This window comes from Bufo bufo, chromosome 5, assembly GCF_905171765.1.
Source record: "Bufo bufo chromosome 5, aBufBuf1.1, whole genome shotgun sequence".
In the NCBI taxonomy this organism is placed as follows: Eukaryota; Metazoa; Chordata; class Amphibia; order Anura; family Bufonidae; genus Bufo; species Bufo bufo.
In genome coordinates, this window is record NC_053393.1 from 518,805,603 (window position 1) to 518,877,691 (window position 72,089).

Below are 72,089 nucleotides of genomic sequence, written 5' to 3' on the forward strand. Positions count from 1 at the left end.
AGAAGAAATCCAGGCCGGTATCACACGGTCAGTGTTCCACGGACGTCTGCATGAGGCTTTATCCACATTGAACCTCTGTCACGGCCTTTGGTGTGCGCTGTGACACTTGGCCACGCTTGCTGTTGCCTGCGGCAATGTGTTGCTGTGTCTGCATGCGGGGGCAGTGTCACGGCCTTTGTGGTGTGTGCCAAGACATGGTTGCCTTGCATGTTGTTGCCTCCGGCAACGTGTATTTGTTATGGTGTTTTCCCTGCTTTGGTGTGCACGGGGTTAAGGTGTGTTTGGTAGGTGTGGTGGGTGTGACCTCAGGCCTCCTTACATGTTGGCGTGGTGGAGATTGAGGTCGGTTTGTATTTTGTTGTCAGCTTGGTGTGGAGCTCTGCTCCTGGGCTGTTGTGATTATGTCTGTGTGAGCCACCATTATTTGCTATATTGTTTTCCCTTGCTTTCCCTCCTGCTTGCCTCTGTTTACCCTTCCCCACCTGTGGTGTATGTTGTATGGTGTGGGCCTTGTTTGCTGGTGTGTGTGCTCCTAATGGGGCTTGCTTTCCTGGAGGGGTTTAAGCAAACAGCTGTGAGTTTCCGGTCCATCTCGTCGGCGACAGGTAAGTCCTGATAACGTTTGTTGTCTGTTGTCTTATGTACTTATCTGTTGTTCGGCTGTGGCCCTGTCTAGTTGGTGGTCAGTTGCTGGGCTTCAGGAGACATAATTCATCTGTGGTGAAGGATAAATGGGTGGTCTCTGCCCTGTCTTCAGGATTAGGGCACAGCAGGGATTCCCAGGGTCCTAGGTCGGTGAGCATGAGCCCCCTTACCATCTGAGGCGGCTCATGCGCTAGGAGTCTAGGGAGAACCTAGGGTTGCATTAGGAGGTGACTTGCTCCCTGTTCCCTGCTACCTGGCTAGCTGCCACCGCCATTGCACGGCGGGGGCTTTCCCCCACACCCCGCCGTGACAACCTCATTTGCCAAGTTGATGCCCAATCACTCAGAGTGTTCAAGTCAGCTTGTAGTGTGTGGACATCTTTCATAGACCGTACAGTTCTACACAGCTTAGTGTCATCTGCAAAAATAGATATGGTGCTATTAATCCCGTCCTCGATATCATTAATAAATAAATTAAATAATAAAGGTCCCAGCACTGAACCTTGGGGTACACCACTTATAACCTGGGACCATTCTGAATAGGAATCATTGACAACAACTCTCTGGACATGGTCCTTCAGCCAGTTTTCAATCCAATTACAAATTATACTTTCCAAGCCTATAGGTTTATAATTACCTGTTGGGGACCTTGATCCTTTTTTGAATATGGGCACCACGCTTTCCTTGCGCCAATCACTTGGCACTGTACCAGTAACTAGAGAATCCTTAAAAAAAAAGGGGCACAACAATGACTGAACAGAGCTCTTTAAGCACTCTTGGGTGTAATCCATCTGGACCCGGGGCTTTGTTCACATTTACCCTAATTAACGTCTCTTGGACTATATCTACAGTTAGCCAATTGAGTATATCACTGAATGTACTAACAGCCCCAGCACCACAGATATCAGCTCCTTTCTCTTCTTTTGTATATACAGAGTTAAAAAACCAATTTAGTAACTCTGCCTTTTCCTTATCTTCAGTGACTACCCCCCCCCCCCCCCCCCCCCCCCTTACCATTATTTAGGGCACCTACCTGCTCAGACCTTTGTTTTTTAGCATTTATATATTTAAATAAATTTGGGGGATTTGTCTTGTTCTCTTTTGCCACCTGCTGTTTGTTTTGTATTTTTGCAAATTTTATCTCCTTTTTACAAATTTTATTAAGCCCTTTGTAATCTTCAAACGCTACAGCTGACCCCTCAGATTTGTATTTTTTAAATGCCCTCTTTTTGTCTTTTATTGCTCTTTTTACAGTAGCTGTAAGCCATGGGGGGGGGGTTTAATTTTAGCCGTTTATACTTGTTCCCGAAAGGGATAAATATTTTAGTGCAATTACTCAATGTGGATTTGAAGCTCTCCCATTTATCCTCAGTATTATTATGTGACAGTAGCTGCTTCAGTCTATGCCCTGAAATGCTGCCCTCAACCCAGGGAAATTAGCCTTTTTGAAATTCAGTGTCTTTGCTCTGCCGGACAGAGTTTGCTTTTTATAGTTTAGGGGGAATATAATTATATTGTGGTCACTATTACCTAGTGTTTCTCGAACAGTAACATTACCAACAAGCTCTGCATCATTAGAGATTACCAGATCCAACAGAGCATTGCCCCTAGTGGGAGCTTCTACAAACTGGCCCATAAAGTGGTCCTGCAGCAAGTTGAGGAATTTTCTCCCCTTTGCGGTTGAGGCAGAACCATGACCCCAGTCAATGTCTGGGAAGTTAAAATCTCCCATTATGACCACTGTACCAGCCTGTGCCGCCCACTCTATTTGGTTATACAGTTGCGTTTCTATATCCTCTGTGATGTTAGGGGTCTATAGATTACACCAAGTATTATTTTTTCAGTGTTTATATCCCTTTGAACTTCCACCCATAAGGTTTCCACATCCTCCCCATCCGCACCCACAATTGCCTCTTTCACACTTGTCTTCAGATCACTCCTCACATACAGGCACACGCCACCACCTTTTCTATTGACCAGGTCTTTCCTAAATAGTGTAAAACCCTCAATATTAACAGCCCAGTCATGCGAAGAGTCCAACCATGTCTCAGCCACACCAACTACATCTATGTGTTCTTCTAGTACCATAGCAATACTGGAGCATTTTTTCTTATACCTTTGCGTTTTGCCATTCCTTTATTATTCCTGCTAGAATCTTAAGAATGAATTGCCAGCAGGCTGCTATGAAGGTCCAGCTGGGCGTTACCAGTTGAGGGTGTGTCCCTGCACAGTCTGATAAGGGCAGCACAGGCTGCATAGTGTCCAACTGTGCAGGGACACATCCCCAACTGGTAACACCCAGCTGGACCTTTAATCATAAACTACTAGCAGGAATAATAAAGGAACGGCACAACGCTCATATATATAATACAGACAGTTAGTGGGAGACAGTCAGTGTAGGTTATATCCTGATATAGTGTAGCTGTCCATACATACATGCTACAGACATAGCGCCGTGATGTCACAACAATACTTAGTGCACCAATCAGTAATATGTAGTCAGACCTGATAAAATGTGAAGTTGCATGTATTGCGCCAAAAATATGTGCATCATTAGTGCCGATTTGCGCAATCGCGAAAATAATGACTGGAGATCGCGAAATTCTAGAATTCACAAATTTATTGGTGAATATATCGCGAAAACAAATATTGCCTATGCCCCTCATCGCTACTCTGCAGAATACAGATGCGGTCCATGTGCATCCCGCAATTTTTGCGGTATCCACTGTAAAAAAAAAAAAAAAAAAAAAACAGGGACAGGTTCTATAATTTGTGGCACCATAGAGGCAGACAGCGTTTTTTTTTTTTTTTTTTTTTTTTTGTGGACCTATAGAGAAGAATGGAAAAAAATGCGGATTGGACACGAGCCAAAAATACGGTTGTAGGAATGCAGCCTAATTCTGGACAACCTCTTGCGCATGTCATTGAGATATACAAAAGAACACGTATGTATAGATCTTATACAGGACGACATCAAGATGTGTGGATGTCACCGATGGAATTAATAAAAATATACAATAAATAATATATATATATATATATATAGGTGACATCTGATACTAGGGCCGGGTGTGACAGCTACATCATGGCCGCTCTCCCAGCCCGCAGACCGCACTCATTCTTTCCACATGAAATCTGATCGATGACATCACATGACGTGGATTCTGCTCACACTGTCATGTTACACTGTGTCCCAGCAGACTGTGGGCGTGACCCGGGTGTGCTTGGAGGGTGTGGCCAGCAGGAGGCGGTGTGCACAGAGCAGGAATCACTCCTGACTCCTGAGCAGCTTACTACTAGTCTAGCAAAGCTGGTGTCTATGCTTCTCAGGTAAGTGTCCTTCCTTATCCTCCCATGACTTATACCATAGGACTCAGTATAGGGAGGGGGTCTGCCTCCTCTGTCCCATTCCAACGCAATAAACTTTATTATCGAGCTTGTAAGCCGATATAGCAGAGCTGAATGTCTTTTAACTCTTTAGGTCTTCATTAGTTGAGCTGGTGTAATGCATTTACCAGCAGTCCTGTGTAAAACCACAAATCATAGTGATATCGGCATGAGTTGTGCTAGATGGCAGCCTCAGCTCTGCTACATCTGTAACTGTCCCGTTAAGTTTAGGGAATAGCAAAAAAAATAGTATATATTCGGGCTGCGGGACCGAATAAGTTCATATAATGTAGTAGTAGGTTGACTTGCAGTCCTATGTAAGAAAAAAAAAAATACCCCATAATCTTGTGGTATCATGATATTGTGCCTAGTGACAGACTCAGCTCCACTACGTGCACAGTGAACGGAACGTCAGAGCAGATTGTTTGGAAATAGATACAGATAGGTGTGAATAGGATACGTCTTGTGTCTGTCCGCAGCGATGACGAGTGAACTGGTTGGTGCAGTTTTCTCATTCATAGTGTCAGATACCGTATACAGGAAGCCATGATGTCAGACCTGACACGAGCAACCTACAACTACAACTCCCAGCATGGCACTTTACTCAGCACGGTTGATTAGAACAAATTAATGATCCAATATGTTTGGGCCGTTGCTTAGCGACAGACACCATAGGCAGAGGGTGACAACACGAGACCTCTATACGGCTGTGAAGACTCATCAGTGTCACTGACTATACAGGAGAGGGGATGGCGGTGGCACTCTCTCCTCACTAGCCACTGTGACAGGCTGCGAGTCACTACTCAGATATAGGTTTAAATACACCTAAACCTCCAAGTGTGAACACGCACTTAGGACGCAAATACAGATTCATATCTGGCAGGAACTAGGAGGCAGTTTTTGGCAGATGCTGTCTATGAGAGCTCTCTAGAAGGAACGTATGTGGAGCAGGAGCTGTGTATGGGGCACTCTCTGACAGGCATGGTGTATGGGGCACTCTCTGACAGGCATGGTGTATGGGGCACTCTCTGACAGACATGGTGTATGGGGCACTCTCTGACAGGCATGGTGTATGGGGCACTCTCTGACAGGCATGGTGTATGGGGCACTCTCTGACAGACATGGTGTATGGGGCACTCTCTGACAGGCATGGTGTATGGGGCACTCTCTGACAGACATGGTGTATGGGGCACTCTCTGACAGGCATGGTGTATGGGGCACTCTCTGACAGACATGGTGTATGGGGCACTCTCTGACAGGCATGGTGTATGGGGCACTCTCTGACAGGCATGGTGTATGGGGCACTCTCTGACAGACATGGTGTATGGGGCACTCTCTGACAGGCATGGTGTATGGGGCACTCTCTGACAGACATGGTGTATGGGGCACTCTCTGACAGACATGGTGTATGGGGCACTCTCTGACAGACATGGTGTATGGGGCACTCTCTGACAGGCATGGTGTATGGGGCACTCTCTGACAGACATGGTGTATGGGGCACTCTCTGACAGGCATGGTGTATGGGGCACTCTCTGACAGACATGGTGTATGGGGCACTCTCTGACAGGCATGGTGTATGGGGCACTCTCTGACAGACATGGTGTATGGGGCACTCTCTGACAGGCATGGTGTATGGGGCACTCTCTGACAGGCATGGTGTATGGGGCACTCTCTGACAGGCATGGTGTATGGGGCACTCTCTGACAGACATGGTGTATGGGGCACTCTCTGACAGACATGGTGTATGGGGCACTCTCTGACAGACATGGTGTATGGGGCACTCTCTGACAGGCATGGTGTATGGGGCACTCTCTGACAGGCATGGTGTATGGGGCACTCTCTGACAGACATGGTGTATGGGGCACTCTCTGACAGACATGGTGTATGGGGCACTCTCTGACAGGCATGGTGTATGGGGCACTCTCTGACAGACATGGTGTATGGGGCACTCTCTGACAGGCATGGTGTATGGGGCACTCTCTGACAGACATGGTGTATGGGGCACTCTCTGACAGGCATGGTGTATGGGGCACTCTCTGACAGGCATGGTGTATGGGGCACTCTCTGACAGGCATGGTGTATGGGGCACTCTCTGACAGGCATGGTGTATGGGGCACTCTCTGACAGACATGGTGTATGGGGCACTCTCTGACAGACATGGTGTATGGGGCACTCTCTGACAGGCATGGTGTATGGGGCACTCTCTGACAGGCATGGTGTATGGGGCACTCTCTGACAGGCATGGTGTATGGGGCACTCTCTGACAGGCATGGTGTATGGGGCACTCTCTGACAGGCATGGTGTATGGGGCACTCTCTGACAGGCATGGTGTATGGGGCACTCTCTGACAGACATGGTGTATGGGGCACTCTCTGACAGACATGGTGTATGGGGCACTCTCTGACAGGCATGGTGTATGGGGCACTCTCTGACAGACATGGTGTATGGGGCACTCTCTGACAGGCATGGTGTATGGGGCACTCTCTGACAGACATGGTGTATGGGGCACCCTCTGACAGACATGGTGTATGGGGCACTCTGACAGGCATGGTGTATGGGGCACTCTCTGACAGGCATGGTGTATGGGGCACTCTCTGACAGACATGGTGTATGGGGCACTCTCTGACAGGCATGGTGTATGGGGCACTCTCTGACAGGCATGGTGTATGGGGCACTCTCTGACAGACATGGTGTATGGGGCACTCTCTGACAGGCATGGTGTATGGGGCACTCTCTGACAGACATGGTGTATGGGGCACTCTCTGACAGGCATGGTGTATGGGGCACTCTCTGACAGGCATGGTGTATGGGGCACTCTCTGACAGGCATGGTGTATGGGGCACTCTCTGACAGGCATGGTGTATGGGGCACTCTCTGACAGGCATGGTGTATGGGGCACTCTCTGACAGGCATGGTGTATGGGGCACTCTCTGACAGGCATGGTGTATGGGGCACTCTCTGACAGGCATGGTGTATGGGGCACTCTCTGACAGGCATGGTGTATGGGGCACTCTCTGACAGACATGGTGTATGGGGCACTCTCTGACAGACATGGTGTATGGGGCACTGTCTGACAGGCATGGTGTATGGGGCACTCTCTGACAGACATGGTGTATGGGGCACTGTCTGACAGACATGGTGTATGGGGCACTGTCTGACAGGCATGGTGTATGGGGCACTCTCTGACAGGCATGGTGTATGGGGCACTCTCTGACAGGCATGGTGTATGGGGCACTCTCTGACAGGCATGGTGTATGGGGCACTCTCTGACAGGCATGGTGTATGGGGCACTCTCTGACAGGCATGGTGTATGGGGCACTCTCTGACAGACATGGTGTATGGGGCACTCTCTGACAGACATGGTGTATGGGGCACTCTCTGACAGGCATGGTGTATGGGGCACTCTCTGACAGACATGGTGTATGGGGCACTCTCTGACAGGCATGGTGTATGGGGCACCCTCTGACAGACATGGTGTATGGGGCACCCTCTGACAGACATGGTGTATGGGGCACTCTGACAGGCATGGTGTATGGGGCACTCTCTGACAGGCATGGTGTATGGGGCACTCTCTGACAGACATGGTGTATGGGGCACTCTCTGACAGGCATGGTGTATGGGGCACTCTCTGACAGGCATGGTGTATGGGGCACTCTCTGACAGACATGGTGTATGGGGCACTCTCTGACAGGCATGGTGTATGGGGCACTCTCTGACAGACATGGTGTATGGGGCACTCTCTGACAGGCATGGTGTATGGGGCACTCTCTGACAGGTATGGTGTATGGGGCACTCTCTGACAGGCATGGTGTATGGGGCACTCTCTGACAGGCATGGTGTATGGGGCACTCTCTGACAGGCATGGTGTATGGGGCACTCTCTGACAGGCATGGTGTATGGGGCACTCTCTGACAGGCATGGTGTATGGGGCACTCTCTGACAGGCATGGTGTATGGGGCACTCTCTGACAGGCATGGTGTATGGGGCACTCTCTGACAGACATGGTGTATGGGGCACTCTCTGACAGACATGGTGTATGGGGCACTGTCTGACAGGCATGGTGTATGGGGCACTCTCTGACAGACATGGTGTATGGGGCACTGTCTGACAGACATGGTGTATGGGGCACTGTCTGACAGGCATGGTGTATGGGGCACTCTCTGACAGGCATGGTGTATGGGGCACTCTCTGACAGACATGGTGTATGGGGCACTCTCTGACAGACATGGTGTATGGGGCACTGTCTGACAGGCATGGTGTATGGGGCACTCTCTGACAGGCATGGTGTATGGGGCACTCTCTGACAGACATGGTGTATGGGGCACTCTCTGACAGGCATTGTGTATGGGGCACTCTCTGACAGACATGGTGTATGGGGCACTCTCTGACAGACATGGTGTATGGGGCACTCTCTGACAGGCAGTATATATAAGGGAACCCTCTAACAGGCAATATATATGAGGGCACCCTCTGACAGTCAGTATATATGAGGGCACCCTCTGACAGGCAGTATATATAAGGGCACCATCTGACAGGCAGTACAGTATATATAAGGGCACCCCTTAATGTTCATAAGACCCCAATACGACCTCAGATCAGGCCCACAATCAGACCTCAGCTCAGACCCCAATGTGAATGACCCCCAATCATACCTCAGCTAATAGCCCCAATATAAATAAGACCCCCCCCCCCATTCAGACCTCAGATTAGCCCCCCCGTGCCTCAGATCAGCCCCCAGCCATCTATCAGCCATCAGCCATATATCAGCCTCCAGTCATATATCAGCCTCCAGTCATATATCAGCCCCCAGTCATATATCAGCCCCCAGTCATATATCAGCCCCCAGCCATCAGCCATATATCAGCCCCCAGCCTCCAGTCATATATCAGCCTCCAGTCATATATCAACCTCCAGCCATCTATCAGACCCCAGCCATCAGCCTCATGTAAGCCCCCAGCCTGAGAGCAAATAAAATTTAAAAAAAATCAGCCTAACTCTCCTGCTCTGGACGCCACCGCTCCTCACCTCCAGTGCTCTCTGTCTTCTTCCTGCCGCAGCTGTGCTGTGATCCGACGCGTTTTCCGGTCCTTCAGTACCAATGAGCGCTTCCATAATGGAAGCGCTCATTAGTATTCACTCCATAAGACGCAGGGACATTTTCCCCCACTTTTGGGGGGGGGGGGGGTGAGTGTGTCTTATGAGGTGAAAAATATGGTGGCAGGGCAGTTATATCCAATGACTTACTGTCACGGTCTCTCCCATGATAGAGGTTAGAAGATCTGAGAGACTGGCGGCACGTGAGGTTATCTGACAGTCTCTCTGTTTTCACTTGTTGCAGTGTTGTTGTTGGTAATGACCACACCTCTTGTCCCAGGTGCAGCTTGTGGTCATTACTGCTCCTCTATTTAGTCTGGACTCACACTTCATACCATGCGGTTGATATTATCTGCTTGAAGTTGGAAGAGCTGGTGTGTGGTTCTGATTGGTGTTCCTGCTCATCCATTTTCTATTGAAGATAAGTGTTCTTTGCTTTGTATTTTGTTGTTCTCAATTGCTCGTTGTCTACTAGGCCTCAGGGAGACGCTGATTCGTTCATCTGGGAAGGAACCAGTAGTCTCAGACCCTGTCACTACTCCTAGGGATTTTCAGGGTTACTAGGGCCTAGGTTTCCGGTGTATGAATATTCCCACCTTCAGGGTCTATTCATACTGACAGGAGTCAAGGCTAGGTTTAGGGTTACCTAGCTGATCACCCATTCCCTTTCCTTAGCCTTGAGGCCTACTTCCTGGTAATTTTCCTTCTGTGGTCATTCTGGTGTTTATCCCCTCCCCCCTCTTTGTGACACATACAGTTGACTTCTCCTTTGATTGCAGTCATTCACTTTTTCTGTCTTTTCCATCCATGATGACTTCTTTAAGCTGCAGTATGTGTCTACAGAGACATCTTTGGCAACTGCCCTACTTTTCCTCAAGCTACTGTGAGGCAGTGACAGGCCTCACGGCTGCTAGGGGAGAGATATGGCAGGAGTTTCCATTTCTTCGCTGTCGATCAGCAGGTCAGAGGCCGCACCAGGTGGAACAATCAGTCTGGGATAAGAGCCCAGTCCAGACTGTTAGGAGAAGGAAGAGTCTGTGTGTAGCAGAGGCCTGGGAAGGCTCTGTACAGGTGGGCTGAGGGGCCACGGGGCTAGGTGTTAGCCTGAACTTTGGGGGACTCGCGAGGTCTTGCAATCGACGGTCGCTAGGCCAGAGTCTGGAGGACTTCTGGGCCACAATCCCCCAAAAGGTACTGGACTTTGTTACAGCCTGGAGGTGCTGGATTGTTAAGCTGGGAAAAGCCGCATGTTCTTCCCGTGTGTGAACGGGGCTTTCAGTGAGGTAGGGAGTCCTCATGTTTAGTTAGAGCCCAGCCAGGCAGGTGTTTTATTTGTATTGTTTGTTTTGGTTTTGCTGAGGTGCCAAATAAAAGCAATGTTTGGCCCCTAACCCTGTGGTCGATGAAGATCATTGTGAGAATGACCCCCGAATAAGAGGCGATCTCTTACATTTGGTGGAGGATGCGGGCATCTTGTCCATGAGAGAAGGGCAACGGTCGGTTGCTAGGGGCAACGGCGAGACAGCAGGTGCTGCTGAAAGCTGTTTTGCAGTGTGTGGAGTTAAAGGGCCGGAAGCCTGTTTGTTCGGTGGAGCAGGTGCTGCTCGTGCTATTGTGGACTATTTTTGCTGTGGTGCAGAGATATAAAGGGCCAGAAGCCCAGAGAAGAGACTGACTGACTGATTGTTGTCACTATGAAGTCTATGCAGACCCACCTGCAGCAGGACTATGCAATGGATGATTGTGAGGTCAGAAGATCTGATACAGAAAGAATCTGCGAGTTGGTGATTGGGGGAATCCCGCTGTGGGTCACTTTAGATTCCCGCCAACGCATGTCCTGGGTTAAGCCTGAAGTACTGGACTTTCTAAAGAGGGCGCCAGAGACAGATGTCACCGTGTCTCTGACCTTTATCACGGACTATGGCCGTGTGCAATGGGAGCTCTTAAAATGTGAGACCCTGGAAGTGGAGTTTGTGCTTGGCAAAGACTTTCCGTTCTTCTGGCAGCTATGGAGCGGAAAAAAGGCTTTGAGTTGTGCCGCTGGAGTTCCAGAGGAAAAGATGTGTGCCGTTGCCAAGGGCAACCGTCGGGAAGAAAAGGAGGTGGAGAGAGGTGCGGCTCTCAGGAGATCCTATGTTTCCTGCACGTGTGCGCAAAGTCCTAAAGAGTGCGGCTGGAGTTACCGTCCAGGAAAAGTCAGGACTCCAGGCCATGCTGTTTTCGGTGGCAACGTTTGCAGTAAGGAGTCTGCGGGTGTTCGGAATACCAGGAACCAAGAGAAGACTGGTGATCTGGGAATATCGTCGTCTCCCGAATCCACGACGTCAGGCGGTAAGACTGTTCCTGTTAATAGTTGTGTGGCAGATCCAGTGACCGTGAGCCGGCCGCAGTGGAAACCGGCTGGGTCAGTGACGAAAAAATCACTGAGGCGAAAAACCGTCTCGGAAGTGTATGACATTGGGAAAAACACAGTGTCTGAACAGGCGGGTAAGCCTGTTGCGGTTAGTCCCTCGCAGGGGAGAAGGTTTCTGGGTCACCCAAAGAGCCTGTGATCAAAGCTAGATTTGGGGTGGTGAAAGGCAGAGATCCCATGCTAGGCCAGGTAAGAGGTAGCATGATGGCCGTCCCAGAGACTGATAGAGTGTTACATGTTCGGGACAATTATGTGGACAATACGGACTATCAGGTGGTTCTCACTGAGGGAGAGTCTCCGGTGAGAACTGGGACTTGTGAACCTGATGTTACAAATACGCTCATACATGAGGGAATGGTGGGCTGTAATTTCCCCTTATGCTTGGAGGTTTTAAGTAATGGAGACACTTCTGCAGAGAGTGACAAAACTCCTGCAGAATCTGTACCTGTCCCTTTAAATGATAATGTGAAGGAGCTGCACATTGAGAACAAGGGTGCAGATAAGGTGCAAAGTGATGGTACCATGCTTGCCGAAATGCATAATGGAAATGTGATGTCATGTGAAATATGTGATAATAATGACAACAAATTGTGTCTAAATTGGAGAAGAAACAGAAGATGTTGGACAAGCTCCTGGCTGAAGAGAAAACCACCTCGGCCAGATATGCTGAAAAACGTGACCAAGCGGAGACTGATGCTCGAGAGAAGGCGACCAAGGCCCTCTCCTTGGCCAGAGCTCTTGAAGAAGTACTTGAGGAGCGAGATGAATTTGAGAGGCTGAACAGGCAACTCAGAGCAGAGATGGAAGATCTCATGAGCTCAAAAGATGACGTCGGGAAGAACGTCTATGAGTTGGAGAAGTCTAAGCGTGCTCTCGAGCAGCAGGTGGAAAATGAGAAACTTGAAGAGGAGAGTCCTCTGAAGGATGTCAAGAGGTCTAAGCCAGAGCCTGTTAGGAGGCGGTCTGGAGATGATGGCGCTGTAGTACCGCCTGAGGCAGAGAAGATGGAAGGTCTTTCTGCTGAACCCGTTGATGGGGCTGATGTGGATGCAGAGGCCAAGAGTCTCATGACAGTGTGTAACCAGGACCAGGTCGCAAAGGATGTCCCCTCCGCCTACAAGTTTCTCCAAGTAGCCAGCAGCCTGCTGGGGAAGAAATATGAGGAGATGGACGACCAGTATGCAGATCCTGTCTACTACTGTGGGCTGGCTCTCCCGAATTCCTCCCAAAAAGAGAACAGTGTCCTGGGTGAGCCTCTGGAGAAAGAGGAGAAGGACTTAAAAGGGCAAGTATATGATGCCGGGTCCAAGGAAACAAAGGCTGAAGAAGTTAAGGCCGAGGTGTTGGGGGACGTGAGGTCCTCAGGTGCTGCAGAGACCGAAGGAGTGGCTACTGATGTGGAAAAAGCCACTAAAGAAGCAGAGGTCTCTGAAACTGCTGCCAAAGTGGGGGAAACCACAGCTGGGAAAATGGAAGATGTGCACCGGAGGCATTTTAAAAAAGCGTGCGGGGACAAGCATGCTCTGCTGAAGGAGAAAGGGTCGAGACACAACCATGAACTGGAACCGTTCAGTCAAGAGTTGCAGCAGTCCAAGAAAGGACATGAGGAGCATGTACAGAAGCCCAAGAATCAAAAAAGAGAGCTTGCCGATCACATAAAAAACATCTTCTGAGAGAAGTTCCAGAGGCCGAAGGCCAAATGTGGAGAGAAAAAGAAAGAAAAAAGAGAGGCCACGGGTGCGAAGGCGCAACATCCTCGCTCGTGAAAGAGAGTACCTGCTCATGAGATGGGGAAGAAAGTCCCATAGATATGATCTACTCCATAATAAACTTGTGTTCGTGACAAACCAAGCGCTGTTTTCCTGGGTCTGGCAGAATAAAGGGAAGACTGTAAGCCAGGTAGATGCCCTCTCACAAGCATTTGGGTTTGGTGCTAGTGTTCACCCCTACGGCTGCTAGGGGAGAGATATGGCAGGAGTTTCCATTTCTTCGCTGTCAATCAGCAGGTCAGAGGCCGCACCAGGTGGAACAATCAGTCTAGGATAAGAGCCCAGTCCAGACTGTTAGGAGGAGGAAGAGTCTGTGTGCAGCAGAGGCCTGGGAAGGCTCTGTACAAGTGGGCTCAGCTGAGCTGGCTGAGAGGCCACGGGGCTAGGTGTTCGTCTGAGGGGGACTCCGCGAGGTCTTGGAATCGACGGTCGCTAGGCCAGAGTCAGGAGGACTTCTTGGCCACAATCCCCCAAAAGGTACTGGACTTTGTTACAGCCTGGAAGTGCTGGATTGTTAGGCTGGGAAAAGCCGCATGTTCTTCCCGTGTGTGAACGGGGCTTTCAGTGAGGTAGGGAGTCCTCATGTTTAGTTAGAGCCCAGCCGGGCAGGTGTTTTATTTATATATAGGTGCCAAATAAAAGCAATGTTTGGCCCCTAACCCTGTGGTCGATGAAGATCATTGTGAGAATGACCCCCGAATAAGAGGCGATTCCTTACACTACACAAACTCTAACTACCTGCTTTGTTTTGTGGTACTCTGCAAATATTTTATTTCAGACATAATGGTGTCATAACTATAAATACCACATAGTGCCCCATAGAGAGCACCCCTGAAAACAGCAGTACTCCCAAAAATTATAGAGCCGGAGACATAATTTTCCATATTGTGCCTCAGACGGTTATAGTAAAAGTACCATCTTTTATACCCCACAGAGTGATAGTGATCTTCTCAGTGTCCACACAAAGTAATGAAGCTGCTAATTTCCTACATAATATTCATGCCCAATATGCGCCCATTTTACCCCCCAATAAGCAACAGTGCCCCTGTGAGCTCCCTAGACAGTTATAATGCCCTCTTTATGCTCATTTGAAAGTAATAATGCCCCATGAGTGCCCCCTAAAAAGCAATAATGACCCCTTAGTGCTCACTAAAAAGTAATAATGCTCCATAAAAAGTAATGCTCCTGGGTAGCCCTAAAACTAATAATGCCCCCTAAAGGGGTTATCCCATGAATAAGGTAAAAAATGCAAATCATACATAATCTAGTACATGACAATCTCTTTCTAATAAAGCTAAAACCAGCCCTGTACCTCACATGGATCCGGGCAGCTTAGGGGGGCTGTCCTTTCTCAGTGGGGCATGTCCTGTCTGCTGCAGCTAGTGGCAGTTGACGGATGGAATTGAGCATGTGCTTCCGTCTCAGTAAGCAGGACAGAGAAATTTGAAAAAGAGCAAACAGCAGGTGGCGCTATGCAGGAGGCTATACTAAATATTTAATTACATATGTATTCAGATCCAGATGCTGGTTTGAAAACTGTAGAATATTTTTTGTGGGACATCCCCTTTTATAATAATGCCTATTATGCCCCCTTAAGTAGTGCCACCCTGAATAAGTAATAATGCCCTTTGAGACCTCTTAAGTAAGACCCAAGACACAATTACCCCGATTCCCCACAAGCACGATGAGGCATCTTTGCGCAGCTAGTATAGGTGGCATAATGTGATGATGTCATCGCACCGCCTGCATCAGGAAGCTGATGTCATGTGTGTGGTCAGGCATCCTGTAGGAAGAGAATGGAAGGGCAGGAAGCCTATAACTCCCTGCTTAACCACAGGCTTCAACTGTATTGGCATCCGCAGGGTTGACCAGGGCTAGAAAAACAAGCCTGCTCTCTTACAAACACAGCGCCACCCCTGTTCACAGGTCATTTCTGGTATTGCAGATCAGCCCTGTTCACTTCAATAGATCCGAGATGTAATACCGGATACAGCCTATGGACAGGTGTGGCGCTTTTTCTCTAGGAAAACCGCCATGTTTTTCTAATCCTAGTTACCCTTTAAGGCTAGAGCTCCAATACAAATTTTGCAATTATTACAAAACTTTTTCCCCCTATAGAAAAACATTGAGTTGTGTTAACGTTCCTGGGAACCAAACATTATTGTGGAGCCCCCTATTGGTGAACTTGAAAACACCAGAAATCTAGATACCGTAAATCATGCCCAATTCCCTGGGTGCTGATATTAGGACACTGCATTAATCGAAGTAACTCTAGTAGTAACCACGAGTAGTCACAGTGATGGGAAACAGAATTTTTCAGAAATAGATGCAGAAACATGGCTTGTGTTAGTCAGCATACCTCCTTAGATACAAGGGGGCTCAGTTTTCTACTTCTGGCCCTAAAAATTCACTAGCCCTGTACCGCACATGGGTCCAGAGATCTCCCCATTCACTGCTGCAATTGCCCTGCTATATTATCTTCAGCTTGGCAGCTCACGGGTGTGTCCTTTCTGCTGCATCTCTCACCCTATAACTGCCACAGCTTCTAACGGAACATAGGGCTGGTGGCAATCGAAGATTTAAACTGAGCACGTTCGACCAGCTCAGTGAGACGGACAAAATATAAGGAAAAGTAACAAACAGCAGGTGGCGCTATACAGATACATTTTATTGAATAACTCAGTGTCTATACAATTTTTTTTATTACATGCAATTACAAAAGTATTCACATCTAGGTGCTGGTTTAATAAATGCAGAATATGAATCGTGACACAACCCCTTTAAGGGGCCGTTAACATGGCAGGTTTTACTGCAGAATTTTGACGCAGACTGCTGCAATAAAATTTTGCCAAAATCCTGTCGGCATCTGCCTGGTTTCTGCCTCCCATTCATTTTATTGGGTGGCTGAGCTGTGGATCATGGAGCCCTTTTCGGCGCAGCTGCAGATTAAGCTGCTGCTCCGCAATCCTTAATTCACCGGAGGAACTTCTGCGCCAAAGTTCCACGGCAAAAGAGTTCATGTGAACATACCCCAAGTCTTTTTATTTTTATCATGCCTTCTCCAGACATTCTGTGTTTGCATAATCTCTCGTCAAAGTAAAAATATCCGGACGTTTCTCAGAAACTCTGACATTTGCGTAGCCTTGGCAGGACCAGATGAGGGCTTAAAAAAAATTTAAAAAAATTAAAATCCGCCTGTGTGAGTTTATTCAGAGAGGAAAATGGGTTTAATAGGAGATATAATGGCCGCCATTCATCGCACAGGAACCTGGGGGCTGTTAGGGGCCGACTGTTTACTGGGACCACAGAGCAGTTTCTTGTATGAATCATTTTCTGGTTTTACTAAAAGCTGCGTCTGGATTTTGCTTTCCTTTCCAGTGTTTGCTCCTTACTGGCACAATGGATCCTTGATGAATCGGAAACAAGATAATATGGGGGAAAATCACAGCTGCGTCCAGGTGAGTTACAAAATCAGACTGGGATTGTAAAAACAATCCTGGGAGATCAGCTACTGCAGGTACTAAAGGAACTGTACCGCCCAGGGGACTACTACCAATACCAGTAAACAGGGACTGAAAAAAACACACTATGCAAAGACCAGTATTACCGCCATATAGTGGTAGATATTCATACAGACGGTATAAGTGATTGCAGTACAGTTATATCCAGTGACTTACAGTTCATGCACGTGTTCTCCGATTGGAATCATTCCCTTTTCCCGTCTTTTCCATATGGCCCGGACCACCATGACGACTTCTTTCAGCCTTAACTTGTATCTGGAGAATTTGCAACACAGACATCTTTGGCTCCTCACTTTTCCAGCATGCTTCCTGCTAGGGTTGTTACGATACCAAAATTTTGATTCGATTTCGATACCATAAAAAAGTATTGCGATACTCGATACCATTCGATACCACGCAAAAAAAAAAAACACCAAAAAAAGCAGCGTGCATTCCACATTTTATGGAACGTCCGGCCCATAATAGAACATATCCTATTTTTTGGGGGGGCAAAGTGACAAAAAAAATGGCGAATCACGTGGTTTTTATTTTTTTCTGTTACGGCGTTCACCGCATAGGAAATATTTTTTTAATATTTTAATAGTTCGCACTTTTTCGGGCGTGGCGATATGTAATATGTTTTTTTTTATTGTTTATATATTTTATATGTAAAATTGGGAAAGGCGGGATTTAAACTATTATTTTTTTTTTTACTTTTTACTTACTATTTCCCCCCTTAGGGGCTAGAACCTGGGATCTTTTAATCTCTTGTCCTTTTCACCCTAATAGATCTCTATCAGGGTGAATAGGACTTCACACTCTCTCTGCTGCTCTGTGCTTTGTGCACACAGCAGCAGGGAGCTTACCATGGCAGCCAGGGCTTCAGTAGCATCCTGGCTGCCATGGTAACCAATCGGAGCCCCCGACTTCACTGCTGGGGCTCTGATGAGAACTTCCACTGCCATCAATGAGGAGGAGGGGAGACGACCCTGTGGCCACTGCCACCAATAAATATAACAATGAGGGGGGGACCCTTTGGCCACTGTGCCACCAATGATTATACTTTACAATACTAGGATTGGGGGGCGCACTGCGCCACCAATGAATATAACTAACACATTAATTTAAGTGTAGGCAGCGGGTGCCGGCAGCGCTATCACATATCCGGCACCTGCCCTCTATGACCTGGCGCTGCGATCCCCGGCAATTAACTCCTCAGGTTCGGCACCTGAGGGGTTAACTGCCGGGGATCACAGCTCCCTGTCATAGAGGGTGGGTGCCGGGTATGTGATACCGCTGCCTACACTTAAATTAATGTGTTAATTATATTCATTGGTGGCGCAGTGCGCCCCCCAATCCTAGTATTGTAAAGTATAATCATTGGTGGCACAGTGGCCACAGGCTCCCCCCCTCATTGTTATATTTATAGCCCCTACCCTCCTCCGCAGTGCTATCAGTCCATTGGTGGCAGCGGCACAGGAGGGAGGGACTGCCTCCTTCTCCCCTGTGCTGCTGAGGAGAACATGGCATGCGCTGAGAGCCATGTTCTCTAACAGATACGAGGCTGCGCAGCTTAGTATCGTTAAATTGTAAGACCCGATATCGTATCGATCCGGCTCTAAAAGTATTGATTGGGTATCGAAACTTCGATACCGGGTGCAACTCTACTTCCTACCTTTCCCAAGCCTGCACAAACTCCCCATCCTGCTGATGTCCTTTCTCAGGGGGCATATCCTTCCTGCTGCAGCTTTCTCCCAATGACAATTAAGGGGGCCTAACCTTTCTCAATGGGTTGTTTCTGCTGTAGCTCGCTCCCTATCACAGCTCAACAGCCATGTCTTTTCTGCTGCAGCTCTCTCACTATTACAGCTCAATGGGTGTGTCCTTTCTGCTACAGCTCTCTCCCTATCACAGCTCAGGGGAGCATGTCTTTTATGCTACACTTCTCTCCTTGTAATTGTCACAGTTTCTAACAGTAGATCCGGCTGATGGCAATTGAAGGATGGAACTGAGCATGTATGACCACCTCACCAATGTTACTGTGGCAGACTGATAAATAAAAATAAAAACAAACAGCAGGTGGCGCTGTACAGATACATTTTATTGAATAACTCACTGTCTATACAAAATTCTTAATAACATGCAACTACGAAAGTATTCAGATCCAGACCCTGAAAAATGTAGAATTTTTTATGTTTTGATCTAATAACACCCTTGGGACCCCAGATACAGGCAGTGGTTTCATAAGCAGATTAAAAAGCACTTTAAAAAGTTTCAAAGCAAACAAAATTTGTACCTTATTGTAGTCCAATACAGAACCCCCAGCAACCCAGTAAATTAGCTTCCACCTTGTCTTCATTGGACCAGTTTTTTGATTAGTGGTGGGGGGGGGTCCAGGTGGAAGGTCCTGCAATTGAAAAAAAAACTTAAATGAAAAGACTAAAATCTGCACTATACTCTGCCAGTAACTAATGCAGATTCATCACAAATATATTGTCATAAATACATTGAAAAAGTCAAAAAGTCCCGCTAAAGGGAATGCCTGAGGCTATATGCTGGCGGAAAGTGGGACATATGGCCTCTATGGGTCTTTATACCAGAGCTGTAGACCGCTGTGTCTCCATGCAGAACCATCCCTGGAAAGGAATGCTTCTCGGGGAGCAGAGAGAATGAGTGGGCCCTTCTGAGGGAATAATTCTGAGGGCCACCCCTCCATCTATACAGAATATGTCTACGTCTACTTTAAATTTCCATGATCATTTTTGTCGTTATCATTGAACACACAGGGCATTTCATAAAAAAAAATACTAATAAATAGGTCATTTATGAATCAGTTCATAAGAAGAAGGCCCTGGGGGGATTCAAAATCACCTCCAGATGGGAGTGTCTTCTGCTGGACCTTTGAGTCAGGCTATTATTAGGGGCCCATTATTGTGTCAGGTCCACTGGACGATCCATATGAATCCACAAGAAACAAAACCTCCAAGCAATCATCCAGATGTGTGAAGAAATGGGAGCCCTCCCTATATATACTGCTCAAAAAAATAAAGGGAACACTTAAACAACACAATGTAACTCCAAGTCAATCACACTTCTGTGAAATCAAACTGTCCACTTAGGAAGCAACACTGAGTGACAATCAATTTCACATGCTGTTGTGCAAATGGGATAGACAACAGGTGGAAATTATAGGCAATTAGCAAGACACCCCCAATAAAGGAGTGGTTCTGCAGGTGGTGACCACAGATCACTTCTCAGTTCCTATGCTTCCTGGCTGATGTTTTGGTCACTTTTGAATGCTGGCGGTGCTTTCACTCTAGTGGTAGCATGAGACGGAGTCTACAACCCACACAAGTGGCTCAGGTAGTGCAGCTTATCCAGGATGGCACATCAATGCGAGCTGTGGCAAGAAGGTTTGCTGTGTCTGTCAGCGTAGTGTCCAGAGCATGGAGGCGCTACCAGGAGACAGGCCAGTACATCAGGAGACGTGGAGGAGGCCGTAGGAGGGCAACAACCCAGCAGCAGGACCGCTACCTCCACCTTTGTGCAAGGAGGAACAGGAGGAGCACTGCCAGAGCCCTGCAAAATGACCTCCAGCAGGCCACAAATGTGCATATGTCTGCTCAAACGGTCAGAAACAGACTCCATGAGGGTGATATGAGGGCCCGACGTCCACAGGTGGGGGTTGTGCTTACAACCCAACACCGTGCAGGACGTTTGGCATTTGCCAGAGAACACCAAGATTGGCAAATTCGCCACTGGCGCCCTGTGCTCTTCACAGATGAATGCAGGTTCATACTGAGCACATGTGACAGACGTGACAGAGTCTGGAGACGCCGTGGAGAACGTTCTGCTGCCTGCAACATCCTCCAGCATGACCGGTTTGGCATTGGGTCAGTAATGGTGTGGGGTGGCATTTCTTTGGAGGGCCGCACAGCCCTCTATGTGCTCACCAGAGGTAGCCTGACTGCCATTAGGTACCGAGATGAGATCCTTAGACCCCTTGTGAGATCATATGCTGGTGCGGTTGGCCCTGGGTTCCTCCTAATGCAAGACAATGCTAGACCTCATGTGGCTGGAGTGTGTCAGCAGTTCCTGCAAGACGAAGGCATTGATGCTATGGACTAGCCCGCCCGTTCCCCAGACCTGAATCCAATTGAGCACATCTGGGACATCATGTCTCTCTCTATCCACCAACGTCACGTTGCACCACAGACCTTCCAGGAGTTGGCAGATGCTTTAGTCCAGGTCTGGGAGGAGATCCCTCAGGAGACCGTCCGCCACCTCACCAGGAGCATGCACAGGCGTTGTAGGGAGGTCATACAGGCACGTGGAGGCCACACACACTACTGAGCCTCATTTTGACTTGTTTTAAGGACATTACATCAAAGTTGGATCAGCCTGTAGTGTGTTTTTCCACTTTAATTTTGAGTGTGACTCCAAATCCAGACCTCCATGGGTTGAAAAATTTGATTTCCATTTTTTTATTTTTGTGTGATTTTGTTGTCAGCACATTCAACTATGTAAAGAACAAAGTATTTCAGAAGAATATTTAATTAACTCAGATCTAGGATGTGTTATTTTTGTGTTCCCTTTATTTTTTTGAGCAGTGTATTTCTTCATTCTTTTTGAACAATACTTTAATGGGTTCTATTATGTACAGCTTCCACATCCTACTTTTTGACATAAAATGTCTTCATTGACAATCCTCACCTGCAACAGTACCGGCATTACAAGGGCAGAATCACTTAAAATAGAGTACTATAGGGTTGTTCACATAGCAGAACCAGGGCTGATTATGGAAAGGGCATTAAGGAGCATTCACCTCCCGGTTGTCTCCATTGTTTCCATACACTCCAGTTTAATGACATAAGGAGATACAGATAGGCAGCTACTTATCTCCTGGTTCAACAAAATATTGAGCTGATGTTTGACTCCCCAGTAGAGGTCAAGGAACAGTCAGGCTGCCCCCATACACATGAGATAGTCAGCAGATTCTATTCATTTCCATGTTATCTTATGTGTATGGCCTAATTACGTTACGAGGGTAGACTCAATCTTCAGAACCTTTTGAGAGTCAACCTTGCTCAGGAGCTGCCATCCACCCTTCAGAACTTTCGAGATTTAGCCTTGTCCAGGAGCCTCCACCCTTCAGAACCTTTGAGATTCACCCTTGTCCAGGAGCCTACCCTCTTCAGAAATTTTTATATTCACCCTTGTCCAGGAGCCTCCACCCTTCAGAACCTTTGAGATTCACCCTTGTCCAGGAGCCTACCCTCTTCAGAACCTTTCATAGCCACCCTTGTCCAGGAGCCACCACCCTTTAGAATTTGACTATCCTGTCTACACTGTACGGTTATATGACCATTTCCATATCTAGACCAACATTTGTTACTTATAGAAACATTCATTTTTAGACCATGATAGGATCTAATAATTTCAGTGTCAGGTTTATATTTATTGCCTATAAATATTTTGTTTTTCAGCAGTTAACCGGCATGGCAGAGGAGGAGATGCCCAGTTCTTGTACCTGCAATGGCAATGTCTGGGCACCACAACAATGGAGAAGCATGGAATGCAAAACGAAGTTGGTAATATATCACAATAGTTGGTAATATATCACAATATGAATTATAGAATCTACTTTATACTCCTTGGAAGTATACTTTGTTGGGTAGTAACCTTCCTTCAAGTGGCCAAATATTCTATAACAGGGATCAGCACCCTCCGGCACTCCAGCTGTTCTGAAACTACAACTCCCATAATCCTCCTTTCATTTCTACGGGAGTTACAAGAACAATAGAGTAAGTGTGCATGATGGGAGTTGTCTTTTCACTGGAGAAGCTGGAGTGCCGAAGGTAGCTGATGCCTGTTCTATACCACTGTCCCTTAGTTGTATCCTTATGTGGAAAGCTGTGTGACAAGCGTTATGGATTTTATCCAGCTTTTCCATACTCCTGAATGTCATAGTTGCCTGATTACAGTAGTGATTCAAATATAATCAGGTAGTTTGCTTGTCAGAAGCCTGGGAAAGCTAGGTAATAGCCCCTGAGGCACCTAAGAACCATGATGTTTTGCACAGGAATATCCTGCAAATGGGACCTCAAAGAGCAGGGCTGATTTCCATATAAGGAGTGTTTCAATACAATGCAGGGGCGTTCCTAGGTTAAGCAGGGGTTGGGTCTAAAATATTCCACAATGTGGTGTTCAAATGTTGGAGGTTATATCACGTGGTGGTCCAACGGCAGTCAAATTCGTTGTCAACTAGGTTTACCAAAAGTGACTGAAGAGACTATTTACTAGGAGGCGAATGCTCTTTAAAGGATAACAGTCACATTTAGACCCTAATTTCAATTTTCATATATGTAGTTACTAATGACATGATATTCCATTATCAGTTATTGACTTACCCCCTATTTAATAAGATTCAGCCCTTAGCAACCAGTCTGCATAAAACTGCAATTTCACTATTCAGTTAAGATGGCCGCCACTGCCCTCACCCTGAGGCTAATCCCGCCTGCCCTCACTAGCCAGTAACAATAGCCCCCCAAAAGTGTCAGTAACCAGAGCTCTCCCCCCTAAAGAATTAATCTCCTGCAGCACAAAGGGGTCCTCTTACCACATGTTGCTTTCATTTATACACTGAGCAGACGGCAGATCTCCCTTCCCCGGTCTGCGCTACTTCAACTCTGCATTCTCCAGCTCTGCTGAGTGAGGGAGCGTCTGCCAAGTGCAGGGACAGGGAGAAGTGCACACAGCCCAGGCACTGTTATCAGCTGCTGGGGAGGACCTGGCTTTAAATCATTTACTTACAGTCCCTGGCTGTCAGTAATCTGACCCTGCACGCAGCGTGGTCCGTCCTTCAACAGATAGACGGACCATGCCTAGCAACCCTATTTTAAGCACAGGTAAAAGTAGGCAGTACAGGGAACAAAAATGTGGAATTAAGGGGTAATTGAATACACAGTGAAAAGTTGAAATCGGGCCACCAAGGAGATATTAATCACCACAATCCAATACTCCAAAAAAATAAATACAACAGTTATCCTTTAAATTTCATAAAGTATTCTGAATATAAGAAACAAGTTCTTCATTTGAGAACACAAGCATCTGCTGTTAGCGCAAACTGCAACTGTGGTGCTCTCTGCCAATGAGGAGACTGGCAAGCTCAGAACCTGGGCTCCCTGCCAGATCTGCGCCCGCACTGTACTGTTATGCAGACAGGTGTCAAAACGCCATATGAGGAGCGCAGTAACAAAAACAAAGGTGCAAAGATCTGTCACATCAGACTCTGCACTCGCGGTTTTGATTGGTCATGGGACAGATATGCGAAAGGTCCTCGGTGGAAAGCGATCAGCACTTCTTTTGTTTTCATGCTCTGCAATCAATGAGAAGAGGACTGCAGCATAAAACGTTGTGAAAATTGGTAATCAAGAAAGCTAAAAATAATGGAAAAACATCTTCAGACCCCCAAAATAGCGATATATTGGTCTGATGGCACATTTGTAATATACATCCATAAGCAGAGGCCTTCATTTATTAAGACTGGGGTTTCATACGTCAGTCTAAATAGAAAGTGTAAAGAAAATGTAAAATAAATGTCAGAATTTCAGTAAAAGTCAAAAAGTGAAATCTGTGCCCTCCATTAGCAGGTGCAGATTGGCGCCAGAATTTGTGCTATTTTCTGTCTTTTCTATTCTGGCCCACACCCATTGTGTTCCTTCCTGGTTCTGTTATAGGTGCACTGTTCCTTCCTGGCTCTGTTATAGGTGCACTGTTCCTTGCTGGTTCTGTTATAGGTGCACTGTTCCTTGCTGGCTCTGTTATAGGTGCACTGTTACTTCCTGGCTCTGTTATAGGTGCACTGTTCCTTCCTGGCTCTCTTATAGGTGCACTGTTCCTTGCTGGCTCTGTTATAGGTGCACTGTTCTTTGCTGGTTCTGTTATAGGTGCACTGTTCCTTCCTGGCTCTGTTATAGGTGCACTGTTCCTTGCTGGCTCTGTTATAGGTAAACTGTTCCTTCCTGGCTCTGTTATAGGTGCACTGTTCTTTGCTGGTTCTGTTATAGGTGCACTGTTCCTTGCTGGCTCTGTTATAGGGGCACTGTTCCTTCCTGGTTCTGTTATAGGTGCACTGTTCCTTGCTGGTTCTGTTATAGGTGCACTGTTCTTTGCTGGTTCTGTTATAGGTGCACTGTTCTTTGCTGGTTCTGTTATAGGTGCACTGTTCTTTGCTGGTTCTGTTATAGGTGCACTGTTCTTTGCTGGTTCTGTTATAGGTGCACTGTTCTTTGCTGGTTCTGTTATAGGTGCACTGTTCCTTCCTGGCTCTGTTATAGGTGCACTGTTCTTTGCTGGTTCTGTTATAGGTGCACTGCTCTTTGCTGGTTCTGTTATAGGTGCACTGTTCTTTGCTGGTTCTGTTATAGGTGCACTGTTCTTTGCTGGTTCTGTTATAGGTGCACTGTTCCTTCCTGGTTCTGTTATAGGTGCACTGTTCTTTGCTGGTTCTGTTATAGGCGCACTATTCTTTGCTGGTTCTGTTATAGGTGCACTGTTCTTTGCTGGTTCTGTTATAGGCGCATTATTCTTTGCTGGCTCTGTTATAGGTGCACTGTTCCTTGCTGGTTCTGTTATAGGCGCACTATTCCTTCCTGGCTCTGTTATAGGTGCACTGTTCCTTCCTGGCTCTGTTATAGGTGCACTGTTTTTTTTCCCTGGCTCTGTTATAGGTGCACAGTTTTTTCCTGGCTCTGTTATAGGTGCACTGTTCCTTGCTGGCTCTGTTATAGGTGCACTGTTCCTTGCTGGTTCTGTTATAGGTGCACTGTTCCTTGCTGGCTCTGTTATAGGTGCACTGTTCCTTGCTGGCTCTGTTATAGGTGCACTGTTCCTTCCTGGCTCTGTTATAGGTGCACTGTTCCTTGCTGCCCCTGCTATAGGTGCACTGTTCTTTGCTGGTTCTCTTATAGGTGCACTGTTCCTTGCTGGCTCTGTTATAGGTGCACTGTTCCTTCCTGGCTCTGTTATAGGTGCACTGTTCCTTGCTGCCCCTGCTATAGGTGCACTGTTCCTTGCTGGCTCTGTTATTGGTGCACTGTTCATTGCTGGCTCTGTTATAGGTGCACTGTTCCTTCCTGGCTCTGTTATAGGTGCACTGTTCCTTGCTGGTTCTGTTATAGGTGCACTTTTACTTCCTGGCTCTGTTATAGGTGCACTGTTCCTTGCTGGTTCTGTTATAGGTGCACTTTTACTTCCTGGCTCTGTTATAGGTGCACTGTTCCTTGCTGGTTCTGTTATAGGTGCACTTTTACTTCCTGGCTCTGTTATAGGTGCACTGTTCCTTGCTGCCCCTGCTATAGGTGCACTGTTCTTTGCTGGTTCTCTTATAGGTGCACTGTTCCTTGCTGGCTCTGTTATAGGTGCACTGTTCCTTGCTGCCCCTGCTATAGGTGCACTGTTCTTTGCTGGTTCTCTTATAGGTGCACTGTTCCTTGCTGGCTCTGTTATAGGTGCACTGTTACTTCCTGGCTCTGTTATAGGTGCACTGTTCCTTGCTGGTTCTGTTATAGGTGCACTGTTCCTTGCTGGCTCTGTTATAGGTGCACTGTTCCTTGCTGCCCCTGCTATAGGTGCACTGTTCTTTGCTGGTTCTCTTATAGGTGCACTGTTCCTTGCTGGCTCTGTTATAGGTGCACTGTTACTTCCTGGCTCTGTTATAGGTGCACTGTTCCTTGCTGGCTCTGTTATAGGTGCACTGTTCCTTGCTGGCTCTGTTATAGGTGCACTGTTCCTTGCTGGCTCTGTTATAGGTGCACTGTTCCTTGCTGGTTCTGTTATAGGTACACTGTTCCTTGCTGGTTCTGTTATAGGTGTACTGTTGCTTGTTGGCTGTTCCTCGGGCTTTCTGGTAATACCCAGTTGTCAATGTATTCATAAATTCCTAGGAGGTATAACAGAGGAAAGTCACAAGAAAACATGCTCCAGAATAGTTGTTTCATGAAGGCTATAAGTATTTATTAAAATAGATATGTCAGAGCATGTGATAGATCAGAGGTCAGCAACCTCCAGTACTTAAGCTCATTTAAATTCTATGGGAGTTCCTAAGAACCACCAAGCAAGTGTGCATGCTGGGAGTTGTAATCTCACAATAGCTGAAGTGCTGTAGGCTGCTGACCTCTTTGATAGGTCCCCATTAGGGGACACCATGGACATGCTATGTCGACTGTTGGAGGGGAGGGATCTCCAAGTGACATTTAGGACCCTGTTTACAAATCCAGTGCATTTATTTAAGAAATATTCACAGAACTGCTTCTTTCACCACATATGCACATCACCATCTATAGGCTGCATGTGTAACACCCTAGAGTGGTGTTACCACTTCTGCACCCTGCTACTGTCTTTATTGGTCTAACCTCATGTCATCTTGTGTATTTATTCCAGGTCCTCCACAATGTGCATTCCTATTTTGTTATGCAACTGTTATGTTCATATGTAATGTGCCTGGTTCACCAGAAGGTGGCAACAAACACGGCAGAGCTGTATGTAGATAGAATGGAACTTACCATTCCATTCTAACCCCCTTTTGGAGAGAAGTGGGCGAGTCCTATTTCCTGCAGGAAGAGTGGGGACCAGTTAGCTTCAGCCTAGCTTACCCCCAGCTAGGTGAAGGTTGTGCAGTGTCAGTCTCTGCTGGATGTGCTCACGCCAGCCAGAGCACCCTAAGCTCTGCTAGCCATGGAGGCCAAAGCTTGAAGCCTCAGGAGCCAGGAAGAAAGTATCCTAGCATAACCTAGAGTCAGACTACAAAGTGAAGTGCTGCATACAGAAGAAGCTGAGTTATACAGCCAGCCTGTCAGTACAGCAGAGTCAGAGAGAAACAGATATAGCAGAGTGGAGTTTGCCTGCCAGTTTCATGCTAAAGCCTGCTGGAACCAAAACAAAGCCTGTAAACCGTTTTGGAAAAACTTTTACTCAAGTAAAGCTGCCATTGAAGGTCTGGACTTAAGTTCTTCCTTAATCCCTCAATGTTTCCCTTTATTTATTGCTTTGGAGCCAAAGCCTGGGGTACAGCCGTATCAAGGTAGGAGCACCGTAACACACATAAAGAGACATTTTAGGCTGCAACATACCACTCAACATTTCCTACACCTGGGATGCGTTATATAGAGGGCCCTAGGGGGAGGTGCCCGTTGCACATGCTCAATTACCTAAGGTGCCAGTCATGCTATGCCCATAGGCTCCAGACATGGAAACCCAGTACTGGCATTGTGTGCTGTTCCACTGGAGTAAATCATGAGGTTGACACCGGCTCTATCTTTGTGAATGGCAATCTACAAGCTCTTTTCCTTCCTCTTTCATTGTGCTATGGCATGCGTAAAATTGTTGTCTAGAAGATCAGTCCCTGCTGTTGCATCAGCTGTTCTGTTGTGGGAGATCTAACACGTTTTTACACTGGGACAAAAACATCTAAGAGATGAGGGCATACGTAAAAACATCTCAGAGATCAGGGCATCCACAAAAACATCTGAGAGATCAGGGCATCCACAAAAACATCTGAGAGATCAGGGCATCCACAAAAACATCTGAGAGATCAGGGCACCCTCTCCATAGATTTACGCACGTGGACATTCTGAATTATTTACTGCAGCAATGCAAATTGTGGGTTCATCTATACGGCAACCCGTGTTGCCCAAAGTTTGATATAGTGATTGTTAATGGTGTGGCGATGCGACACACGACTGCAACGTGACAGTCACAAAAAAATCCAGAGTTAAAGGGGTTGTCTCATCTTGGACATTGGGGCATATCGCATCGATATGCCCCCAATGTCTCATAGGTGCAGATCCCACATCTGGGACCTTCACCTATCCCTAGAATGGAGCCCGCAAAGTGATGGAGGGCGCACCGCGCATGTGCAGCTGCTCTACATTAATTACTGTGGGAGTGCCGAAAAATAGCCAAGCGCTGGCTTGGCTATTTTCGTCAGCCCCATAGAAGTGAATGGAGCAGTGGTCGGGCTTGCGCGGTGCTCCTCCCATTCATTTCAATGTGCCCTCACTTTGTGGGCTTCATATTAAGGGTAGGTGCAGATCTCAGAGGTGTGGCCTGCACCTATCAGACATTGAGGGCATAGCCTAACGATATTCCTCCAATGTCCAAGATGAGAGAACCCCTTTAATAGATTTTGTGTCGTAAGCCGGGCTCAACTTTTAATGTAAGTTGCACACAACACGTGACTCCAGCATAAATGAACCGGGCAGACACAACAAATATATGTGCACCCTGCAGAATCATTTTGCATTTAAAAAAAATAAATTGCAGAATGAATTAAAGGGCTTCTGTCACCCCACTAAAGACTTTTTTTTTTTTTGGGCTAGTTAAATTACTTATATTGCGATATATGAAAATATAATGGTGTTACTTACTTTGATCCAGCAGTTTCTTCTAAAAACGAAGTTTTATCATATGTAAATTAGGTCTCTACCAGCAAGTAGGGCGGCCACTTGCTGGTAGCAGCTGCAGACAACCGCCCCCTCCTCCTGTTGATTGACAGGGCCAGCCGGGATCTCCTCCTCCGGCCAGCCCTGTCGGCATTTCAAAAATCGCGCGCCTGTGTTGATTCGGCGCAGGCGCTCTGAGATGAGGAGGCTCGCCTCCTCAGCACTCCCTCAGTGCGCTTGCGCCAATGACGTCTTCTATTTCGGTGATGTCATCGGCGCAGGCGCACTGAGGGAGTTCTGAGGAGGCGAGCCTCCTCATCTCAGAGCGCTTGCGCCGAATGAACACAGGTGCGCGATTTTTGAAATGCCGACAGGGCTGGCCGGAGGAGGAGATCCCGGCTGGCCCTGTCAATCAACACGACGAGGGGGGCGGTTTTCTGCAGCTGCTACCAGCAAGTGGCCGCCCTACTTGCTGGTAAAGACCTAATTTACATATTATAAAACTATGTTTTTAGAAGAAACTGCTGAATCAAAGTAAGTAAGAGCATTATATTTTCATATATCGCAATATAAGTAATTTAACTAGCCCAAAAAAAAAATATGACTTTAGTGGGGTGACAGAAGCCCTTTAAAATTAAAAATAATAATTTTTACTCAACGATCCCCCAGCTGCCGTTCTGCCGCTGCTCTGGTTCCCGTTGATCCCCACTTCCTTTTGCTTGTCACATAGGAAAGATCTCAGGCTGCTCACTCAGCCAATCACAGGCTAAGGAGGGTTATCTCTGTAGCCTGTGATTGGCTGAGTGGATAATTCAGGATATTTCCTGTGTGTCAAGCCTGACATCAGATAGTGGAGGGTAGTTGAGACCAGACCAGCATCAGAACAGGATCAGAGAGCTAATTCATTATTTATAACACCGTCTGCAAAATCGTTGGAAAACCCCTTAAGGCTGGAAACACACACAGTTTTTGAAGCAATTTGAGATGTGTTTTTTTTGTTTTTTTTAACGGAAGGCGAAAAAGCAAATTTTTTTATATTTCCCATTATTTTCCCATTTATGTGGCTAAAAAAAAATGCACCAACAGCTGCATGTGTGATGTCAGTCTTAAACAGGGATTCTCAACCTGCGGCCCTCCAGCTGTTCCAAAACTACAACTCCTAGCATGCCCTAATAGCTGTAGGCTGTCCAGGCATGCTGGGGGTTGTAGTTTCGCAACAGCTGGAGGGCTGCAGGTTGGCCATCCCAGGTCTAAAAGGAGGGCTCCTTTAAAAAAAAAAAAAAGATTACTAGAAAGAAAAAAAACACAAAAAAAGGAAAAGAAAAATATACTGTATTATAAAGTTGTGTATTTTAAACTTGATGCCCAAAACTGACAGAAATGTGCTATAACCAGTGCAGTGACTGAGGGGGCGGAGCATGACAGGTTTTCTCTTTGGTGTTCTTTGAATCCTTGTTATGCTCCGCCCCTTAGCACAGTTTAGGTATGTACAGTATGATCATAGTACATGAGTTGCAGGAACAGTCTCCTAAAAGTCCTAACCTCCACATTCAGATGATCGGCGTGCAGCTTCCGTAATAAACATTTATAGCTCCCTTAGCCTAACATTTGATCAACGATCTAGATTTTATTTCTGGACTCTGGACTTTTTTATTTATTTTGCATTTCAAATCCGGAAGTGATTGACGTGTGAGGTTCTAATATACTTGCTATAACAACTGCGGCTACATTAACAGCATAGCCTCACCAGGGCAGGCTTTGTTAATAGCTTAGCTCGCCATCTGACAATTTAACCCTTGCTACTGTACATTTTATAATATACTGTATGAGGGAATGCAGGTTCTCTTTGAACCATCCTTGCCCCTGACAATAAGTTGATCATAGACTGTCCTGCTGCCAGATCGTCTGTAATCTGTTGGGGAATCCAGCCAGCAGGTGTTTAATTTCCTCACAGCGCCCCCACAGGGGAAATGAAGCATTACACCGTTCTCAGCGATATCAGCAGTCTGTGTAATGTATGGATTTGTTGGGTCCTCCAGACCCCTCTACTGGTTTTTTCACACTGCATTAACAGTCAGTGTCAGACTGGAGTTCCTTGGGCCCACCAGGGGAAATTATATCCCCTATATCATCAATAAAGTGTAATAGGTTTTGAATTGAAGAAGTAGACCCTAGTGGTAACTGTTTAGTTCCAAATAGGATTTTTCTCCTCTTTGTGGCCTACTATGGCATAAGAGACTGGGCCCACCAGAGGATCCTTTGGTACTCTAGTGGACCAGTCTGACCTTGTTAACAGTATGAAAAGTTCGTGTCCCACTACTACCCTCCACTCCAGCTCTTCCCGGGCCATGCCATATGCATCTGAGCAGTGTAGCAGTTCTATCAATGGAGGCAGACCAGACAGTTGAGGCCCACTGGGTTGGGGGGGGGGGGGGGGCAGCCAGGGCCATTCAGCACCTTTCTGATTTTGTAAGGACTCCCTGCTCTGCTCTATGGAGTTGGAGATCAGAAGCTGCACTGTAAGGAGTCTCAGCTTGTAACGGATCTCCTAGCACCCCGACTGGGTACCTCCGTTGGTGGATGCTCCTAGCGCTTCCCGAGGGCTCCAAGCACTCCCCTTGACACCGTAACCGCCACAGACCCCACGAACCGCCGCAGCTTGGTTGGGGGTCTCGCCGTCCTCCACCCACGCTGGACCCAAGACTGGGCTTCAGCTTACACCGGGTGAACCTCCCCTAAATCCAGAGACCAAGAACCAGGAACAAGCTCTTACGAAAGCTTATACTCAGGGGAGTATTGTTATATAGCAATCCCCAAGAGTGTAGTTATCCCATCCCCCAAAAATGAGCCAAGACTTCATGAAGGGGTAAAGCAGGACTCTTTAATGAGCACAAAGGCATTTCTTATATCCAGTTTTCCATGTGGACACAAACTCACAACAGCCAATCAACACAGTATTGTACAGTTAGACACTCCCAGCTAATGTACACAAACCCCCCTCTGCCTGGGCTGTGATACAATGGGCATTGTCTGTGATACAATCAACAAAATACAATGGGCATTGTCTGTGATGCAATTGCCAAACAGAATTAACTTAATCACTCACAGGCAGAAAACACAAATTTTTCCCAAAACACAGAAAACACCTCAAAACCCCACATATCTCCATAAATTATACATCCATGGATAGCTCTGAGCTGGGCGAACAACATATCCAAAAATCACCCAGATCCGAGCAGGGGTTCCCGAATTCCATGGAAGTCATATTTGACCGACCGCAAGCATGGCTTTCCTGCCCAAAACAGTTCCACAGATTTAGGCTGTGCGGCCGGTCTGTCTTCTCCTTCAAAGGTAGTATATGGGCCATAATCCTGAGGCAAGCGGCTGGCAAACAGGCCCCTCCAAAACCCAGTGGCGAGGTTATTTTCGCCACACAGCTCTTTTCTATGGAGTCCTGGAGTGGCGGCAATCTGACATGAAGGGTCTTTAGCATTCTTATAGTGTTTGAGGACACCCCTGTACTTTTAATGTTTATTACTCTTTTTTTGCAGATTGTCTTTGCTGGGTCTTGAACCCAGGATATGCCGTATGGGAGACAGAAACCATAGCAGTTAAGCTACAGGCTTAACTGTGGTCAATAGGAGGATTTACATATTCAGTGGAGAGAGAGAGACAAAAGGGGGGGGGGGGGGGTTCTGACCTTTGATATGGAGGTTTCAGTTGGGAACATTTCCTGAGAGAAACATGGGGTGCTTGTGTTCAACAGATGCCACCCATCACCCATAGGCACCAATTTTTATTTTATTTTTTACAGTTTATACATTTTTTATTGAATGTCTCTCTATGGAATAGAGCAGTAAAGAAGAAAAATTTGAACCCCGGTGGATATCACCTAATGGAGGCAAAAAAAAAACCCTCATATAATGAGCGGCCTGTCGGTCCATTTAGTATATATGACGGGTGGTTTTGGTAGAAAACATACATTTGGAACTGCCTTTGCAGACATGGTTTGAAAAGACTCTTAGAATATTTTATAAAATGACAAAAGCAGACGACATGGGGTTCTCCGTTTTTAGACAAAAGACGATTATGAGCCGCGCTGCTTTATGTGGCCTCATTAGTAAGGTACATGGCGGGCACTCTCCATTAACCTCCGTGTCTTCTGCCTCCCACTGCCCCATTACTGGGAATGTTCTCCTCGTTATCGTGTGAACCAGGAAAATATTGTTCCATTTAGACCATGACAATGGGTCCTGTCTCACGAGCTCAGGATGATGGCTTCTCGTGTAGCTGTCCATTTCAATTTAAGTTTACTCCTAAAAAAACTATCAAGTTCCTGAGTTAGAGGTAAATCTGCCTATTTATGCGGTGAAGCATATCTCAGATATATTTATTTCTGTTGGGATTCTGGAAAATCTAGGTGACAACCACTCTAAGAGTTGGCTGTATTAATTGTCATCCAGCTTGAAAAGTTACATTTGTTAACAATTTGACAAAAGAAGAGACAAGCTGAAGTATTTTTAGCTGGAAGTGCCGTTTAAAATGACAAACCAAGTAGTGCCAATGTTGTCCTCTGCCAAACCAGTTGTTCCTGAGCTTCACGTCATTCCAAACATAACGTCCTGTTGTTCCCTGAGGGCACTTTGGATGACGCTAGGACAACCATTCATCTCTTGTGGAAGTGAAAATGACAGGAGGATCTCGTGCATGCTAAGAGCTTATTTGTATAGCCTCTAACCAGAATCCAGAGGAGCATTGCCTGGCCTATAAGACTTCACACCGAATAGACGCTCTCCATAAGGAGATCTAGTATCCCCTGAATGCTTTAGGGATAGTAATCCTTTCCAACTAATGATAGTGAGTTACATGAAATTATGGAATTTATCATTCATGGAGGTTACAAGCATCTTTGAGCTCTCAAACCCCAGAGGACATACCCTGTGGTCTTGGGCGCCATCAAGAGGAGGAAAAAAGAGACAGTTTTTAGAGACCATCCATGGTCAGTGGTATCTCTATAATAATCCTGCAAAAATTTGGTCCTTGGGAGCAAGAAGAATGATGTAGTCATGATGTTGTTTTTAATTGTCAACATGCCAACGAATTTGGGGGCATAACTAAACCAAAATAGGTTCTTTCTTTATCAGTTGACTTACATTGTTGGACTCAACACCCTATAAGAAGCTGTGAATGTTTAAGGCTATTGACACCTTTGGGATATTTTTTTATGATTGCATTTTAGTCATTTTGGGTCCAGTTCTTGCGGTGGGGAACCAACTCCTATCGAACATTTAAGGCATATCCTTGGCTATGCCATAAATGTCCAGTTGGGAAAGCTCCTGAGCTCCCCCCAGTGGTGACTGCCAGCAGGTAGCATTTTATCATTTTGCTCTATAACTATGCAGAGAACTTAGGGTTTAGAAAAAAAAAATCCAAACACTCAGGGTTTCTTAGGAAATTAATCTGTTTAGGATTTTGAGACTAAAAATAACATGGTGGTAAAAGTTGGGTAAAAACTTAAAATGCAGATTTTCTGTTTTTCTTTTCCTATATTATAATTTTGTTTCATGTTTTTATCTCATGTCCTTTATAGAATATGGATTTACAGCTGAGCAATGACAACTGTGATCCTGACAACCTTGAAAGGGCGAATTACTATGATGTCTATGACTGGGACTCTGCCAGCATCACCCACAAGAAAATGGAACTGTTTCCAAAATGGCGACTACCAGCCAAAGTAGCGTTTTCACTGACAGTGCTCTTTTTCATATACACATTCCTCCGAGAAGTTCTGCACCCGTATCTCATGCATGAGAGAAACGAATTCTACAGAATTCCAATTCTGGTGATTAACAAGGTTTTGCCGGATGTTGCCATCACACTGCTGACTTTGGTATATTTGCCTGGAGTGTTAGCCACAATTCTTCAGCTTCACCGCGGCACCAAGTACCGAAGATTTCCACAATGGCTAAACACATGGATGCTTAGACGGAAGCAGTTCGGACTATTGGGTTTCTTCGCGGGAGCCATGCATGCCATCTACAGCCTGTCCTACCCTATGAGAAGGTCCTACAGATATAAACTTCTGAACTGGGCCTATGAGCAGGTATTTCCTATCACTATGAATGTACACAGAAATGCTACTTTAAGGGGGTTGTCTGGCCTTGGAGCCAACAACTCCTATGGCCTGAACATAAAAAAGCAGACCCTTGTGCCCATGGCCCCACCGCTGCTTCATTTCCAGTTCCCAAGGAACCAGGAAGCAACTGGGTTCCCTGACTGATGTGGCCAATCACAAGCCTCAGGGCTCCTATCGACTTAAACGTTACATCTTTGCTGTAGGCACCGGTCAAGCTGATGTGACTGCTGAAGCCTGTGATTGGCCGCAGTGGTCACGGGGATCCAGCCGCTTCCTGGGCCTGTGGGTACCAGAAGTGTCCGAGAATGGAGCAGCGGCGGGACCGAGGGCAGGTGAGTCTGCTTTTTTATGTTCAAAGGGAACCGGTCCAAAACATAGGAGTTGTCTGGTAGAGAGCCTCTTTAACGTCTCTCTATTGACCCAATTCCTGTAGATATGTCCCAGTAATATTAGTGGAGGAAGGGGAGACAAGTGACTACCGAACACCTATAGTGCTGCTTATTTCTGGAGGAAACAAACGGGATTAGGCAGGATTACTCCGTGTGAGCCAAGCAGTGATGCACCTGGAATTCACCATAGCTATTAGATTGTTGGCAAGATCCTGCCACTAAAACCAAAACTGCAGCACCCCCACAGGAGAAATAAAGCATTACACATGTCCACAATGAAATTAATGAGCTGTTAATTTAACGAACAGTCCTCCAGGACACGTCACCCTTTGTAGTCGCTCTCTGTTCAAGGTAATAGATGAGGGTTCTGAATGCGGGGACCCCAACCTCCATGAACTCTAATAAAAAGGTATATGAGTATGGGTTTTGTCTACCAAAAAACTCCTCTAAAAGCTGAATGTTATAATTGTTATTGCTACAGGTTCAACAACAAAGAGAAAGCAGTTGGATTGAGCATGACGTGTGGAGGATGGAGATTTACGTGTGCCTGGGAATTATAGCACTTGCTATATTGGCTATATTGGCTGTAGCGTCAATCCCTGCCGTTGGAAACTCCTTGTCATGGCGAGAATATAATTTCATCCAGGTACTGACAATAGAGGATTTCATAAGGCTAGGATTTTATCATTTAAAGGGGTTGTCTACAGTGGATAACTCTTTACTATTAGAAGAATCCAGTGCCTAGCTGACTGCAGGGAGTGCCACAGCACATTCTCCTGGTAGTGACGATGAGGGAGTAAAGAATTACAGGTCCAACCATGTCCTGTCTCTTCTCTCACCATGTCTGTCTCTCTTTCCAACCAAGTCCCATCTAGTCTCCATCCATGTCCTGTCTCTTTTCTAACCATGTAATTTCTTCTTTCCAACCATGTGCCATCTATTCTTCATCCATGTCCCATTTCTTCTCCTTTTATCGTGTATCTTCTCCCATTATGTCTGGTCTCTTCTGTTTCCCAACCCTGTCTCTTCTCAATCCATACCCTATCTCTTCTTCATCCATGTCCTTTCTCTTCTCAATCTATATCCTATCTTTTCTCCATCCATCCCTCTTTGTCCCATCTCTGCTCCTACTATGTCTTCTTCCTCTATGTCTCATCTCTTTTTTTCTCCATATCCAGTTTCTTCTCCCTCCTTGTCCCTTCTCTTGTCCCACCATGCCTTGCCTCTTCTCACACCATGTCCTGTCTCTTTTCCTACCATGTCTGGCATCTTTTTCCTCCATGTTTCAACTGTTTTTTTCTTCTTCATATCTACAGTAGCTTCTTCTCCCTCCTTGTTCCTCCTCTTGTCCCACCAGGTCTTGCCTCTTCTCTCACCATGTTCTGTCTTATCTACCGCCATGTTCTGTCTTTCTTCTGTCTCCCATCTCTTCTCTTACCATGTTTAGTATTTTCTTCCTCTGTGTTTCATCCCTTTTTTTCTTCATGTCCAGTTTCTTCTCCCTCCATGTCTTGCCTCTTCTTGCACCATGCTCTGTCTCTTCTCCTTCTCTTACCATCTCTTCTACCATGTCTCATGTCTTCTTCCTCCAGGTCTCATCTTTTCTTTCTCTATGCCATCTTTTCTCCCTCCATGTTTTACCTCTTCCCCTCCATGTTCCATCTTTTTTCTCTCCCTGTCCCACCTGTTCTCCCACCATGTCCTATGTCTTCTGCCTCCCTTATTGTTCTGTCTCTGCACCTTCCCCATGTTGCAACCTCCCTGTCTATCTCTCTCCTTTTGCTCACCTTGACTATTCAGTATTTTCTCCTTTCTTGCCCTTTTACTTTCCTACCTTGTCCTATTTTGTATTCCCTCTCTGCTCTCTCCCTGGCCTTGTTGCCCCTCCTCCATGTCTCTGTTCCTTCTTTGTCCTGTCTCTGTGTTCATTCCCTATCATCTTTTGATTGCATAGTCCCCAATGTTTACACAATAAAACTATAAAGCTCTTTTCTGCAAAGGAGCATGAAGGGAAGGGCCTTAGAAAAGCAGAAATCTATATTTCACACTGCTGTGCGGTGGAGGCAGAGATGTAGATGTCATGATGTCAGCCGTCTAGGGAGTCCATGTCACTGATTTCTATCTACACCCACAAAGCCATACCATTTTATACAGGCACAGCCAAAAAGTTGTAAAGCTGAAAATCCCATCTAACGGCCGCTGGACTGTCTCACTAATCCGGTGACTCAGCACTGAAATGAAAGTGCTCCTAAAACAGCCAGCCTGGGAGGAGGACACCTCTGCCTGATATAATGGGACATAATAATAGTAGTTTACAAATTACGAAAAAGAAACTGTAAATTGTGAGATTAGGCGCCACTCGTACGCTTTATCCTCCCAGTAATGCAGCCTCTTGAAGGGGTTTTCCAAATCTTAGTCTATGCATGGCAAAAAAAAAAACTTCGGCACTTTTCTAATATATTTCATATTTTAATTCAATATCTCTGCTTGCTATCAGAATATTCCTGTTTCACTCCATTGGGTGAGAACCTGTACAGATCTAGTCCTGCTCGCAGACCATTTGGACAATGCTCTGAGAGTTAAACACTCTTTAGGCTTTAGGCTGATACATTGTAACAAATCATCAGGACAGAGAAGAGATTTGTGCAGCTTTTGCTGATGTATTTGGCTCAAATAGGATTACAATTCCTCAACTGTTCCTATTAGAAGTTAAAAAATACCAGCAGTCTGCTATAAAGTTCCAAATGGGTGTTATCAGTTGGTGGGTGGGGGTCCTCACACAGTCTGACACTATCCAATCAGTGCTGCCAGTGTCAGACTGTGCAGGGACACCCCCTCCAACTGGTAACACCCAGCTGAACCTTTATTGTAGACTGCTGGCCATTTGTTCATAAGCTTCTAGCAGGAATAATAGAGGAAATGTACAACATAGAGTCATAGAATAGATGCATTCAGAATTGTTATTACATGGGGAATGCAAGTCATTACTAAAACAGATGTGTCAAGAGAGGGAAGAGGTCCCCTTTAAGAAACTGAATAGAATCATCTTAATATTTAGTGAATTTTTTCATGGTCCTAGTTTTTTTTTTATTGCTACTTTATTTCTACTATTAGGGTGTGGTAGAAGTGAAGCCGTATAGACTGTTTCTTTTCTTTTTATACAGTTGTGAATAGAAACACTGTCCTTGACGTTACATGATTGCCAACATTTCCAAAAAGAGTCTTTCAGACTTCAGATCCTTGTAAATTCCAGTTATTATTAACTTCAAAGTAAGACGAGACATTATCCTCGCCCTCCGCTGCATCCAGCCTAATCCCTGCAGACTGCATAGTGTGTGAATCCAATAAAAAGCAATATTAGGATATGCACACAGGTTGTACTGAGGTGGTGAGGTGCAGCACAGATGGCGCCTGAAATTATACAGCAATCTATTCCAACCTCTCCCTATTTAAAAATGAGCTTGCATCCCCCTTGTAATAACAATTCTGGAACATCTACTCTTATGACTCTATGGTGTGCCATTGCTTTATTATTCCTCTCAGAAGTTATGAATGGATTGCTATTAGGGATGAGCGAATCAACTTCCGATAAAACATCCGAAGTCGATTCGCATAAAACTTTGTTTCCATACTGTACGGAGCGAGCAGTATTAGAATATATTGGTTCCGATGAGCCGAAGTTAATACTTTGCGAAGTCTCACGAGACTTTACGTAATGACTTCATAAATTGATTTCTACTGTAAAAAAAACATTTCCCGAACTCGGGTTTGGTTCCAAGGTACTACTTTTTTCATCTGAAGTCGGTTCGCTCATCCCTAATTGCTAGCAGTCTAGAATGATCACCCAGATAGCTACCAGTTGGGTAGACTGACAGATTAGTGCTGCCAATGTCTGTGCAGGGACACCCCCCCCCCCCAACTGGTAACACCCAGCTGAACCTTCATTGCAGACTCCTAGTAATTCATTCTGCTAGTTTCCAGTTATACCACCGTACATTGCCCAAGTAATATCACCAGGCTGATTATTACCATTGTACAGTAGGGATAAGCCAATCGACTCGAAATAATCGTTTTGTCTCATTAGCAAGAGTTCTTCACCTGTGTGAGGCTGTCCATGGGGGTGAATAAGCACTCACCTATCTGTTGATTGACATCTCACCTGGCCCTGCCAATTTTGCACCTGTGCCATGCTCCGACTAGTGGCGCAGAGGCTGTGCTTCCACTTCGGAACCTGCGACTGTTCAAGCGCCGCTAACTGGAAGTACAGTATAGGGGCGCATGCGCAGTTGCATCTTCTAAAGCGAAAGCAGATCCTCTGCACTTGCACTGCTACATGGAGCAGAAGCAGAAGCGCAGGCACGAGATTGTCGGGGCCGGTGTTACGTTCGATTTCCCTACCCTCGTCACTTCCGGCCGCATCTGACATGACGTGAGGAGGTGTGCCGCGCAGGCGCACAACGACGGGGTAGGGAAGTTTCACAGCAGAGTTAGCTGGACACCGGCGACACTGCGCATGCGCCGGGAGCCTCACCAGCGGTCAGGGTAGTGAAAAATGACGGGCCAGTGCGCAGGCGCGGCAATCGGATGGATGTTCTTAGCTGGACATCGGCCGACACTGTGCATGCGCTGGGAGCCTCACCAGCCAGTGCTTTTTCCCTACCCTAACCGCTGGTGAGGCTCCCGGCGCATTCGCAGTGTCGGCCGGTGTCAAGGCTAACTTTGCTGTGAAATTTCCCTACCCCGTCGTTGTGCGCGTGCGCGGCACACCTCCTCACGTCATGTCACAGGCAGGAGGACTCTTCTTCAGCAGTGGGGACAGCCAGAAATCCTGCTAATGAGTCGAATTGATTTGTTGATGCCTACCATACAGAACTCACCCAGACAGTGGAAAGGCGATGGCACGGGACACCACCATTCCTTGCCTAAATAATACCACCATGAGGGGTTCAGATAATGCATCCATAGACTGGTTAATCCAGTGCACAAAGCGGTCAGTGGTCAAATAACAGTCCATCACAATGTCGTTACCCACAGTGAACCTGCTAGTCATTATAATTACAATGATGGATGCATACATATGGTACAATATACACACATCTATATGGACGTGAATTTGCTGTATATATCTATATCTCTATGTATATATGTATACACCCAACTTGCTGATCACTTATTGTCTATAGGTACCAGGAAACGAGGCAATCCTATGAGCCAGAATCTTTATGGGGCAGGTGCCCACATTTTGCCGTGATATGTGTATTGTATATTGACACTAAGTTTTTGTTTTTGTCCTCACAGAGTAAGCTGGGCCATATAGCATTATTCCTCTGCACGGTCCACACGCTGGTATTCGCCTGGAACAAATGGGTGGATGTGAAGCAGTTTATTTGGTACACTCCCCCCACGTTCATGGTGGTGGTCCTCCTCCCCTCGGCCGTTCTTCTCTCTAAAGCTGTATTAATATTACCCTGCTTCAGTAAGAGAATCCAGAAGATCCGGTGTGGATGGGAGTCCAGCAAAGGAACGGGCACTAGATGTGTTCTTACCCACTTGTAGTATTTATTTCCAATATATAATATTTCTACAATGTCGTCTTATTGCCCGACTCTTCTTTGTACTATGTCAGCGCCGGCATTTCAAAGGCCCACTTGCTGCATGGTGAATGTGACGTAGGTTTGTGTTCTTGTGGGTTATGGTTGATGGACGGCATATCACATCTGCAGAATACAAACTGCTGTAAACTGCACTATGTCCTCTTTAGGCTAAGCCGGAGTGAAACCATGTAGAAGTGGATTCCTTCCAGGAAAGTTTTGATTGCTCCTGATGGGACGCAAAGCCGTATTGCTGATACTGACCCTCATGGTCTCCATTCCACACAGTCAAGTGCGTGCTGCCATCCACCCTCACACACTTACCGGTATATGAACCCAGATAGGGGTCTCTTATAATTATGGCCCTCTTCCTGCTGGAAGCAAGCAAAATCTACTGCCATTTAAAGTAACAAGCAGGTAGGTGCAAGCCAGTAGATGTAGATTCAGGACTCCAGACCATACTCCAGGAGTGAAGTTTTCCCACAGAACATCTAGGCAGGGTAGAGCCACCAAAGGCTATGAGGGCTTGATACTTTGGCCTTGGCTATAAGGCCTATTGGCCGGTTTTGCAGAAACACAGCGAACATATTCAGTGGCCGGGTTTGGTGTTACCACGTGTTGCTGTTTTCCAGAAGGTATGATAAGGCGTGGCGCAACCCAATGGAAAATAAGTCCATAGAGTCAGGGTCTTCAGAAAGCCTTCTTTACTGGAGGAGCCAAAGTGCAAAACAATACAGGCAGGGCACTGAGCTGGCTTCTCCACTCCAGTCTCCTGCCTGGCAGAAGAAGGTCTCGTGCTGAGGAAAGGTTTGAGCTAGCTGTCCGTGTCTCTCAGAAGCAGGGCTGTGGAGTCGGTAGATACATGCTCCGACTCAGACTCCTCAGTTTTTGGTACTTCCGACTCCCCGACTCCTCTGTATTTAATATGCGAATGTATTTTATACATTCCTTGAAGGAAAGAAAGGCAACATACATGTCATTACCACAGAACTACTGGCTAGGAAGCTGCTTCCTTCTCCTTTGTGTGCGGATCTTCTGCTGAAGATCAGGCAGTGGGGGGATCCAGGACGGGGCATTTATTGTAAAACATGATTTCCCTAGTAGAATCCCATAGTCATGTTTAAAGTTTAAGCTACAATCTGAGTTTACAAGTTTTTATAGCCTTAGCTGAATAACAGCAGTTTTTCAATGGTTTACAGCTTCAGTCTTGAACTATTGACTATCCATTCCCTTCCCTTATACAAGTGTCTCTAGTCCTGCAAAAAACCTATTTACTTGATCAGTAATCAGTGAGAGGCGAGGTTAACCATGGGCGTTGCGTTCCCTGTAACAGCGGAACACAACACAATGGAAAGTATAAGTATTGCCGCTCCTTAACTGTGCGTTGCGTGCCATATAGTGAAGCATATGAAAAGCGTGCTTCTTCATGGTCACTTAACGTGTTCGTTTTGCGGTAACGTGACGCACTGCATGCATTGGCCTTTATTCTTACAGTAGAGAAGTACCGTATTTTTCGCAAAAGTGGGGGGGAAAATAGCAGTGCGTCTTATGGGGGCGAATGCTGCGACCGTCCGGTGAATAGGCTGAGAGGGAGGAGGGGCTGGGGGCCGGCATCCGTTTCTGTAATGGCAGCGGGGCCCGATGCAGTCACTGTATTCTACTACACCGGGCCCCGCTCACTGTAGTATACAGTAATCATATCTAACTTGTGGGTAGGGGTGCACCGAAATGAAAATTCTGGTCCGAAACCGAAAATTCTGGATGCCCTTGACCGAAAACCGAAACCGAAACTGCCTTTTTGCCCAAATACTTTTAAAATACTTTTTTTTAAATGATTTTATTAATAATTCTTTTTCATGAATTTAATAAATCATATTATATAACATGGTGCTTCCTCATACACAAGTGATTGTACAAAACAACAGTGCAAGAAACGGTTGTAAAACCAACCTCAAACTGTAAACAGACGTAGCCTCAGGTCAAGAACAAATTTTTGCTGGGAGAGGGGGATCTGTATGGAGAGGGGGATCTGTGGGTGGCGCTGTTATGGAGAGGGGGATCTGTGGGTGGCGCTGTTATGGAGAGGGGGATCTGTGGGTGGCGCTGTTATGGAGAGGGGGATCTGTGGGTGGCTCTGTTATGGAGACGGGGATCTGTGGGTGGCTCTGTTATGGAGCGGGGGGATCTGTGGGTGGCTCTGTTATGGAGAGGGGGATCTGTGGGTGGCTCTGTTATGGAGAGGGGGATCTGTGGGTGGCTCTGTTATGGAGAGGGGGATCTGTGGGTGGCTCTGTTATGGAGAGGGGGATCTGTGGGTGGCGCTGTTATGGAGAGGGGGATCTGTGGGTGGCTCTGTTATGGAGAGGGGGATCTGTGGGTGGCGCTGTTATGGAGAGGGGGATCTGTGGGTGGCGCTGTTATGGAGAGGGGGATCTGTGGGTGGCTCTGTTATGGAGAGGGGGATCTGTGGGTGGCTCTGTTATGGAGAGGGGGATCTGTGGGTGGCGCTGTTATGGAGAGGGGGATCTGTGGGTGGCGCTGTTATGGAGGAGGGGATATGTGCACTGTTATGGGCATAACAGTGCACAGATCCCCCCTCCCCATAGCAGTGCCATAGACCGATCCCCCTACCCATAACAGCCCCGGCCCTGCTGCTCACAGCAGACTAATCACTCACTGCATCTTTATTTTACCTTACAATCGTGACGCTCCAGTAACAACTCTGCATGCAGAGCGGAGGGCGGCGTAACGTCACTTACTCACGTGACGCACCTGCTCCGCCCACTTTATGAATGAAGGAGGCGGAGCAGGCGCGTCACGTGAGTAAGTGACGTTACGCCGCCCTCCGCTCTGCCTGCAGAGTTGTTACTGGAGCGTCACGATTGTAAGGTAAAATAAAGATGCAGTGACTTAAAGTAAACCGCCCGCCCGGCGCCCGCCCGCACAAATCCCAAACCCCATATTTTCTGCAGATATGTACCAATATCGGCCGAAATGGATTAGGCCCATTTTCGGCCGATATTTTCGGCCGCCGGAATTTCGGTGCGCCCCTACTTGTGGGTATTGTTAAAGTATTCCAATCATCTTAAATCTAGCGCTGTACTACTTACTACTAACTTCTTGGCAGTCAAGAGGCCGGGTGGGCGCTCGTAGCGTAGCTCACTACGTCACGCGCCTGCTCCGCCCACTTTATGAATGAAGCAGGCACCGGGCCCCGCTGCCATTACAGAAACAGACGCCGGCCCCCATTCACTACACAGGGACACTGTTATGGGGGGGGGGGGGGATCTGTGGATGACACATAAGATAAGATGTTATATATGTGTCATCCACAGATGCCCCCATAACAGTGCCATCCACAGATGCCCCCATAACAGTGCCATCCACATATGCCCCATAACAGTGCCATCCACAGACCACCAAAAGCACACCTTTTGGTTCAAAATATTTTTTTTCTTATTGTCCTCCTCAAAAACCTAGGTGCGTCTTATGGGGCGAAAAATACGGTAATTAATTATAACTTTTTGTGAATTGGGACATTTAAACTTTTTTAGCTTTTTTTATTTTTTATTCCAATTTAAATCTAGTCGGAGTCGGTTCATTTTTTGCCGACTCCAGGTACCCAAAATTGCCTCCGACTCGACTCCGACTCCAGAGCCCTGCTCAGAAGGCTAGTGATCCAGGGTCTATGGCAGAGTATCCACATCTGAGCATTTTCTTCTGGTCACTCATGCAGTCTGGCAGAGTCTCTTCTACTAAGCACTGGTCCCCATCTGAAGACAACTAAGGGCTCTGACTGCTCCACTTATATACAGTTCCTAGCTGAACTAGAACCTTCTATTGGGAGGGGTGGAGTGGAAAAGCATAGCTGAAACAGAAACATTGTTGCAATTTATGTCTGTCATCAATTTGTATAGAGCTTTAGGCGTCCGTATGTGTTTTGCAGATCCACGGATCCATAAAACACGGACACCGGCAATGTGCTTTCCGCATTATGCGGATCCGCACATTGCCAGAACTATATAGAAAATGCCTTTTCTTGTCCGCAATTGCGGACAAGAATGGGACATGTTCTATATTTTTGCGGAACGGAAGTGCGGACCCGGAAGTGCAGATCCGCAATTCCGGATCCGAGCGGGACAAAGTCTGTCCCCATAGAAATGAATTGGTCCGCAATTACGTTCCGCAAAATGCGGAACAGAATTGTGGACGTGTGAATGGGGCCTTAATGCAAGTCTATGGGAATGAATAAGCAGTTTTCCAGACATAAACAAGTCTTCACACATAAACAACAGAGGCAAACCAGACAGTCAGAAGGTCCGTGTGTCTGTTATACAGTGCCTTGCAAAAGTATTCACCCCCCTTGACTTTTTATGTGTTTTGAGACATTACAGCCTTAAGTTCAATGTTTTGTTAATCTGAATTTTATGTGATGGATTAGAACACAATAGTCTAAGTTAGTGAAGTGAAATGAGAAAAATATATAAATAAAACTATTGATTAACCCCCTTTGTTAGGAAGCCCATAAAAAGCTCTGGTGCAACCAATTACCTTCAGAAGTCACATAATTAGTGAAATGATGTCACCTTTGTGCAATCTAAGTGTCACATGATCTGTCATTACATATACACACCTATTTTGAAAGGCCTCAGAGGCTGCAACACCTAAGCAAGAGGCATCACTAACCAAACACTGCCATGAAGACCAAGGAACTCTCCAAACAAGTAAGGGACAATGTTGTTGAGAAGTAGAAGTTAGGATTAGGTTATAAAAAAAACATCCCAATCTTTGATGATCCCCAGGAGCACCATCAAATCTATCATAACCAAATGGAAAGAACATGGCACAACAGCAAACCTACCAAGAGATGGCTGCCCACCAAAACTCACGGACCGGGCAAGGAGGGCATTAATCCGAGAGGCAGCACAGAGACCTAAGGTAATCCTGGAGGAGCTGCAGAGTTCCACAGCAGAGACTGGAGTATCTGTACATAGGACAACAATAAGCCGTACGCTCCATAGAGTTGGGCTTTATGGCAGAGTGGCCAGAAGAAAGACATTACTTTCAGCAAAAAACAATAAGGCACGTTGTGAGTTTGCGAAAAGGCGTGTGGGAGACTCCCAAAATGTATGGAGGAAGGTGCTCTGGTCTGATGAGACTAAAATGGAACTTTTCGGCCATCAAAGAAAACGCTATGTCTGGCACAAACCCAACACATCACATCACCCAAAGAACACCATCCCCACAGTGAGACCTGGTGGTGGCAGCATCATGCTGGGGGATGTTTTTCAGCAGCCGGAACTGGGAAACTGGTCAGAGTTGAGGGAAAGATGGATGGTGCTAAATACAGGGTTATTCTTGAGCAGAACCTGTCCCACTCTGTGCGTGATTTGAGGCTAGGACGGAGGTTCACCTTCCAGCAGGACAATGACCCCAAACACACGGCTAAAGTAACACTATAGAAAATCTGTGGTCAGACTTAAAGATTGCTGTTCACAAGCGCAAACCATCCAACGTGAAGGAGCTGGAGCAGTTCTGCAAGGAGGAATGGGCAAAAATCCCAGTGGTAAGATGTGGCAAGCTCATAGAGACTTATCCAAAGCGACTTCGAGCTGTGATTGCCGCAAAAGGTGGCTCTACAAAGTATTGACTTTAGCGGGGTGAATAGTTATGCACATTGACTTTTTCTGTTATTTTGTCCTATTTGTTGTTTGCTTCACAATAAAAAACAAACAAACATCTTCATAGTTGTCGGCATGTTCTGTAAATTACATGATGCAAATCCTCAAACAATCCATGTTAATTCCAGGTTGTGAGGCACCAAAATACGAAAAAAGTCAAGGGGAAGGGGTGAATACTTTTGCAAGGCACTGTATGATACAGTATAAGTACACACAACAGCATAAGTCACAATGCAAGTTAACCCTTCAAAGTGCAAAAAAGTAGGGCGTTGATAGGTTTGCATTATAACAAGAGGGGCAAATGTCCATAGTCCAATGTCCCCTTGCTCCACTGCACTACACATGGCTTCTCCCTTTTATTATCTCTCCCTCTCCACTGCTTCTCCCACACATAGTGGTGCAGGCTCCCTCTACCTCTATCACGTCAAGGGGGAAATTCTCCCTTTCAGTGATGGTGCCTCCTGAGCACACCAGGTTTGGAGAAACAGAAAAGGGGGGAAGACATTACACACTGGGCGCAATCACTATACATGGACTTACAGACTGGAGGTGAAACCTGGGGACAACATTTGATAACTGTTCTGGTCTCCCCTTACAAGCAGCTCACGTCCCAAACCAGCGCTATGGGCATTTGCCAGATGGACAGGCTCGCTTTGAAGACTGATTACTTATACATAACAGAAAACCATATTTCCAAGTTAGAGTTGGATGGGGTTCCTTGGGCCCACCGTTGGAGACTATGCTGAGGACCACTCTCCATCTATACAGAACATATATACAGTACTTTCATTTGCATCATAATTTTGGTTGTCATCAAGGCACACACACAACTTAACATCAGTGAGATGTAATATATTATTTGTAGATTGAGTGCATATACAGTATGACAGGCCAGGCCTATCTTACAGACTTTTATACCCTATTGCTGCAGTTTTTCCTTTTCTCTATTGACCTAAAAAAAAAAAAAGTAAAAAGTGAGCACACAGATATCTTTACATACAGTTCTACTTGTGTTTTTCTAAAAATAATCATGAGGACATTTTTCCACAGTGGTGCAGTATACAGAGCTAATGTTCAATGGAGCTATTCACATGGTTGTATCTCCTTACTTCTGTGTGTAGTCACAAAATATGCAGCACGCTCCACTGGAGATCTTACTCTTCACACTTAAGTGCTTGTGTCACTAATAACACTAATCCCCATCCCCTATCCACAAGAACTCTGTGCATCTCCTTCTAGACTTGTCCTCTGCCTTCTACATTACTCTTTGCTCCTCCTTCTAGACCGGTCCTCTGGTCTCTATGCTCCTCCTTCTAGACCTGTCCTCTGACTTCTATGTTACTCTGTACTACTCCTTTTAGACCAGTTCTCTGCCTTCTATATTACGCCGTGCTCCTTCTAGACTTGTCCTCTGCCTTCTACATTACTCTGTGCTTCTCTTTCTAAACTGGACCTATGCCCTCTATGGTACTCTGTTCTCCTCCATCTAAACCTGCCTTCTATGTTACTCTGTGCACCACCTTTTAGGAATTTGTCAGGATGGACAGTGGTCTAAGGCGCAACCTTCTAGACCTGTCCTCTACCGTCTTCATTATTCTGTGCTCCTCCTTCTAGACCCGTCCTCTGCCTTCTCCATTATTCTGTGCTCCTCCTTCTAGACCTGTCCTCTGCCTTCTCTATTATTCTGTGCTCCCCCATCTAGACCTGTCCTCTGCCTTCTACATTACTCTGTGCTCCTCCTTCTAGACCTGTCCTCTGCCTTCTACATTACTCTGTGCTCCTCCTTCTAGACCTGTCCTCTGCCTTCTACATTACTCTGTGCTCCTCCTTCTAGACTTGTCTTCTGCCTTCTACATGACTCTGTGCTCCTCCTTCTAGACCTGTCCTCTGCCTTCTACATTACTCTGTGCGCCTCCTTCTAGACCTGTCTTCTGCCTTCTACATTACTATGTGCTCCAGCTTCTAGACCTGTCCTTTGCCTTCTATATTACTCTGTGCACCACCTTCTAGACTAGTCAGGATGGCCGAGTGGTCTAAGGTGCCACCTTCTAGACGTGTCCTCCGCCTTCTATGTTACTCTGTGTTCCTCCTTCTAGACTAGTCCTCTGCCTTCAGCCTCATGCGCATAATCGTGTCTGTATTGGGGTTTAAAAACCATGGATCCGCAAAATACAGATACTTTCCATGTGCAATCCACATTTTTCTCACTCCCATCACTAGAAACAACTATTCTCATCTACAGTATGGATAAGAATAGGACCTCTTCTATAATTTGCAGAACGGACATTACATTTGTGAACAGCTTACAGATGACATCCGTGTGCTCTCCGTTTTTTGCAGACCCATAGAAATTAATGGGTTTGTGTGCTATCCCCCAAAAAGTGGATCATCTGCAGATGTAAAATACAGTCATATGAATGCCTTGAGCTCTTCTACATAGTCGACCACTCCCTCTTGTTACAAACTCTTTCATCCCTCGGCATCAGAGACTTTGTACATTCCTGGATCACTTCATACCTCACCAATAAACATTCAGTGTCTCTCAATCACACAACTACCTCCTCATTTCGTCTTCTCCATGTTGGTGTCCCTCAAGGCTCTGTCTTGGGTCCACTACTATCTTTGGCCTGGAACATGCAGTCTTAAATGCTCTCAGTACCACGTCTATGCTCAAATTTACCTCTATGTCCCAAACAACACTATTCAACATCCCATCATGTCTACCAGATATATCCTACATCTACTACTTCCACTCTAAAGCTTAAAGGGATTCTGTCACCAGGTTTCACCCCTGTCAGCTAAACATATGCTGATGTTCAGGGCCTTATCAGGATTCCTAATGTGGGCTTATAAATGTGATCCGTAGCCTTATTTTGCTAAAAAAAACTGGTTTTACTAACCTGTCACTCAAAGAAATAAGGTGCCCAAGGGATGCAAGGTGCCAGCCGCACCCACCGCCGTTCGTGCCCAGCGCCGCCTTTCCAGACTTCTGCACCGCCTCCTAATCCTCTGTGCCGCCTCTCGCTCTCCCTCCCTCCTCCTGCTGTAAGATCTCGCGCGTGCGCACAGGGCTCTGCCTGATGCGCCCCTGCGGACTTCTCGATTTGGCTTCTTGAAGCGAAGTGCGCATGCGCCGGCACTTCGCTCAACCCAGGTATGACCTGCACTCTGGCGCCAGCCTCTCAGAGCCCTGTGCGCACGCGCGAGATCTTACAGCAGGAGGAGGGAGGGAGAGCGAGATGCGGCACAGAGGATTAGGAGGCGGTGCAGAAGTCTGGAAAGGTGGCACTGGGCACGAACGGCGGTGGGTGCGGCCGGCACCTTGCATCCCTTAACATCCCCTTGGGCACCTTATTTCTTTGAGTGACAGGTTAGTAAAACCAGTTTTTTAGCAAAATAAGGTTACGGATCACATTTAGAAGCCCACATTAGGAATCCTGATGAGGCCCTGAACATCAGCATATGTTTAGCTGGCAGGGGTGAAACCTGGTGACAGAATCCCTTTAACATGGAGAAAACCAACTTCATCACCTTTCACCCATGTCACTCAGCCCCCAGCAGACCTATGAATCAGAGTTCATGGCTCCACACTTTGTCCAGTCTTTCAAGTCTTACCACTGCCTTAGGATAATATTTGATTGTGACCTGTTCTTCAAACAGTACATCCATGACCTTACCACTTCCTGCCGCCTCCAACTAAAAAATATTTCTCATCCTTGAGTCGACTACAATGCAAGTTATCTCCTGCTTAGACTACTGCAATTCACTCTTCTTTGTCCTCCCATCCCAACACTCTTGTGCCTCTTCAATCCATTCTCAACTCTGCTCCCAGTTAATCCCCCTCGCCCTCCGTTTCTCCTCCTTCTCTCCCCTCTGCCAATTCTTTCACTTGCTCCCCATTGCCTTAGTGAAAATACTAACAATAACATACAAGGTTGTCCACAATCTCTCATTTCTGACCTACTCTTCCGACACATCCCTAGATGTAATCTCCGATCCTCACAACACCCCCTTCTTTGCGTTCCTCCTTTCTGCCCCTCACATAATCATCTACAAAATTTCTCCCGTGCTTCCTCCATGCTCTGAAATTGACTACCCCAGCACCGCAGACTCTCCCCCAACATCCAGGCTTTCAAAACCAACCTAAAAAGCCACCTTTCCAGAAAAGCCTACAACCTACTGGAGACACTACAAAGCCATCTACTGTCTCCTTCTCCCTTCCCTTGTTGATTGTAAGCCCTCATGGGCACGGCCCTCTCCCCTTTGTATCCGTCTGTCTCTAAATTATTTGATGTTTATTGCACTTATTGTGTTTTTGTTCTATTTTATGTATATATCCTGGTACCACAACTTCCCCTGGAGATAAACACACACCATCCATATGATACAAAAGAGAATGTACTGATTCATTAGACCACTCCGCCTTCTTCCATTGCTTCATGGTCCAGTTTTGATGCTCATGTACCCATTGTGGGTGCTTTCAGCAGTGGACAGAGGGTCCACATGGGTGCTCTGACTGTTCAAAAGCTATACCGCCTCATACACAGCAAGCTGTGATGACCAGTACAGACACCTTTCAATCATAACCAGCAGTACCTTTTTTTTTTTGGAAATCTGTGCTACAGTAGCTCTTCTGTGGGATTGGACCAGACGAGCTAATCTTCACTTCCCATGGCCACCCATGACCCTGTCAGCAGTTCCTTGGACCACTTTTGGCGGGTACTAACCACTGTATGATGGGAACACCACACAAGGCCCAAAGTTGCTCAGATCCTTATGCTTGCCCATTTTTCATGGGTTCACCTGCTGCTTAATCTATTTTAATGCCTAGATGTTTTAATGTTATTGCTGGTCAATGAATATGTCAATCTGCTCTGCTTCTCCTCCTTCATAACATGGTCACTGCAAATGAGAGAGGTCAACATACCAGAACCGCTTTTCAAGCAGAATATAGACACAGTCCATATAAAGAATATAAGTCAGACATAAATGCAGAGCAAAGGGAAAAAAAATCCATATTCTGAGTTCTTTTTAAAAATTTGGAAAATAGTGGTGTGAATTGGGCATGAGATCTGCAGCTACTTCTGATGGAATGCAAGGTACCCTATGTGCACCAGTGGATAAGGAGAGGGCAGTGCCACCTTATAACAGCTTTCTACTATAGATTAGATTGGATCTAAGGGATTCATCATAGTTGATTTTTAGAAAAAGAAAGGTATAAAAAGCTACTGGAAACCACAAGGTCCATATATTGTTCTGCTGTCTGCATCCACCCCTGAGGGAAAACACAATATAAACCACACACAAATACTTGGTGTTTACTGTAGATGTGTGATTACATTAAATTGCTTCTTCCTTCACATTAATGAGCTCATAAAACCCCCATCCAGAACAATTGAAACTGACCAGGAAGAAGCAATTTACCAAGAAGAACATTTACCTACAGTCATGGGAAAAACAAAGTGCGCCCTTTTTGAATTCTGTGGTTCTACATATCAGGACATAATAAAAGAAATATCTTAGGTCTTAAACTTAGGCAAGTACAACCTTAGATCGACCGGGACACATGACAAATTCCACCATCTCATTATTTAACAACTAGGCCAAAATGCAGAAGTCATGGGAATTAAGAGGGTACGTAACCAAATGCCCTTGAGTAGACGTTTTGGTAGTTTGCTGGTCTGGAAGATTCAGGCGTGGCAAAGAGGAAAGACATCAGCAATGGTCTTGGAGAAGCCATCAAGCTCGGAAGGGTTCTAAGGCTATTTCCAAACTATTTGAAGACCATCATTCTACAGTGAGAAGGATTATCCACAAGTGGAAAACATTGAAGACTGATGACAATCTTCCCAGAGGTGGACATCCCGACAAATTCCCCCCAAGATCAGACCATGCAACGTTCAGAGAAACTGCAGAGAAACCAAGAGCTACATCTAAGACTCTACAGACCACTGTTAGCATGGTAAGTCTTCAAGTTCATGCCAGAACAATTAGAAAAATACTGAAGAAGTATGGCTGGTTTGGAAGGGCTGCCAGGAGAAAGCCTCTTCTTTCTAAAGAGAACATGGCAGCACGGCTTAGAGGGGTTGTCTCACTTCAGCAAATGGCATTTACCATGTAGAGAAAGTTAACACAAGGCACTTACTAATGTATTGTGATTGTCCATCACATTATACACTGCTTGTTTCCATGGTTACGACCAACCTGCAATCAATCAGTGGTGGTCGTGCTTGCACACTATAGAAGAAAGCACCCGCCTATGTGAGCTCCCACAGTCCACGCCACCAGACTGGCCGGCTCTTTTTCTTATAGTGTGCAAGCACGACCACCACTTCTGGATTGCAGGGTGGACGTAACCATGGAAACGAGCAGTGTATAATGTGATGGAAAAATGTATGCAGCCAGCAAAGGAGGCAATATGGACAATCACAATACATTAGTAAGTGCCTTGTATTAAGGGGTTTTTCCCATCACAGACAATATGGACCTATCAATAGGATACGCCCCCATTGTCTGATATGTGCGGATCCCAGAGATGGGACCCGCACCTACACAGAGAATGGAGCGGGGAAAGGTGGTGGAGGGCACACTGCGCATGCGTAGCCGCCCTCCATTCATTTCTATAGGGCCGCCGAAAATAGCCGAGCCATAGAAATGAATAGGAGTGGTGGCCGCGCACGTGCGATGCACTCTCTTTCACTTGTATGGGGAGAGTGCTTGGCGGTGGCCGGGGTCCTCCAGCTACTGCTCTCCACGCTCCATTCTTGGTGCAGAGGTGGGACCCGCACCTATAAGACAATAAGGGCATATACTAGCAATATGCCCCCCATTGTCTGTGATGGAAATACCCTTTTAACATTCTCTACTTGCTGAAGTTAGACAACCCCTTTAAGTTTGCAAAACTGCATCTGAATGTTCATTTGGACAGGCAAGATCAAAGTGGACCAGTCTGGCCATAATACACAGATCCATCAAAAAACAAACACAGCACACCGGCAGCACTAATTGGATAGTGTCAGACTGTGCAGGGACACCCCCCCCCCCCCCCCCCCCCCCCCAACTGACAACACCCATCTGGACCTTCATTGCAAGCTGCTAGCCATTTCTTCATAACTTCTACCAGGAATAATAACAGGAATAATAAAGGAATGGAACTATATGCGTCATGAGTCATAAGAATCCTTATCACATGGGGAATGCAAGTAGTTACTAAAACAGACGTGTCAGGAGAGGTGAGAGGTCCTCTTTAAGGTGGTATTCTGACATCAGACATGGCATATCTCTGGTGCACCTTATAGACTCTAATGGAAACTATCGCACTTGTGCTTCTCCAGGTTCTGCCAGTTTTAAGGGCACCACATCGGAAACTTTACCATTCTTTTACAATTGGGAGAGACAGTACACCCCTTTACGCCCATGTACGGCGCTGGGCAGGTGTTTAACCACCTCAGCCCCCAGTGCTTAAACACCCTGAAAGACCAGGCCACTTTTTACACTTCTGACCTACACTACTTTCACCGTTTATTGCTCGGTCATGCAACTTACCACCCAAATGAATTTTACCTCCTTTTCTTCTCACTAATAGAGCTTTCATTTGGTGGTATTTCATTGCTGCTGACATTTTTACTTTTTTTGTTATTAATCGAAATTTAACGATTTTTTTGCAAAAAAATGACATTTTTCACTTTCAGTTGTAAAATTTTGCAAAAAAAACGACATCCATATATAAATTTTGCTCTAAATTTATTGTTCTACATGTCTTTGATAAAAAAAAAATGTTTGGGTAAAAAAAAAATGGTTTGGGTAAAAGTTATAGCGTTTACAAACTATGGTACAAAAATGTGAATTTCCGCTTTTTGAAGCAGCTCTGACTTTCTGAGCACCTGTCATGTTTCCTGAGGTTCTACAATGCCCAGACAGTACAAACACCCCACAAATGACCCCATTTCGGAAAGTACACACCCTAAGGTATTCGCTGATGGGCATAGTGAGTTCATAGAACTTTTTATTTTTTGTCACAAGTTAGCGGAAAATGATGATTTTTTTCTTTTTTTTTTTTTTTTCTTACAAAGTCTCATATTCCACTAACTTGTGACAAAAAATAAAAACTTCCATGAACTCACTATGCCCATCACGAAATACCTTGGGGTCTCTTCTTTCCAAAATGGGGTCACTTGTGGGGTAGTTATACTGCCCTGGCATTCTAGGGGCCCAAATGTGTGGTAAGGAGTTTGAAATCAAATTCTGTAAAAAATGACCTGTGAAATCCGAAAGGTGCTCTTTGGAATATGGGCCCCTTTGCCCACCTAGGCTGCAAAAAAGTGTCACACATCTGGTATCTCCGTACTCAGGAGAAGGTGGGGAATGTGTTTTGGGGTGTCATTTTACATATACCCATGCTGGGTGAGAGAAATATCTTGGCAAAAGACAACTTTTCCCATTTTTTTATACAAAGTTGGCATTTGACCAAGATATTTATCTCACCCAGCATGGGTATATGTAAAAAGACACCCCAAAACACATTCCTCAACTTCTCCTGAATACAGAGATACCAGATGTGTGACACTTTTTTGCAGCCTAGGTGGGCAAAGGGGCCCACATTCCAAAGAGCACCTTTCGGATTTCACTCGTCATTTTTTACAGAATTTGATTTCAAACTCCTTACCACACATTTGGGCCCCTAGAATGCCAGGGCAGTATAACTACCCCACAAGTGACCCCATTTTGGAAAGAAGACACCCCAAGGTATTCCGTGAGGGGCATGGCGAGTTCCTAGAATTTTTTATTTTTTGTCGCAAGTTAGTGGAAAATGCTGATTTATTTTTTTTATTTTTTTTTCATACAAAGTCTCATATTCCACTAACTTGTGACAAAAAATAAAAACTTCCATGAACTCACTATGCCCATCAGCGAATACCTTGGGGTCTCTTCTTTCCAAAATGGGGTCACTTGTGGGGTAGTTATACTGCCCTGGCATTCTAGGGGCCCAAATGTGTGGTAAGGAGTTTGAAATCAAATTCTGTAAAAAATGACGAGTGAAATCCGAAAGGTGCTCTTTGGAATGTGGGCCCCTTTGCCCACCTAGGCTGCAAAAAAGTGTCACACATCTGGTATCTCCGTATTCAGTAGAAGTTGGGGAATGTGTTTTGGGGTGTCTTTTTACATATACCCATGCTAGGTGAGATAAATATCTTGGTCAAATGCCAACTTTGTATAAAAAAATGGGAAAAGTTGTCTTTTGCCAAGATATTTCTCTCACCCAGCATGGGTATATGTAAAATGACACCCCAAAACACATTCCCCACCTTCTCCTGAGTACGGAGATACCAGATGTGTGACACTTTTTTGCAGCCTAGGTGGGCAAAGGGGCCCATATTCCAAAGAGCACCTTTCGGATTTCACTCGTCATTTTTTACAGAATTTGATTTCAAACTCCTTACCACACATTTGGGCCCCTAGAATGCCAGGGCAGTATAACTACCCCACAAGTGACCCCATTTTGGAAAGAAGAGACTCCAAGGTATTCGCTGATGGGCATAGTGAGTTCATGGAAGTTTTTATTTTTTGTCACAAGTTAGTGGAATATGAGACTTTGTATGAAAAAAAAAAAAATCATCATTTTCCACTAACTTGTGACAAAAAATAAAAAATTCTAGGAACTCGCCATGCCCCTCACGGAATACCTTGGGGTGTCTTCTTTCCAAAATGGGGTCACTTGTGGGGTAGTTATACTGCCCTGGCATTTTCCAGGGGCCCTAATGTGTGGTAAGTAGGTAAATGACCAGTGAAATCCGAAAGGTGCTCTTTGGAATGTGGGCCCCTTTGCCCACCTAGGCTGCAAAAAAGTGTCACACATCTGGTATCGCCGTATTCAGGAGACGTTGGGGAATGTGTTTTGGGGTGTCTTTTTACATATACCCATGCTGGGTGAGAGAAATATCTTGGCAAAAGACAACTTTTTCCATTTTTTTATACAAAGTTGGCATTTGACCAAGATATTTATCTCACCCAGCATGGGTATATGTAAAATGACACCCCAAAACACATTCCCCAACTACTCCTGAGTACGGCGATACCAGATGTGTGACACTTTTTTGCAGCCTAGATGCGCAAAGGGGCCCAAATTCCTTTTAGGAGGGCATTTTTAGACATTTGGATACCAGACTTCTTCTCACGCTTTGGGGCCCCTAGAATTCCAGGGCAGTATAAATACCCCACATGTGACCCCATTTTGGAAAGAAGACACCCCAAGGTATTCAATGAGGGGCATGGCGAGTTCATATAAATTTTTTTTTTTTTGGCACAAGTTAGCGGAAATTGATATTTTTTATTTTTTTCTCACAAAGTCTCCCGTTCCGCTAACTTGGGACAAAAATTTCAATCTTTCATGGACTCAATATGCCCCTCACGGAATACCTGGGGGTGTCTTCTTTCCGAAATGGGGTCACATGTGGGGTATTTATACTGCCCTGGCATTCTAGGGGCCCTAAAGCGTGAGAAGAAGTCTGGAATATAAATGTCTAAAAAATTTTACGCATTTGGATTCCGTGAGGGGTATGGTGAGTTCATGTGAGATTTAATTTTTTGTCACAAGTTAGTGGAATATGAGACTTTGTAAGAAAAAAAAAAAAATTCCGCTAACTTGGGCCAAAAAAATGACTGAATGCAGCCTTACAGGGGGGGGGGGATCAATGACAGGGGGGTGATCAATGACAGGGGGGGTGATCAATGACAGGGGGGTGATCAATGACAGGGGGGTGATCAATGACAGGGGGGTGATCAGGGAGTCTATATGGGGTGATCACCACAGTCATTGATCACTCCCCTGTAAGGCTGCATTCAGACGTCCGTATGATTTTTACGGATCCGATCAGTCTATCAGTGGATCCGTAAAAATCATGCGGACATCTGAATGGAGCTTTACAGGGGGGTGATCAATGACAGAGGGGTAATCAATGACAGGGGGGTGATCAGGGAGTCTATATGGGGTGATCACCTCCGTCATTGATCACTCCCCTGTAAGGCTGCATTCAGACGTCCGTATGATTTTTACGGATCCGATCAGTCTATCAGTGGATCCGTAAAAATCATGCGGACATCTGAATGGAGCTTTACAGGGGGGTGATCAATGACAGGGGGGTGATCAGGGAGTCTATATGGGGTGATCACCACAGTCATTGATCACTCCCCTGTAAGGCTGCATTCAGACGTCCGTATGATTTTTACGGATCCGATCAGTCTATCAGTGGATCCGTAAAAATCATGCGGACATCTGAATGGAGCTTTACAGGGGGGTAATCAATGACAGGGGGGTAATCAATGACAGGGGGGTGATCAGGGAGTCTATATGGGGTGATCACCACAGTCATTGATCACTCCCCTGTAAGGCTCCATTCAGACGTCCGTATGATTTTTACGGATCCGATCAGTCTATCAGTGGATCCGTAAAAATCATGCGGACATCTGAATGGAGCTTTACAGGGGGGTGATCAATGACAGGGGGGTGATCAGGGAGTCTATATGGGGTGATCACCTCCGTCATTGATCACTCCCCTGTAAGGCTGCATTCAGACGTCCGTATGATTTTTACGGATCCGATCAGTCTATCAGTGGATCCGTAAAAATCATGCAGACATCTGAATGGAGCTTTACAGGGGGGTGATCAATGACAGGGGGGTGATCAGGGAGTCTATATGGGGTGATCACCACAGTCATTGATCACTCCCCTGTAAGGCTGCATTCAGACGTCCGTATGATTTTTACGGATTCGATCAGTCTATCAGTGGATCCGTAAAAATCATGCGGACATCTGAATGGAGCTTTACAGGGGGGTGATCAATGACAGGGGGGTAATCAATGACAGGGGGGTGATCAGGGAGTCTATATGGGGTGATCAGGGGTGATCAAGGGTGAATAAGGGGTTAATAAGTGACAGGGGGGGGGGGTGTAGTGTAGTGGTGCTTGGTGCAACATATTACTGAGCTGCCTGTGTCCTCTGGTGGTCGATCCAAACAAAGGGGACCACCAGAGGACCAGGTAGCAGGTATATTAGACGCTGTTATCAAAACAGCGTCTAATATACCGGTTAGGGGTTAAAAAAATCACATCTCCAGCCTGCCAGCGAACGATCGCCGCTGGCAGGCTGGAGATCCACTCGCTTACCTTCCGATCCTGTGAACGCGCGCGCCTGTGTGCGCGCGTTCACAGGAAATCTCGCGTCTCGCGAGAGGACGCACCGGCGCGTCCACCCAGAACAACAGGACCGCCGCAAAGACGCAATCCTGCGTACGGCGGTCCTGAGGAGGTTAAAGATGGCGCCCGCTCCAGGCGCCATAGCCGTGGGTGGCCGCCTGCTTCTTTTAGCAGACACCCGCGGCTCATGTCCGCAACCGGCAGTAATGCAGATCGCGGACATTTAACCCCTCAGATGCTGTGGTCAATCCTGACCACGGCATCTGAGCGCGCTGAAACCGAATCGCTGTTTTTGGTCGCTTCATTTTCTACAAATAAATTTATAAAAAGTGATCAAAAAGTCATACACACCCCAGAATGGTATCAATGAAAAGTTCGGATCGCCCCGCAAAAATTTAGCCCCCAAAATTTTTTATCACTATCAAAACGCAAGAAAAACTATACATCTGAAACTGTGGTGGAATTGCTTTTTTTTTGCAATTTCACCCCATTTGTAATTTTTTTCCCACCGCTTCCCACTACATCATATACAATATTAAATGGAGGCGTTAGAAAGTACAACTTGTCCCACAAAAAACAAGCCCTCATATGGCTATGTGAACAGACAAATAAAAAAGTTATGCCTCTGGGAAGGCAGGGAGTGCAAAACGAAAACGCAAAAAAAAAAAAAAACATCCGGGCTTGGAAGGGTTGAAGGGGGTCTTCCGAGATTTTACTACTGATACCCAGGACCCCCGCCAATCAGGTGTTTGAGAAGATACCGGTGCTCTACACTTCAATGGGACTGAGCACGATACCAAGCATAGCCGCTATACAATGTACGCCATGGCGCTCACAGGCTGATCGGCGGGGGTTTGGGTGTCGGACCCTCACCGGATGTCGGACCCCCACCGATCAGATACTGAAGACCTATCCTGAGGATAGGTCATCAGTAGTAAAATCCCGTAAGACTCCTTTAAGGTACTGGCTCTCCCAATTGTAAGAAAATGGTACAGTTTCCTATGCAGTGCCCTTGATACTGGCAGTAGTAAAATCCTGGAAGACCCCTTTAGGAAATTGTATTATAAGCAACTGTCTGATATATATATATAGTAAGATACCAGCGATATCACTTTTTAATTAGTTTGATGCATTACAGAACTGTCATATATAGAATATTAGAGATCATAATCATGGACCTATTCTTTGTAGCGTACCTTAAATAGAGGCAGACCACGCCGCGATTGCTATGGGGCCCGGTGTGAAAACACTGCGTTTTCGTGCAGCTTCCAATAGGGGGTGCGCAATGCAAAGAGATAAATAGAGGTTTTCCACGGTAGTTGTATTAACGTCTATGCACTGAGCTCCCCCTAGTGGTGGCTGCAGGCAGCTAGCTTTGTAATAGAATAGGAAGCAGATGTATCAATGTATTTACGCCAGTCTTGAGAAATATAGTGTTTAGAATGAGCGCTATATTTTTGAAGCACCTGTTGGCACTTTTTTCCTCCATAAAAAGTTGAATAAAGTGGGTGAGGTCAAAGGCACCTTTTTTAATAGAATGTAAATTTTATTAAAAATTTCTCCCACTTGACAAAAAAAAAGAAAGGTCAAATTATTAGAAATCTGGGGCACGGCACATTTTCTGCATTGTTCTGGGAGTGACTGATGCATATACACTGGGAAACTAGGTGCGGGAGGCCCATACTAAGTTTTTCTATGGGGCCCTATGAGATTTGTGTGGGCCCCTGCCCACGTGGAGCAAAGAATCCTAAAGGGAACCTGGCTCTGAGTCTCCAGCATGCTGTAGAGCTGGGGCTTGGGTTCCTAAACCAGGCCCTCCCTGCAAACTATAATGAATGGAGATGCAACTTATGAACCCAAGACTCATCTCCATCAGCATCGGGTGCAGTGATGGTCAGTTCGCAGTGTTGGCCAGCGAACACATGCGGGCTGCCATCTTTAGTAAGGTAGACTCACCCGTCCAGCGATGCACAGGTAAGCCCTTACCTGTGCCGGTCTGAAATCAAATGCAGTCACCGGGAGCAGGGCTTACCTGTGCATCGCCGGACGGGTGAGTCTACCTTACTAAAGATGGCAGCCCGCATGTGTTCGCTGGCCAACACTGCGAACTGACCATCACTGATCGGGTGCATGCACATTGTGCCTATGAAGCCAAGGATGCTACCATTCTCGTCACTGCGCATGCGCCCAATATACAGAGCAAGCACTGAACTTATCTACCATTAACTTCATTTACTATTCTTTACAGGGAGGGCGGCTTTACTATGGGCAGGTTTGGGACCCTACACCCCAGCTGTATAAGGGCATGCTGGTGGTTTAGTGACCCCGATCCAGGTGACAGGTTTCCTTTAAGTCCTATATTTATGTGCCTGCTGATACGGTCTGCCCCAGCCTCGCAAGCTGTCACATTTGCATGGAAATGTAAAAAGAATGTGCTGCGTGGCTAATTTCCCCAGCTGTTCATTGAACAGAGGGCGACCTGGTGGTTTGTGTCTGCCGTGCAAATTTCTGCCGCCTGACACATACAAAGTATTAAACCTCTCCCGAGACGCCCCCTATAGGGCACATTACGTCTTCTCAGCACACACAGGGTCCGCGGTACTGCCGGAGGTGACGTATATCATATTATGGAGGCTACTGTACATACTGGGCCCTGAGGATAAGCCATCACTGGCTGACCGCCGGGGGTCCGACATCCCACCCCCCTGCCGAAAGCCGACAGATTGAAGTCCATGGGAGCAGCGCTGCAGTGATGAGCTCAGTCCACTGGGGCTACGGCAAAACAGCTGATCGGCGAAGGTGCAGGGTGTCAGACCCCCACCCATCAGCCTGAGGATAAACCATCACTAGCTGACCGCCGGGGGTCCGACATCCCACCCCTCTGACGGAAGCCGACAGATTGAAGTCAATGGGAGCAGCGCCCCCAAAAGATGGGGACAACCCCTTTAAAGATTAGAAAAACAGAGTCTACATTTTTCAGGAGGAGCGCCACTCTTGTTCACGTAGACACCATTCATCTGAACTTACATTGAGAATGGGGTCACCAAAATTTTAAAGGGAACGTGCCATCGTTTAAATCACATTTTTATGTTAAACATATTTTTGGGTGAGTTTTCTTTTTTAATTTTCCATAATTATATTTTAAAAAATTAAAAAATAAAAGTTTATACAATCCTGCAATTTTCCCGCCGGCCACTAGGTCTAATAATAGGTAATGATTTCCTGTTCTGTAAGGCCTCATGCACACGACCGTTGTTTGCTTCCGCGTCCGTTCCGCCGATTTTAGCGTTTCAAGTGCGGACCCATTCATTTCTATGGAGCCGTTGAAAATGCGGATAGTGCACCGTTTGCCATCCGTGATTCGTGGTTCCAGTCAGTCAAAAAAATATAACCTGTCCTATTCTTGTCCGCGGAAAACGGTTCGCGGACCCATTCAAGTCAATGGGACCGCTAAAAAACGGTGAGGCACACAAGATTGTCATCCGCGTCCGTTTTATTCCTATCATTTGCATGGCAAACCTGTCTTAGACCTTTTTTTTACCTTCCTTTATGTCTGGTGGTCCTCCGAAAATAAAGGAAGACACATGGAAACAAAAACGGAAACGGATCACGGAACAACGGAACCCCCCCCCTGAACTGTGAACTATAGATCCAGAAGCCGCAGTATGGGAATATATGGAGGCGCTGCTGAAGTGGGGGGGCTGCTCTCAGGCGGCGGTCTGGAGTCAGGGATCCCCCTTTGTGCTCCAATATGACATATGGATAGGGGGGGCTTCATTATATAGGGGGCTGCAGGGAATTCCCAATTTCTGCTGTACCCCAGGGGCATGCCTACAGTCGAGGCCGCCCATGCGGGGCCCCAAAGAGGGCCCATTCCAAGCTGATTTCTTGATAAAATGTACTTGGGTAATGTAGATGGGAGAGGGGCCCCTGGGGGTCTCCAGTGGCTGTCAGACAGGGGTGTGATGGTGCCAGGCAGCAGCTGAAAGGGACCCTCATGTGTATCTGTGTTATGGGGCCCTCCTCCTCTGTATGGTGCAGATCCTAACGTCTGCAGGACTACAAGCCTCATCATCCCCCGTAGATCTGAATCAGGACACCTTTCCCAGTGAGGCCCTACACGGTACACTGGTGAGGAGGGGGCTTCTCCTTCTGTGCACTGGGAAGAAGCCGAGCCCCAGCCCCGGTGCCTCCTCCCAGCTCCTTCCCTCAGCAAAGCAACAGCCGCGGCGGCCGCGACAGCCAATCAGCGGGCGCCTCGCGCGCACCGTGCCTCCTCAGCCTCCGCTGCATTCCCTGCCTGGGTCACCGGCTCCGGGACCGTGAAGAGGCCGCCATGTCCCCGCAGTGCCCCGGTCACACAGGTGAGTCTGCGTCCGCCGATAGGCGTGTGAATGTACATGACATCATCATCCTCCTCATCATCATCCTGCAACGTGATTACTAATAGCAGGAAAGACGGTAATACTGAAGGGTGGCGGCGGAGCGGACACCGGGGATAATGAGCGGAGGACAGCACGTCCTGTCAGGTGAAGGCTGTACACAGAGTGATGGAGCCTATAGGTGTATATATATATACTGCAGAGAGAGAGCCCCTGGGAGAGGTGAGGGCTATCTCTATCTCTAATATCTATCTATCTATCATCTATTATCTATCTATATCTCTCTATCTATCTATCTATCTATCTATCTATCTATCTATCTATCTATCTATCTATCTATCTATCATCTATTATCTATCTATTATCTATCTATCTATCTATCTATTATCTATCTATCTATCTATCTATCTATCTATCTATCTATATCTCTCTATCTATTATCTATCTATCTATTATCTATCTATCTATCTATCTATCTATCTATCTATTATCTATCTAATATCTATCTATCTATATCTCTCTATATCTCTCTATCTATTATCTATCTATCTATTATCTATCTATCTATCTATCTATCTATCTCTCTATCTATTATCTATCTATATATCTATCTCCTATCTATCTATCTATATATCTATCTATCTATTATCTATCTATCTATCTATCTATCTATCTATCTATCTATCTATCTATCTATCTATCTATTATCTATCTATCTATCTATCTCATACCCAGTGTCGGACTGGGGTACTTAGGGCCCACCAGTGTAACTGATTCTGGGGGCCCACCTTAGGGCTCCTGCGCACACACTTATTTTTTTTCCATGTCCGTACCATTATTTTTTGTGGCCTCTATGTGAAACCATTCACTTCAATGGGGCCGCAAAAAAAACGGAAATGACTCCGTGTCTGTATGTCCGCATGGCCGTTAGTGTCGGCATTACAGACGAGGATAGGACGGTTCTATCAGAGGTCGGCTGTTCTGTTCCGCAAAATACGGAATGCACACACCCGGTATCCATGTTTTGCGGATCCGCAATATGCAGACTGCAGCAATCATGAGCACTTACAGTGATAACAGAAATATTAGAGATGAAGTATGATGACCGACACTCACAGCTAAATGCACAGACATACATCTGGCAGAATTTAGGCTATTTTCACACTTGCAGCCGCAGGGTCCGGCAGGATATTCCGGCAGGGGAACAGCCTGCCGCATCCGTGCTAACGCTAGCCCACCATGCCGCTGGATGTCCGCTGTAGTTTTTGTCCGGCGGCCTCTTGGCATGTTTGCCGTGCTGCGGCCGGACCTCCAGCCCACCCCTATTATAGTGAATGGGGCCGGAGCACGGTGGGCTAGCGTAAGCACGGATCTGGCAGGCTGTTCCCCCACTAGAATATCCTGCCGGACCCTGCTACCGCAAGTGTGAAAGTAGCCTTACACATATATGGATATCCTGCTCTTAAGGGTACTTTCACGCTAGCGTTATTCTCTTCCGGTATTGAAATCCGGTAAAGGGTCTCAATACCGGTAATAAAAAACTCATCAGTTTTATCCCAATACATTCTGAATGGAGAGAAATCCGTTCAGGATGCATCAGGATGTCTTCAGTTCCGTCCCTTGTACTGTATTTGACCGGACAAAATACCGCAGCACGCTGCAGTATTTTTTCTGACCAAAATCCTGGAACAATACCGCACTTGCAGGATCCGGCATTAATTTTCATAGAGATGTATTAATGCCGGATCCAGTACCAAGTGTTCCGGAAATTGCTCATATCTATCTATTATCTATCTATCTCAGGCATCCTCAAACTGCGGCCCTCCAGCTGTTGTAAAACTACAACTCCCACAATGCCCTGCTGTAGGCTGATACCTGTAGGCTGTTCGGGCATGCTGGGAGTTGTAGTTTTGCAACAGCTGGAGGGCCGCAGTTTGAGGATGCCTGATCTATCTCATACATATCATCTGTCTATCCATCCCAGAGTGACCCCTTAGTATTCCCCATAGCTTTGGCAGTCCTCCTCCAATTATCCTGTACTTCCTGGAGACATTATATAATATTTCCTGTATAACTTCCCGGTTGGCAGTATTCAGGGATGTCATCATGTCTAATTAGTGACTGCACCGAGCTGGTTTTGTCTTGTATCTCTTAAAGGGGTTGTGTCACTTCAGCAGGTTGCATTTATCATATAGACTGAGGAAGTTAAAGGGAACCTGTCACCTGGATTTTGTGTATAGAGCTGAGGACATGGGTTGCTAGATAGCCGCTAGCACATCCGCAATACCCAGTCCCCATAGCTCTGTGTGCTTTTATTGTGTAAAATTTTTTTGGGATACATATGCAAATTAACCTGATATGTGTCCTGTTGTCCCTGACTCATCTCAGGTTAATTTGCATATGGATCAAATCGTTTTTTTTTTTACACAATAAAAGCACACAGAGCTATGGGGACTGGGTATTGCGGATGTGCTAGCGGACATCTAGCAACCCATGGCCTCAGCTCTATACACAAAATCCCGGTGACAGGTTCCCTTTAATACAAGGCACTTACTAATGTATTGTGATTGTCCATATTGCTTCCTTTGCTGGTTGGATTCATTTTTCCTGGATGAGCAAATCTACTTTGGATGAAACATCCGAAGTTGATTCGCATAATAACACTCACTCCGTACAGTATTAGAATGTATTGGCTCCTATGAGCCAAAGTTATTACTTTGCGAAGTCTCGCAAAACTTTGCGTAATAACTTCATAAATCAATTTCTACTGTAAAAAAACATTTCCCGAACTCGAGTTCAGTTCCAAGTGGTACAAGTGGTACCTTGGAACCGAACCCGAGACTTCGCGAAGTAATAACTTCGGCTCATAGGAGCCAATACATTTTAATACTGTATGGAGTGCTCGCTCCGTACAGTATTCAAACGAATTAACACACGAAAGCTTATTTTAGTTGAAATCATCCGTTTTGATCCACTTTAGACTAATCTGTATGGGCACCTGTAATATCTTCTCACAGTCATCAGGAGGACACAAATAGCTGTAAGTCTTGAGGCTCGTTCACATTGGCTTAGTTCAGATCTGTCCCAGGAGCAAAACAACTAAAATGATGAAAGTGTCGGATCCATCACATGATGGACCCCAGCAGTGCCTCACATACCTCACTGACCACAGAGGGATCCACTGGGGCTGGTGGTGTCCAGTCTCTAGATGAGACATCCCCTCAGCACCTACAAGCTTAGATTTATTAGGTCATCTTCTGAAAACCCTAATTGTCAGGTGTCTGGTATAATTCCTCCTGTAAATTCCAACACTGTCCTGCATCCCCCACCCACACATAGAGGAAGCCTGTAAGTCCTGCCTCCCCCACCCACTCATAGGGAAAGCCTGTGAGTCCTGCCTCCCCCATCCACACATAGAGAAATCCTGTGAGTCCAGCCTCCCCCATCCACACATAGAGGAAGCCTGTGAGTCCTGCCTTCCCCATCCACACATAGAGAAAGCCTGTGAGTCCTGCCTCCCCATCCACTCATAGAGAAAGCCTGTGAGTCCTGCCTCCCCCACCCACACATAGAGGAAGCCTGTGAGTCCTGCCTTCCCCATCCACACATAGAGAAAGCCTGTGAGTCCTGTCTCCCCACCCACACATAGAGAAAGCCTGTGAGTCCTGCCTTCCCCATCCACACATAGAGAAAGCCTGTGAGTCCTGCTTCTCCCATCTGCTTTTAGAGGAAGCTTGTGAGTATGTCTTTCTCTGCTCACTCATAGAGAAAGCCTGTGAGTCCAGCTTCCTCCTCACTCTCATAGAAAAGCCTTTCAGTCCTGTGTCCCCGGCCACCCACAGAGAAAGCCTGTGAGTCCTGCTTCCCCCAGCCACTCATTGATAAAACCTGTGAGTCCTGTTTCCCCCACCCATATAGAGAAAGCCTGTGAGTCCTGTTTCCCCCACCCACATAGAGAAAGCCTGTGAGTCCTGTTTCCCCCACCCACATAGAGAAAGCCTGTGAGTCCTGACCCACCGATAGCTAAGGCCTATGAATCATTCTTACCCCCCTGTGAGTCCTGTTTTGCTACACAGAAACAGTTATTGAGAGTTCTTCCTGTATACAAACTTATATCAGAAAAGTTGACAATCACTGTTTGTGAGCTTTCTCTGTGTATGAGTGGATGCAGAAAGCAGGACTCACAGGCTTTCTCTATGAGTGGGTGAAAGAAGCAGGACTCACAGGCTTTCTCTATGAGTGGGTGAAAGAAGCAGGACTCACAGGCTTTCTCTATGAGTGGGTGAAAGAAGCAGGACTCACAGGCTTTCTCTATGAGTGGGTGAAAGAAGCAGGACTCACAGGCTTTCTCTTTGAGTTGGTGAAAGAAGCAGGACTCTGGTTTTCTCTATGGGTGGGCAGGGGGAGAAGAACCAACAGGCTTTCTCTATGAGTGGGTGGAGGACGCAGGACTCACAGGCTTTCTCTATGAGTGGGTGGAGGACGCAGGACTCACAGGCTTTCTCTATGAGTGAATGGAGGAAGCAGGACTCACAGGCTTTCTCTATGAGTGGGTGAAGGAAGCAGGACTCTGGTTTTCTCTATGGGTGGGTGGAGGAAGCAGGACTCACAGGCTTTCTCTATGAGTGGGTGAAGGAAGCAGGACTCACAGGCTTTCTCTATGAGTGAATGGAGGAAGCAGGACTCACAGGCTTTCTCTATGAGTGGGTGAAGGAAGCAGGACTCTGGTTTTCTCTATGGGTGGGTGGAGGAAGCAGGACTCACAGGCTTTCTCTATGAGTGGGTGAAGGAAGCAGGACTCACAGGCTTTCTCTACAAGTGGGTGAAGGAAGCAGGACTCACAGGCTTTCTCTATGAGTGGGTGAAGAAAGCAGGACTCACAGGCTTTCTCTATGAGTGGGTGAAGCAAGCAGGACTCATCGGCTTTCTCTACGAGTGGGTGAAGGAAGCAGGACTCACAGGCTTTCTCTTTGAGTTGGTGAAAGAAGCAGGACTCTGGTTTTCTCTATGGGTGGGCAGGGGGAGAAGAACCAACAGGCTTTCTCTATGAGTGGGTGGAGGACGCAGGACTCACAGGCTTTCTCTATGAGTGGGTGGAGGACGCAGGACTCACAGGCTTTCTCTATGAGTGAATGGAGGAAGCAGGACTCACAGGCTTTCTCTATGAGTGGGTGAAAGAAGCAGGACTCACAGGCTTTCTCTATGAGTGGGTGAAAGAAGCAGGACTCACAGGCTTTCTCTATGAGTGGGTGAAAGAAGCAGGACTCACAGGCTTTCTCTATGAGTGGGTGAAAGAAGCAGGACTCACAGGCTTTCTCTTTGAGTTGGTGAAAGAAGCAGGACTCTGGTTTTCTCTATGGGTGGGCAGGGGGAGAAGAACCAACAGGCTTTCTCTATGAGTGGGTGGAGGACGCAGGACTCACAGGCTTTCTCTATGAGTGGGTGGAGGACGCAGGACTCACAGGCTTTCTCTATGAGTGAATGGAGGACGCAGGACTCACAGGCTTTCTCTATGAGTGGGTGAAGGAAGCAGGACTCTGGTTTTCTCTATGGGTGGGTGGAGGAAGCAGGACTCACAGGCTTTCTCTATGAGTGGGTGAAGGAAGCAGGACTCACAGGCTTTCTCTATGAGTGAATGGAGGAAGCAGGACTCACAGGCTTTCTCTATGAGTGGGTGAAGGAAGCAGGACTCTGGTTTTCTCTATGGGTGGGTGGAGGAAGCAGGACTCACAGGCTTTCTCTATGAGTGGGTGAAGGAAGCAGGACTCACAGGCTTTCTCTACAAGTGGGTGAAGGAAGCAGGACTCACAGGCTTTCTCTATGAGTGGGTGAAGGAAGCAGGACTCACAGGCTTTCTCTATGAGTGGGTGAAGGAAGCAGGACTCATCGGCTTTCTCTACGAGTGGGTGAAGGAAGCAGGACTCACAGGCTTTCTCTTTGAGTTGGTGAAAGAAGCAGGACTCTGGTTTTCTCTATGGGTGGGCAGGGGGAGAAGAACCAACAGGCTTTCTCTATGAGTGGGTGGAGGACGCAGGACTCACAGGCTTTCTCTATGAGTGGGTGGAGGACGCAGGACTCACAGGCTTTCTCTATGAGTGAATGGAGGAAGCAGGACTCACAGGCTTTCTCTATGAGTGGGTGAAGGAAGCAGGACTCTGGTTTTCTCTATGGGTGGGTGGAGGAAGCAGGACTCACAGGCTTTCTCTATGAGTGGGTGAAGGAAGCAGGACTCACAGGCTTTCTCTACAAGTGGGTGAAGGAAGCAGGACTCACAGGCTTTCTCTATGAGTGGGTGAAGGAAGCAGGACTCACAGGCTTTCTCTATGAGTGGGTGAAGGAAGCAGGACTCACAGGCTTTCTCTACGAGTGGGTGAAGGAAGCAGGACTCACAGGCTTTCTCTACGAGTGGGTGAAGGAAGCAGGACTCACAGGCTTTCTCTTTGAGTTGGTGAAAGAAGCAGGACTCTGGTTTTCTCTATGGGTGGGCAGGGGGAGAAGAACCAACAGGCTTTCTCTATGAGTGGGTGGAGGACGCAGGACTCACAGGCTTTCTCTATGAGTGGGTGGAGGACGCAGGACTCACAGGCTTTCTCTATGAGTGAATGGAGGAAGCAGGACTCACAGGCTTTCTCTATGAGTGGGTGAAGGAAGCAGGACTCTGGTTTTCTCTATGGGTGGGTGGAGGAAGCAGGACTCACAGGCTTTCTCTATGAGTGGGTGAAGGAAGCAGGACTCACAGGCTTTCTCTATGAGTGAATGGAGGAAGCAGGACTCACAGGCTTTCTCTATGAGTGGGTGAAGGAAGCAGGACTCTGGTTTACTCTATGGGTGGGTGGAGGAAGCAGGACTCACAGGCTTTCTCTATGAGTGGGTGAAGGAAGCAGGACTCACAGGCTTTCTCTACAAGTGGGTGAAGGAAGCAGGACTCACAGGCTTTCTCTATGAGTGGGTGAAGGAAGCAGGACTCATCGGCTTTCTCTACGAGTGGGTGAAGGAAGCAGGACTCACAGGCTTTCTCTTTGAGTTGGTGAAAGAAGCAGGACTCTGGTTTTCTCTATGGGTGGGCAGGGGGAGAAGAACCAACAGGCTTTCTCTATGAGTGAATGGAGGAAGCAGGACTCACAGGCTTTCTCTATGAGTGGGTGAAGGAAGCAGGACTCTGGTTTTCTCTATGGGTGGGTGGAGGAAGCAGGACTCACTGGCTTTCTCTATGAGTGGGTGAAGGAAGCAGGACTCACAGGCTTTCTCCATGGATTCTGGCAGGATTGTCCCCCCTTCTATTTTATACTGCCCTCAGATAGGAGAACTAGCACATCTGCTTCAAGCTCTAACATGAAGCTGCTATAATATTAAGGAACTTCCCTAATATATTGTATTCCTCGATATATGAGCTGTCTATAATGGCCTTGTGTCTATGTAGCCATTAGTGGACATCGTCAGCCTCAGTTCTTCCATCTGACCTCACTAGACATGGACCTTACCATAGTTGCTGTATCCTCATATCTTGTATTTGAGAAATATTTTTGATTTTTCAGTTGCAAACACATAAAAGGCCTATCTCCTGAGCGATGGAATCCATCACCATGATGGGAAGTCCCAAGAACGTGAACGAGTCCTTCCTACCAAATGGAACAAATGGCATAAAGGAAGACAAAACCACCATAGGGATCCTGGGAAGTGGAGACTTTGCCAAGTCATTGACCATACGGCTTATAAGATGCGGCTATCACGTGGTTATCGGAAGCCGAGAGCCCAAGTGCGCTGCCGACTTCTTCCCTCACGTGGTAGACGTGACTCACCACGAAGACGCCATTTTGAAAGCAAACATTATATTTGTAGCAATACACCGAGAACATTACTCATCCTTGTGGGACCTGAAGCATTTGCTCAGTGGGAAAATCCTGGTGGACGTCAGCAATAACATGAGAGTGGATCAGTACCCCGAGTCCAATGCTGAGTATTTGTCGTCACTCCTCCCTGACTGCTACGTGGTCAAAGGATTCAATGTGGTTTCTGCATGGACTCTGCAGTTAGGCCCGAAAGACGCCAGCAGCCAAGTAAGTTCTGCGCCTCCATCCTTCAATGCCAGGTCATATCCATGGTTGCAGAAGGACCTTCTTGATGTTTTAACAGCTTTGGTGACATTTTTACCCATGCCATCAAAAAGTATCAGATGTCATCAGTATGAACATCAGGAAGGTCCTCCAACAGCCATGCTCCAAGAGAAGAGTGCTTACTGATAGCCATTTGTTTCATTAAAGGGCTTCTGTCACCCCACTAAACAGTTTGTTTGTTTTTTGGTTACTTATATTCCCTATACTGCGATTTATGCATACATACTGTAATTAATCATTTTGGTTCAGCAGATTATGTTAAAAACGTACTTTTAAAATATGCAAATTACCTTGCTACCAGCAAGTAGGGCGGCTACTTGCTGGTAGCAGCCGCATCCTCCTATCCTAAAGACG

The 72,089-nt window shown here is 46.4% G+C and overlaps 2 protein-coding genes across 4 annotated transcripts in view; both read left to right on the forward strand.

Moving 5' to 3' along the window:
- Nucleotides 1-3,949: 3,949 nt before the first annotated feature.
- On the forward strand, nucleotides 3,950-41,365 carry STEAP1 (STEAP family member 1). Its single transcript, XM_040434518.1, has 6 exons — nucleotides 3,950-3,974; nucleotides 16,688-16,765; nucleotides 22,294-22,398; nucleotides 34,841-35,353; nucleotides 36,257-36,421; nucleotides 41,074-41,365. Exons 2-6 carry the CDS (start codon nucleotides 16,718-16,720, stop codon nucleotides 41,329-41,331), a joined length of 1,089 nt encoding a protein of 362 aa, XP_040290452.1. The 5' UTR covers nucleotides 3,950-3,974; nucleotides 16,688-16,717; the 3' UTR covers nucleotides 41,332-41,365.
- Nucleotides 41,366-63,411: 22,046 nt separating this feature from the next.
- Nucleotides 63,412-72,089, forward strand: part of STEAP2 (STEAP2 metalloreductase) — a 22,292-nt gene continuing 13,614 nt past the window's right edge. The window contains exons 1-2 of one of the 3 annotated variants that reach the window (XM_040434519.1): nucleotides 63,412-63,603; nucleotides 71,157-71,678. In XM_040434519.1, the coding sequence (XP_040290453.1) occupies nucleotides 71,190-71,678 (489 nt within the window). In that variant the 5' untranslated portion in view covers nucleotides 63,412-63,603; nucleotides 71,157-71,189. The other 2 variants (XM_040434520.1, XM_040434521.1) reach the window with 2 other exon arrangements.

Coding starts and splice junctions, on each gene's coding strand:
- STEAP1 (XM_040434518.1), top strand. CDS start 16,718: ATGAATCGGAAACAAGATAATATGGGGGAAAATCACAGCTGCGTCCAG. Junction 22,399..34,840: donor TGGAATGCAAAACGAAGTTG/GTAATATATCAC, acceptor TGTCCTTTATAG/AATATGGATTTACAGCTGAG. Junction 36,422..41,073: donor GAGAATATAATTTCATCCAG/GTACTGACAATA, acceptor TTGTCCTCACAG/AGTAAGCTGGGCCATATAGC.